Raw genomic sequence first — 70779 nt, 5'->3', positions numbered from 1 at the left:
TGGTTTTATCTCCACGTGACCTTCCTGTGAACATTCTTCTCCAATCTTGGACATACACTGTCGTACCTCATTCTTTCAATTTGGTCATTTTGCACGAAATTATGTTAGCTTTTGGCTGTGACATCATTAATCTATTGCTGTTCTTTTGATACTTCATGTCTTTGCTTATTCTTAGTTTAATCATGCTTCCATGCTTCAATTTATTGATGTTCCCTGACTATGCAAAGTTTGTACTCAACACTTGACATATTTTTGTTTGTTTGTTCTTTTGATACTCCCTGTACTTGCTTACGTCATCATATTCTTAGTTTAATCATGCTTTCAACCATATCTTTTCTTTGTTAGGCAAAATATTTCCCTCTGTGCAGAGCGTTCAGTAGTAATCAAAAACTGGCGTCTAGCATTAGTCAATATATAAGATACAATCAAGTACTGAACGGTCAAGACGACTCTAGCCGTGTCCATGATTTAGAGAAAAAACATCAGGCATGCATTACACAGTTCCTTAAGGGTCATTAACCTATTTAGGCAATATATCAAAAGTCATTTGTTATTTCAAAGTGCTCAGAAATATATATCAGATCATAAAGTTATAAAAACCTTTCTCATCACCACTTATCAAAAATGTCTAGTTATGTCTTCTTTATTGATTTGGTGTGTAGGTATAATTATAGGCTTAAAATGTTTCTTTTATGTATTTAATATGTGAATATACTTGTCTGCTTATGTACTTTATTCAATGAGGTTTGAGCATATCTGTTTTTGTAGCTAGGCAGGACTTTTTGTATTTCGACCCCATTCCTTCAGTATAATTATATGCTTAAAATGTTTCTTTTATTTATGTAATATGTGAATATACTTGTCTGCTTATGTACTTTATTCAATGAGTTTTGAGCATATCTGTTTTTGTAGCTAGGCAGGACTTTTTGTATTTTGACCCCATTCCTTCAATTTCTTCATTGTGCGGGCGTGTGTGTGTATGTGTTTGTGGATGCTAATAAGCGAGCTAATAAAGGCGCTGTAAGTGTTTTGGGCCGTCAAGGCTGAGTGGCCAGCCGCGGGGGCTCTCACTGTTTAGCGACCGCTAATGGCGCTGCAGATTTATAATTAGCAACCAAGTGAAGTGAAGAAATTACAGACAAAGTATTGACGGCGAGGGAGACGGTCGTCAGGAGGCCGGCATCCCCACTCGCAAAGACCAATGAAGAAAAAAAAAAAACAATGGGGCTGGCTGCCAAAGTCAAAAAAATGTTCCAAATTACATCAAAGTCAAAATAAAAGTTAACCGCGCTAGTGAATATGCTAGTGATTGCTTAGCATCAGATATGCTAGCTAAAATGTGAAAAGTACAGCACCAAGCTAATAAAACATGCTAGCATTCTACAGATGATAGAAAAAAAGCATAAACATGCTAACGAGATGAAATATCATGCATCCATTATTGGAACCGCTCCTCCAATGCTCGCAGTGTCATACGGGCTATTTCTCTTTGAAATTCACAAGTTGCAGATGTGCCCACGTAGAAAAAATTAACAAGTGAGCTTGTGCAATTGTGCTTCGCCCACACTCGACGGGCGGGGGCTTGCTCTCCTTTCTTCCTCTCAACAACAACAGATGGCGACAATGCAAAGCGGAAGAAATGCAACATCTGTTCGTATGTCTTCTGCAGCATTCCGCCCACTGACCACATCACGACACATTTTGCTGTTTGGTGGAACCTCGCTTGCCAAATTGCAAATAAGAGATAGAGTGATATCTGCACCCCCCCCCCCCCCCATCCGCCCCCCAAAAAATCAGTAAAATGGCATGAAACTGCTCAGTGTCCGCATTCCCCGAAGGTCTCGCACTTCATAACGAGACGCCTTTGAGACGGTTGGATCCGAAAAACAAGGCTCGCAATGAAAAATGAGATTTATTCACAAGACAATAACAGTTTAATAACAAGCAGAGTGATGAATGGCTCCATTTAATTGAGGCCAGGTATTATTAAAGGCTGGTCTCATGAACTAATTTACCATCTTTTGTGCGACTGCGTTGGAGTCAAAACAAACAAATGGAGCCTCCACACCTGCTCTGAAGAGGTGCTCGTCATTTTGCTTTTTATGAGTTGCAACTTCATCCGAGCCCAAAGGCTGACATGAGCGCACGGCAGCCATCGTATTAATGCCATCACCACCACTTTTTTACAACCTCGCGTTGGCTACAAAGTTTTCCGTCAGAGAGACCACATCGGATTGAATCGAATCAGAGCAGCTGCGCTTTCAACATTTTGGGTGTATGTTGCAAATCACATTTGCTGCAAACCACGCTGTGCACTTTTTCTTTGCACAATCAGTACAATTTTCATGATACACTGATGGAAAAATGGTCCTGAATTGACATAGGAAAAGAGTGATGGCCGCAGATTATGAATGTCGCCCCCCCGCCCCCCCCCCCAAAAAAAACAACAAAAACAAAGAAAACAAGACAAAACAAAAAAGAACCACAGAACCAAAATGGCCAAAAGGACCAGGCGAGTTTTATGTCTGCAGGGAGTGTAAAAGCCGCGACAATCAAGCAAAACAGGGGCGACATTAACCCCCCGCGGCGGCGGGCGTTTTGATGGAGTCGCAGGAACGCCACGCGTACGCTCGCACTTGTAATCAAACACGGCTCGTTGTGGCTTCTTTGTAATTACGTGCAACTTAATGATGTGCTCGCCGCTTTCATTAAAACACTGGAAGACTTTTTGGGGAAACTTTTGGCGGCACTGTAATAAGCGCAGAGATGAGACCGCGGTTATCAAGTTTTACTGGGAGGACGTTAGCGAACGCTGCCGTATTGCCCATTGTTTTGACACAATCCAAGCTTGTTCGGATTTTGAATTGCGCATCGCCGATGTAGCAGAACAGAGCAATTCAATTATTGTAAAATCTGATACAGCTCAGGACGTACAATACGATTTGCTCCAATTACATTACAATCAGATTGGCTATTATCGGATAAAATACGATTTGATACGGATGCAATTCACCCGATCGAATGATATGGAGATGAGATGTTACCATTTCAACGCAATTCCAACACGATATGATTCTGTCTCTTGTAAGTTCCATGACACACAGCTAGCTGAGCTCTTTTCCATTTTGTTCTTTTCAACCACTAACCAAAAAGTGTTGAAAAAATGCTTGCTTGTTTCTATCAAAGCTGAACATCCACTGAGCGCTACATTTGCAGTCTTTTACTAGATGTAAACAAAGCGTGTGAAATTTTTTTTCAAGAGAAAGGATGAGGTCACGCTTTGGTGAGGGCGCTAGCAGGTCTTGTCAGCACGGCGTTAACGTGACCAGTCATTGTGCTAATGTGCGGCGCGTAATTGGCCGTGATTTAAACAACCTCTGATGGCTTCGGCAGGGTTCAGCGCAGTAAAGCAAACCAATGATGTGCTCGCCGCTTTCACACACTCCTGTAAGGATGACCAAAAAAAAAAGACATCTAGTCAAGAGCACAGTGACGACGACGGACAAGCTGAAGTGGGGCTGAGCTCCCGCTCTGTCCGATCCTCACTCGCGAACAAACCCTGAGACATTTGAGCTCATCCGAAGAGGACCCTTTTCAAGGGCTGTTGAAATTAACTTGACTCGACTTGTATGGTGAAGAAACGGGAACGCTGGCAGTGCGTCGATGGAACTCAGATGCCCGTTTGAAAAACCTTTCCTTCTTGAGTGTATCGAAAGGTAAAATGTGTCTGTTTGAAAGACATGCTTGTGTCGATGCTGATGAAGCAGCAGCAAAGCCTCTTATGGAGCAGGATTAGCATGATCATTGTCCATCCAGCAGCTTCGAGTGGGACAAGCAGCAGCCGTTTGTTTGCCGCAGAGATATGTTTAGCAGCACATTCCCACGTCCACAATGGGCCGGCAGCTTAGGGACTTAGCGCCTCTACCGCCACACCTGGCCATCCTTTTCACTTTCTTTTAGACTTTCTGCAAATCTACAGGAGAATTTCCACATCAACACGTTGTTCTACTGCTGATCACCACTCAGTAAACGATAGTCATGAAGAAACAGCTCACGTTTGGGTACAGGCCAAATAAATCAACATTCCAAGGGCTGTTCCCGACTTTTTGCAGGTTCTGCGCTCTTCTGTATTTGATCAGAGTCTCTGGCGTGACCCCTAAAAATTCACAAGCCTGTTTGGCTGGGCAAAATGAAATTTGTCAATCATGAGTGCGCCCACAAAAACAGTCCCAAGAAGGCAGAGCAGAAACGACACATGAAGTCGTCTATTTTGCTTTCAAGCAGCCATTTTGGGTTCAGTTGAGAAGGATTCTTCACTCGTTTGTCCGATTGCTTCATTTCAACTGCATCTATTAGAAAAGCAGAGCAACAACAATTTCCCTCCGGACTAATAAAGGAGTTATCCGATTGCCAAAACATTCCTTTGTATCTCAATATTTTGACAATTCGGCATCGCCCTTTGCGTGTGGCAAAGTTTTATTACTCATGGTCGCACCTCCCGGATTTGAAATAAATGAAGAAATCAGTCACTGAAGCTGCTCAACAAAATTTGGTAATCATGAGCAGACCCACCAAAAAGCCTTGTCATCGGTGTAATCAATTAATTTTCCAGAAATGTTTGCAAAATATTTTTTATATATATATTTTTTTAGGTTATACTTGGTGTAAAAAAAAGTTCGAGAACCATTGCGCAAGCTCACTGTATGACCTGCATCAGGCCTCCAGGCCACTTGGGGGTGATACAAAACCCGTGGTCAGCGTTTTTTTTTCTTACTGTGCTAGCACAGCCTATAAAGTTTTATGTGGAACGTTGTGTTCCATCAATAAAATGACGACGTAATCCCAGGTGGGAGTGACCCGTTCTGACTTAGCCGTCGTGAGAATGCAGCTGCTAGCTTAGCTTAGCTTAGCTTAGCTTAGTTCAGCTTGTCTCAGCTTGTCTTCGCTGAGCTGGTGCCCCGACTCGAGGGTCGTTGCCGTTGTGTATTTAAGGGGCGGGCTCCATTATTGATGTGCAGCATATCACAGCAGCCTGCAGCATTAATGCGTCCTTTATGGAGCCATGTTTCTTCGCTGTTTCCTCGCTTGGGGGTGTTGTTTTTATTTTAACGCATGAAATGATGGAGACTCCCGTCAGCCCCTCCAGGAAGGACCAGTCAGGGGATTCCAAGCCGCTACCGCCGCCTGGTCGTTCCATAAATCCAGACGAGCTCTGCGGGAACGGCGCATTATCCATTTCCTTGCCGCGGCTCTCCAAAGACGGCGGCGTGGAAGGGGAAAACGGGGGCCAGGTGGCGTTAATTGCACCGCGGAAGATGTTCATCGTCTTTTGTTGACACGACAATCAATTGGAGTTGAATACGTAAGTCACGCAAGGTCTGTTGACCCTTCCTATTTGTCAGCGTCAACAATATTAAAAGCAGACGCGTGGAGAGCGGCCTTGTCAGGCAACGGCAGAAATGTGTGGAAATATTTGTGTTAAGGGACTGCAGAGGTGGAAGACGAGGAAATAAATATACCACGGCGAAGCAAAGAGCTTCACGTCCCCGGGAAGCACTGCGCCATTCACGCAGAACCAAAGACATCTCCCTCAAGACACGCGCTGCCGCGACACCCTTTTGTGTTGCTCTCGTCCTGTCCCATCTACGCTGGTGTATTTACCCTTCCTCATCTTCCTCTTCCTCCGCCGTCCTCCACTCAAGGTTGTTAATGTGAAGGATGCGCCGGTGAGCCCGCCCGCACTTGTATAGGATCGGATGACTGTTATCGGAACACAACGGTAATTGCATCTCGGACATGAACCGATGACATATCAAAGTCAATCAAATACAAGATGCGGCAATGATTTGATTAATGGACAACTCCATGCTTCTCAGATGAATTGACACGTGATTTGAGCCCTTGCTTGACTTAACTGCTCCTGATTTCAGCCTCTCTCAGGGCCTTCCGTTAATAAAAATGCTTGTTCACTTGAAGCTTTTTTGATTTTTCTGAACGTTGAACAAAGCAGCTCCGCAGGATCCACAACAAAATGGTGAAGCCTGCCTGCTTGCGATCGTGTGTGCGTGACTTCATTCCACTCCATTTAGCATCACTTGATGGCCCTTAATTTGTTCATGAGGAGCCCTAATTAAGGGGAACGGCCTTGTTTACCATCTCAGTGACGCTCGTTAAGGTCTTTTTCCCTCCTTCAGGAGGAGCGGTCACCAGCTCACCCTTCACGCCTTGGAAGGGGCTGCATCGCTTCGCACGCACATGCAAGCACAGGCCGTATATAGGACACGTACAACTCCCGCATTAGTGGGGGTTGATGGACAATTAGAAATTTTTTGGGGGCTGAGAAATATTACAAATTATCAGCGCAAAGTCGGGCATATCGTAGCGTATTTATGTCAGGATGCCCATAATTCACAGATTGGTTTGATTCGACGGATGCCACCGGGAGCCCGCGCTCGACCACAGTGCACGAGTCTGAACGGGCCAAAATGAAGTTTGCAAACAAAGCCGGGCTCTCAAACAGAACCGCTGAGAAGCGTCTGGGAAAGCGCTGAGTCGGCGGCGCTCCAACAATACGCCTCTTCATACGCTGGTGGCGTAATGAGCGTGACATTTGCCGAAGGGCCTGCAGCTTTGGCCTCCTTGCTCGCCACTCGACCTCATCAAACCGGGAGGGGGACAAAAACAAAAAAAATTAATCTAAGCCGGCTAACAGCCAGCAAGTCGCTAAGCGGCACAAAGTCGTACAGAGCAAAGACGGGAATGCGGCAAGCGAGCTCTAACGATGCCGGTGCTGTTTTGCATTTCCGTCTGTGACGGGCATGGCTGGAAAATTTGCTCTAAACCTGTCTAAACTCAGCCTATTCCCATTTTGGAACATAACTAGTCTGATTTTGTATCATGAAATACCATAGACAAGTCCATCATGAGTGGGCCCACAAAAAAGTTTGAGTAAGCCATGAGCCAAAAGACGCAGGAGGCTACTCCTTTTGCTTCCAAGCGGCCGTGGAAGGGCAATTTCTGCCCATTTCCAGTGGTCCTTCAACAACAAAGATTTAGTTCCATCGCCCTTGCGTACTTGACAGATGATTGACACCAACGTGGGAAAATTTGAGGACTTGCCACAAACCTAGTCAACAATTAAGACCTGCGGTTGGTTGATTGATTGATTGATCGATCGATTGATTGATTAAAGGGGTCAGCAATCTACAAGCTGACAAGATGTATAAAGTCTACAAGTGCAGGTCTTAATTGAGTCTGGGGAGATGCTAAATGGCCCTAATAGCGGCAAAAGGAGACTTTTGTCTCTGGGGATTCGTAAGGGATGAGACCGAGCTTAAGAGCTTTAGTGTCAAGCAGGTAAAAACGTCCTGATGGAAGTAGAAAAAAGACGATTTTTGCTCCATGGGGACGCAGCATTAATACGAGCATCAGAGAGGGGAGAACAAGAAAGAGCTCGCGTTTTACACTTTGCTCAGACAACAAAAACCTCCCCGCCACTTCACGATGAGTGCAGTCATTCAAAATGCTCCTGTCCAAATGTTATTTACAGGTATTAAATCGTCAGCGCCAGTTTTGACCTGCCCTGTAAATTCATCCAGTCAACATTTGCCGCCACATTGTGGAATACGTCAACGCGAACATGAGATTCATGTCAGCGGCGTCAGCGTGACGCGGCACCGGCGACTCCTCACACTATAAGTCATGTGAACGTTTGCTGGTAGCTGCTGCCGACTTCCTGTCTTGAAATCATTTTGCTGGTCGATGAGCTGCATCAGCATGCCCGCCGCTTAATTGCTTCTACTTTTGCTTGAATCTAATCAAGGACACTTTGTCACCCACCTGCATGTGTGTGTGTGAGCAATATCTGATTAGCAGAGGCTTCCTATCAAAGGGCGACAGGCGGGCGGGCGCACAGCAAATCAAATCAAGCGACCAATCGTTCCTGGCCAACACTGGTGAGTCTCTTCACCTCCCGCAGACAACCTTTAATCAGGATGTCGCCGTAGCTATGCGCGCAAACATAAATCGAAGGAGACAAAGCAACTCACTTAGTCAAAACTTAAAGTTGGGCCAAGCGTGGCTAAACCTCAAAGACAGTATGATGTCGTCAGTAAACCCAAGGGAAGCGTTTCTGTCAAAATCAAAGACATGAAAAGCCAAGGACATTTGTGAAAAAATCCAACAACGCGTTCAATCTAGCACAGTCGTTTTCGTACGTAGCCAAACAAAGGACTAAAGTGTCACAAACACAAACGGACGCATTGTCGACGTTTCAAATCAGTTCAATCTGGAAAATTGAACGTCAAGGTGCGGGCGCACATGTTTGTTTAGTTTGGCCTCATGAGCTGTAAAGTTGTTGCTGTAACTTCCCCTGACACTGCACCCGCCGCTGGGCTGTTCAGGTAACGGCTGCGTCACGGCACCAAACACAATTCAGCGGTGAAGTCGAGCGAGGCGCAAGGTCGCCGCGATGACACCGCCCATCAGCAAATCCGTTCCGGCAGCACAAGTCCAAAGGGCTGCAACAACACCTCAGAGAAACCCCGGGCCACCATGAGGTCATGGCGCCGCCGGGGGAACACGCAGCGGCCATGTTAGCGCACGTCGCTGCGCCAAAGCTTTTACGCCTCGCTGAGCTCACATGCAAATGAGTGCCACCTGCAAACTCTTTGGAGTTTTTCATCAGTTCTCAACAAATCTCACGGAACCCCGACCAAAGCAGCGGATCCGCCATCATTGCAATTGTTCCCGGAGCGCAGCTTGATGCGGCGAGCTGCCCCGTCTGGACGATTTTTGGTCTGAAGGTCGGCGGATGAGATGCGTCTCACGTTACGCCGGATCAAACTGCTAATAAGCAGGTACGCTGACAAGTTACAGTGAGGACACAGCAGTTACGCTCGAGTACGGGCCCACTTGAATCTCAATGGGCCGGCCGCTTGAGAATCTCTATTCTCCAAATAGTATACATTGTATAATGCTTACTTTTGTTTGTTCAGCGGAAAAGCCATCCAGAGACTGGATGGCGGTTTGCCTTTTGGCCACCATTTGGCCAGCAACTCCCCATTTGCGTGACTATTCATATCAGCGATGACATCATCATGCAAACAAGCTGTCAAGTGGTCAGCGCCAAGCAAAGTCAGATGTTGTCCGGTGTTGCCGTGACAACCGCTGCTGGTTCCACGCCAGGTTGTAAAAGTGTCAACAAATTTCACATCGCCTTCCTGCCGCGTGATGGACGAGCGCTCCGGCATACGCCAATAAAAGTCGTAAAATACAAATCAAATATTTTGGGTGCACCTTAAACGCTGGCTAATGTTGTGGTGCTGGCGGCGTGCATGGGTGCTGTTCAAGAAGCCAAGCAGCCTCTAATACAGGGGTGTCAAAGTCATTTTTGTCGCAGGCTCCATCATAGTTTCCTTCGAGGGCCATTATGACTCTCAATGCAAATAAATGTATGAATGTCTAATATTAGTCTACACAACAAACAAATGAATAACCACTTTTGAAATAAGAGACTAGTAAAAATTGTTAATTTTTTTAAAAAGTTCAATGGTAATAAAACTTGCTAGCAACATCTCTATTGGCGAAGACAATTTGGCAACGTTTGGCCAATCAATTAACACTGCAGGTCAAATTTGACACCCCTGAGCTCAAATAGGTCGCCTCACTTTCAAAATATTTGCATCATGACAGCAGCACTGACTCTTTTCCAAACATTTAAATGATCTCAACAAAAACCATGAAAAATTGCGGAATCCAATTCAAAAGTAAAACAATCAAATTCTTCGTCAGATTTAAAGAACCCCCCCCCCCCCCCCCCCCCCCCAGATTTCCCATCTAGTAGAGTGAAGGGGTACCAGTTTTATTTCCCAGGTGTTCCTTTGATGAGCCTCCAACATTCCTGCAAGAAGAAACTTTCAAATCAAAGCAAAATGTGGCTGACAATGCCAACACATCCTTTGCGGTTGTGTGCAAAGGGGTTGCATCAACATTCTCAGACAAAACATGTGTGAGACGCAACCTGAGCCCACTTTGTGCTCTCTTCCCACTTCATCATACCCTGTTTTTAACAACACGGATATCTTTGCATTGACTTTACATTATTTCTTTGCTTTGGAATTAGGGCCTTGGAAGTCAAGGCTCCAATTTTAATGCTTTTAGCGTGTGTGTGTGTGCGCATGCGCGTGCAGTGGCTTTACTTCCAGGAAGGGTTTCCAAGGTAACGGTTCCCACACTCACATCTGGAGTGACACACAGAGAAAAGAATGCAAAGTTCATTTGCATTTTGCATATGATGCGTGCGTGCATGTGTGTGCGCACACACTCCAGCTTCAAGCTGGCCCTCTCCAAACTCCTTGTGACGAGATTGCCCTCGACAACGTAGCTAACTCGTACCTGCAGCAAGCACACACATGCACGTGCACACACTCACTGAGGGAAAACTTGTCCAGCGCAGATGCAGGGAACACCTACAAGTACAAAATCGTCGACCGAAAAAGTCGTTCCGTCCATATTCTGGACTCCAGAACCATGCAACGTCAGCTGAGGAGGACCACAAATTGACCCCAAATTGTTGCTCGTGCTCATGAATGATGGGACAAATGCGTTGATGCTGATGATACCACATTGTTATATTCTGGATCAAATAAGAAATCAAGTCAACGTGAACAAGCCGCTTGTTAGTAGCAGACTCAATTGTAAATCCATAATTTTTACGTTGTTTGTGACAAACTATAGAAGGATGTACCACAAAAAAAACAGACGGGGTGGAAATGCAGCCACAGTGACCACAACTTTAGGAATCCTGATGAATGAAGATCAAAGAAAGGATCCAAAAGCAGAAGAAAGAAAAGCCATCGCAGTATTACATCAAGTAATTTGATCAAACTCTTCACATCACACGTCGTGATTGTTCCTCGCTCGCGAGGGGACCGGCCCTTGAGCGCAAAACTTGTTTGATGCAACCACACACAAAAGTCCACTTGAGGGAAGACAAGGAGAATCTCGGTTGAGGATGCAAATCGAGCACACTCAGACGAGGCCGGTGGAAAAAAAAAATGCAATCATGGCTTGAACAATTTGTCCCGTGGAGTGATTACGCTGAATGACCCGCCCGCAGGCTCCCATTTGACGTATCGTGGGAGGAGATCCAAAGCACCTTGACTCACTTTAGCGCCATCTGGAAACAGTTTGTTGGCTTCCACTTTTCCCACACACTCCTAAAAACAGCACATGCAATTTCACTTTGTTTGTTTTTTGAGACATTTGTAGAATTTTCAAAATAACTGACCACCTCTTTTTGTGAATTTGGAGCAAATAAAACATTTCATGCATTCTAGGTCATTTTTCTTCCTGATGAGAAATATTTTTAATGTCCAAAGTACCAAAAAATGCGGCCCGTGACATCATGTGGAGGCTCCATTTTTGGTTTGTCACTTATGAGCATTCTCGTCAAATAAAATTGAAATGTTGAGGACGGTCGGAGTCGGATGGATGCTTGGACGATAAATGCGTTCGTCCTGTGGTGCCTTAAAACGTTTTCTTTGTGGCCAGTAAAACTAAACACGTGTTTCTATGACAATTGACTGGCCTCTGGGCAAGGCGAAGGGCAATATATACCCAGTAAACAACATCACGCTAATGCTGTCAAATCATCACATCTGACCAACGATCGGCATAAAAACGGCAGCGTTACACGGCCTCTGCTGCCTCATCACATTTGGATTTTCTCTTGGCTCAACAACACACATACACTAACTGGCGGCCTCTGCTACTGGATTTATGGATGCAGCAGTTAAGTGTGTGTGTATGTGTGTGTGTGTGTGTGTGTGTGTGCGTGTGTATGTGTTTGTGTGTGTGTTGACACGCTGTACAGGTCTGCCAACGCTTTAAGAACATTACAGTGCTGCAGCGCTCCAAACTGGCCCAGTCAGGGAAAACTCACACATGCACGCACGCCATGACAGAGAACACATTGCTTTGGGACTGATATTGGAAAGCCGCTGTTTTTTTCCTTCTTCAGCCGTATCGGCATCAGTCACGACAGTCAATGTTCTCATTCGCCGCCATCCACCGATGAGCAGTTGCGAACGCAATCTTATCTCCTCCAAACCAAGACAAACCATTTGATTCTGCACAATTAATGCCATTGCTGAGTTTAAGGCATTTTTCAAAAGCCGCAGAATATTGCGTTGAATTACTTCAAGACAATTTTCATTACGTCAACACGAGTCCCGTTTCCAAGGCCGAGTAGAAAGGCACCCCGTCACCTCCACGTTTTGCCGCAAGCCGAGCGACTCCCGACAGCAGATCGCCACGCTTGCCATTCGTGCGCCGCGAGGAGTCACCGCTAGGTCTGAAGCTCGTTCGCAGATCTGCATGCAAACAAGGCCACCGTCGCGATGTCGCCTTGAAATGTCACCAGGCCGAGGCCCACTGCCGACCATCGCGTCCGCTAACCATCACGTCCACCGATCATCATGTCCGCAGACCCCGTTGCACTTCTCGCAGCCGCTCAGGAACAAGAACCATCGACAATCACCCGGTGTGTCCGCAAAGGAGGGCTCAAAGTACACACATGGTCTGCGCTTGAGTGGAACTAAATACTACGACAGGATTTGAGCTACGAGCACAAATTCGACCCATGTCTCGAGGCACGGCTGTATCAGAAATCCACTTCCCCAATTGGAAGGAAGTGAAACGGCAGAAACTGGTGCAAAAGCATTTTTCAAAAAGATATTTATGAGATAGCAGTCCAAATTAGGTCAAGAACCAACGCACAAGCTAGACTCCAATGGTGGATTTGCGTTACGCGCAGGCAGTGATGAAGACTGACATACGACGCAACAATACACGCGACTCCTGCTGGTCACACAAAAGAGAAAGTTTATCTCTTTGCAAAAAAATTAGGGACAGGTGACGTCGCAAATGCTGCCTTTACAAAGATGAAAACGCACAATTTGCTATTTTATACACACACACGCACACACAAACACACACACAGACACACACGTACACATTGGCGATTGATCACGATCTTGCGCTTCAGCTGACTGGTGATCAGAAGCTGTTTAAAACCGTTCGAAGTTCAAAGAGATGCAAAAAGGTTCTGGTCAACATTTGTGTAAAAAGTCGAATGAAGGAAATGATGGTTGAAAGGCGAGCGAAGGAATGTTGCAACGTCCGCTTGGGACGAGGTGAACGATGACGAGCTTCCTTCCTCATCCGCCAAGCAAAGGTGAAGAGCCTAAACACTAACGTCTCGGCCGGAGGTCGGCGGCTCCCCTTCGCCGTCCCGCCATCACTCAGAGGGTTCATCGGCGTTCCGGCCAAGCTAAATGTTGTCAAGGGCAGGAAGCAAATCAATGAGAGAAATGGCAAAGGTGCAGAAAAGACGGCAAGAAGCAAAGCAAGTGCAGAGAAGAACAAAGAACAGATAGGAGAGAACGCAAGTGGGGAAAGGCTGAAAAGTACAAATGAGGCAATAAGAAAAGGAGAAAGATGAGAAAAGGAGAGGCCAAAAAACACTTTGTGAAAAATGAATAAAACACGAGCGCAAGCAATAAATAATACAAACCTAATAAGATTGCGGCAAACAAAAACAAAGTGTAAAAATTGCCCACAATTCAGGGATGGCAAAGGGGGGGTTGCGCACACGTGCCAGGCTGGCACGTTCATCCAGCTCAAGTTGGCAAATAAGAAATAGATAAAGAGGCGTCTCGCGTCACGCTGCAGACCCGACGCTTGTTTGTCAATGCCAAAGGCCCGTCGCCTCATGTGGATTACAAACTCCTCCCAAAATTGGACCAGTGCAGCGGGAGGCGAAATCTTACGCCACAAATTCTTCATTTCACAATTAAGACGAGCGTCCTGGCATGGAGGAAGTGTGTGGGAATTGCAGACGGTGGCCAAAAGCGGAAGCGGCGGCGTTAAAAGGCTCCCAGACGCATTAAAGTGAACACATTCTGTCCATCAAATTGTGTGGCCGCCGCAGCCGAGCACAAACACAATCAGCGCCTCCCGAGATGTAATTTAGCGCCGCTAATATACTTGCACTCTCGAGTTCTCACCTTCTTCCTGACCCTCGGCGTTTAGAAAGAAATTGACTTTTCCTTTCCCTTCCCGAGCGTGCAGACAAACACATTTATATTCACAAAGTGGATGTGACATTAAGACGGCGAGAGAACACACACACGCACATACACACAACCACCCACCCACCCACCCACGCACGCACACGCGCGCACGCACACGCACGCACGCGCGCGCACGCACGCACGCACGCACACACACACACACACACACACACACACACACGTTTTCTGATCAAATTAAAAACGACACTTTCTTACAGGCCGTTTGGCATTTCAGCTTTTGCCTCAACTTGTTTTGATTCTTGGTGCTGACGACAATCAACCCACATGAGCAAACGAGTGACGAGCATCTTTCTGATTCTGGAAAAATCCTTCATAATTCTGACAAACGTCAGCTTGCCGTTGTCGTCGGTGGCATTTCGTACGACTTGAGTTTTTGGACAATGTTCCCTTTGCTTTTTTCCATTAGTGTTTTTTTACTTGTCCCACTGCAACCAAGCCACAGTCTGTTTGCGTTTTATGTCCTCCGAACGCTTCACATGCTTGTTGCTCCCTCGTGAGTTTCCCGACGTCTTTTCGTTATGTTGTCGTTGGGCGCTAGGCTAGGCGCATATTTACCATTGGCCTCAATAATGAATTAGTCAGTCGGCTGAGTGGCGGGCGGGTGGGCACTCCCCGAGGGCGACCTCCCTCAGGGCCAATCGCACGTTTTCGGGGCAAATACGGAGAGAACGCTAAAGTGCTTTGAATGTCGCAGACGGCCTTGAGTGGATGCGGCGGCAATTGGATTGGCTCTCACATGTCAGGCGCAGAGCAGGAAGAGGACTCGAATGCAGAGATTCCAAGGTTCAAAAAGATGTTTATTGTCTCCACTGATGGTCGAACAAAAAACGCCTCACTAGGAGGGAAAACAGGGGAAACTAAGGTGCCTCGAACCGAGGGAGAAAAAGGGGAAATCAAAGCGCCTCGAACCGAGGGAAAAAAGGGGGAAATCAAAGCGCCTCGAACCGAGGGAAATACAAAAACAAGGGAGCGATGTAACCAAATTAACATCGGTGATCAAAAACGTTCAGACAAGGCTTCTACGTGGAACTCGAGGGTTTCGTGGTCGCTAGTGTTCTCAACAAGGGAAGACGCACTGGCACTGGATACGAGGAAGGACGCGGGTTATATGGACACAGGAGGGAAACCCAGGTGAAGACAATTGGACATTGACGCAGGTGCACACACTTGGAATCAGGGTTTCACGTGACCGGACGCACAGGGGAAGGACACACCGACTGGAACGAGAGGACAGTTTCACAATAAAACAGGAAGTGATCCGGACGACACATGACAGCATGACATCACATAAGAAATGGAAAATGCCCTGAAAGAATTTTCAATTTCAAAATTGCTTTTCATGTGATATCAGCCAATCTGGATTCTGATTGGAGTTTTTCTCTCGGCTTTAATCAGCAGGGATACACTCGCGCTCACTTGCCCCTTGCAAAACCAACACGGGCGATTCATTTTACGTCGGCCAGTCGCATTCTCGTGTTGGAATGCATCTCAGGTGCCAGCACCTGCGAGGTTTATCAAAGACACCCGAGGGCGACGGCAGGGTACGCCCACGCAAAGTTGCTCCGTGCTCGCCTCCCGCTCGATGTTATCGCCGCGCGTGCTTTGTCGCTGGCTATTTTTATGGGCGGCTGCCTTATCCCGCATCATCTGCTTTCCGCTTGACAAGAACCACCAGATCGCCGCGCCAGATTACAAACGCCTGCCGCCCGAAGCTTCATCAAGATGAGAATTAGCGGTGAGAGCCGACACGCGTTATCACCTTCTTCTACACGCGGCATTTCAGAGGGTTGCCCACATACGACGGCAGACAGCACAAAGACTTGATCAAAGCAAACTACAGTAATCCCTCGTTTATCGCGGGAGATAAGTGAAATCCGCGAAGTACGGTAAGCAACAAGAAGTACTGGGCAGGCTAACGAGTAAGCAGAAAGATGCTAATTCGCGATCGTGCTAACACGCGAAAACGGACTTCTAAAGGAATGTAAACGAACATTTGGAGCAATACTACATTGTCCTAAAGGTTAGACACGTTTCCTCAATTTAGACGTTTTATCTTGACTTTTAAATGTTGTTTTAATTTGGGAAAAAAAATCTGCGATCTCGTGAAGCCGCGATAAACAAAACGCAAAGTAGCGAGGGATCACTGTATTGCCATCAATGAAACAATCCAATCTAGTGAGCTCGTTTCACGAGGCTGCTCACTGGCTTGAATTGGCACAATTGCGAGAAAACAAGTAGTTCAACCAACTATATAGTAAAATGGCGAATGGCAAAGCAGATCGGCCAAAACGCTTCAAAATTGGTGCGGCTGCTTTTGTCAAGAATGAAAGTTCCCGAGCCGAACAGCTGCGATGCTGTCCCAATATTTATGGACCTGACTGCAAACGTTTCAAAGGTTATTTGCAGTAGGCTGCGTGATAATGGCCACTTAAGTGATATTAGCATTGGAATGAGTTTGCGCTTGCAGTCATTAGCAAGAGTTAGCGAGGTTGTCAGCCAACGGCTACGTGAATATCTGGTGAAAGCAGAATGAGAGCCGCGCCGTTGCCATTGATTCAAGCGCCTCCTTCCCTCGCTCGCTCGCTGCTTTATGGATGCGTACCTTTGCTTATGACGCCACTCTGTGCATTTTGTTTCCTCAGTTCCACACGCTGTAGGCTTCTTATTCTATTTCCTGAGTCGCAAGGTCAAAACGTGGCTGCTGTTTTCTTTTGGATGAAATCGAATTGCTTGCACTTGAGAAATGTAATGCTGACATTAAAAGACTGCTACGCCATGTGGAAACTGCTACTTTTGGAAGTCGTACGGTAGCGCAACCGGACACACAGGCACGCACGGCGGCTACGTGATGTCCGCAAGTCGTTGTGTGCCCGCAGTGTCGACCTGGATGAGTGTTCCACCTGTGGTGAGTGGGGCTTGCGCCAGCACGCAGCTGGCCGCCACTCCGGTGGCGCGATGCATTCACCATTTGTGCTCTGATGCTAAGGTGTGTGCCCACGTAAAAGGAAACAAACTATCAAGTTTACATTTGGAGACACTCCATGATGTCTGCAAAGAGGTTGAAAAATTATCAGGACAAGGGCACAATGCTGCTCACAATGGACAAACGGACGGGACAGTAAGCGTTCTCCTGCACATGACATTGTGATCTTGCAAGCGAGCAACGTGTGGGCCACCTCAGTCTTGTTGGATTTTGTCCACAATTTAGGGAGTGCGCTATCTGCGCCTCACGGCAAAAGCCATTGCCAATCACCTGTTATCCAATTTACTCACTGCATGCTCGTTTGATTTCTTCAGGTTTGAAGCAGAAATTAGACTTACACAGGTTGGTTGAGTTCAATCACAATTCTTGTTCAGAAAGCTCTGTTTTCAGGAAAGTACCATACAGCGCTGGGCCTTTTTGGCGACAATGCTTAAGAGCAGAAAGTCTCCGCAACGGCAACGTTCAAGGTTCTTTGGTCAGCTTATATTCAGTTGCACATGCCAGTGTGGGCTGAGTTTGATGGGTGATGAGTCAGGGGGTGTGGCAAGTTCGCAGGAGATTTTGATTCCATGGGAGTGGGTGCTGGTTTGGTGAGAGCTGGTTCCGTGGGGTTGGGCGCTGATTATGGGCGATTCGATGTGTGTGGGGGCTGTTGTTCTCCTTCCCGTCTTTCAGCCTTGACGATCATCTTTGGCCGGTTTCTTGACTGTCTCCCTCTGGCACCTGCTGGTTTTATCTCCAAGTGACCTTCCTGTAAACATTCTCCTCCATTCTTGCACATACACTGTCGCACCTCATACATTCTTTCAATTTTGTCATTTTGTGCGGAATTATGTGAGCTTTTGGCTGTGGCATCATCAATTTATTAATGTTCCCTGACTATGCAAAGTTTGTTCTTTTGATACTCCATGTCTTTGCTTACGTCATTATATTCTTAGTTTAATCATGCTTCCAACCGTATCTTTTCTTTGTTAAGCAAAATATTTCCCTCTGTGCAGAACGTTCAGTAGTAATCGAAAAGCTGGCGTCTAGCTTTAGGCAACATATGACGTTAACTCAAAACACAAGATATAATCAAGTACTGAACATTCTAGATGACTCTGGCCGTGTCCATGATTTAGAAAAAACATCAGGCATGCATTACACAGTTCCTTAAGGGTCATTAAGCTATTTAAGCAATATATCAAAAGACATTTGTTATTTCACAGTGCACAGAAATAATATTGAATCATGAAGTTGTAGCAACCTCTGTTATTACCTTATATCAAAAAATGTCTAGTTACGTCTTTCTTATTGATTGAATATGTGAATATACTTGTCTGCTTATATACTTTATCCAAAGAGGTGTGAGCGTATCTGTTATTGTAGCTAGGCAGGTGTTTTTTTGTTTTTTGACCCTATTCCTTCAGTCTCCTTCCAAATGATTCATTACTACGCAAGCGCCATTGCTAGTTGCATCTCAGCACTTTTGGTCCGCTCGCAACTGTCCGCTGCGTGCCAATGTTTGTTTGAGGTGACCACAAGGACGAGGCGGCGTAAATCAGGGTCCAAAAATGCCTACTTTGCACGACGGGACTTCGCTCGTCATTTTACACACCAAATAATGACGAGGTCGATGTCACCGTCCGTTTGTTTGTGGCCAGTTGTGAACGGAAGCCTCCACGAGACGTCAGAAGATGAGCTCGCTCGCACAGATGGCACGTCAGCGGCGTTATTGCGTTGAAACATGAAATTAAATAGCGTAAACACGCCGTCGGACGCGTGGCGCCAAACGAGCGGACGACAACGACTCGGCATCACATAAAAAAGAAGGAGCGGCGCGTAAACGTGCTTTAGTGAGCAATTAGCACGCCCTCACGCGCCAGCAGATGTCGGGTTGTTGGCGCGCCGTCGAGATGGACGATCACCTTCGCCACGTGCAAATCACAAAGGCGACGTGGACGAGGTGAGGGTTAGACCCCGGAAAAACTGGAGTCATTACAAAGCTCGGCATGGGGGTGCTTCATTGTCTTACATTTTTTTCGAACGCCGAGAAATGCGCGTGGAAATTGGCCGCATGCACAAAGAGGCAATTTGCACTTCAAACTCTGCAGATACGGAAAAGACACGCGATTGCTCGCACGCTTCCGCAACATAACCTTGGACCTGCGCCGGCGTCAGCCTTCGAATTGATGCTCGCGTCATCTCGCTCACGTCGGCCTCGATCACGTGACGTCGCCTTTACCGGCATTCTGACAATAAATCCTATGCGTCTCGATTGGTGTCCGCAAACAACCCCCCTCCGTTGGCACCTTTGCGGCTGATTAACGGCACTCTGCCATTTTCCTAATGCGGCAGCAAGTAAGCAGTGAATCAATTTGGGATGCGCTCTTTTAATGTGGCGTATTTACTTTGCCATTGCGGGGTTTAATGTGGATCCACGCGCAGGCGGGGAGGGGTGAGCACAGGGGAGGAAGACGGTGGGCGATTAAGAATATTTATGACGCGTGGGAGAAGAGTTTTTGCGGCGAGGTGCGCAACTCAACACACGGATGCACATTGCAGGCGAGTCTTGACTCATTTGTCCCACAAACCGGAACAACACCAAAAACCTCCTTTCTTCTCATCTCAAATGGCTCGTTTGCGGGTGGAACGTGCTGAGAGAAAGACAAAATGATGCAAAAGATGCCAGCGGTAAAAAATGCAACTACACCAGGTGGAGCCTCTTACCGTGAAAATGTCGAATTTCTGTTCATGAATTTTGAGGCAATACGTGAACAAGTGGGGAGATTCCAAAATGGGAAAAACATGTCTGAATTTGTCGGAGGCTCAAAAGAGGAAATGTGCAACACTGTTCAATTAAAGACGCCTGTTCGACTGCAGCTGGGATCCGATGCATAAAAATGAAAAATGAACAAGAACAAAAGACAACAGTTGTTACGTGCTTACGCCACCTGCTACTCGACCGCGCCCCTCCAATTAACGGGATCGCCGCCACCTGTTGCATGCTCATTGAGTGCGCTATATCATCGCAGCCAGCGCGAACCCGCTTGTCGGCCTGTCACATGATGCCGCTTAGCTCACCCATCCCTGTAAACCTGACTCACCTTACCATTTTGGTATGCCCTGTGATCTGTCTGTATAGTCCGTCCGTCCGTGCTGCCGGTTACTCTTCCAGGAGTCTACCAGTCCGCTGCCAACCCGATCCAGTGATAAGCTCAGCAGAGTGCTATTCCACCAGGTTCGCCATTCAGCAACTCCCACTGGACAAACACACCCCAGTCCGAACGCCACTCCAACGCCCCACCGTTCCCCTTTCCTCCCACAATAAAGTCTCTGTCGCTCAGCACTTGGCTGTACTGTCTGTTCCGTTACAACAGTAAGCGAAAGTGAGTGGCGAAAGCCACAAGAAGGCAAACGACGCCGGTTGGATGCAGCTCGGCAAACTTGGGGTTAAGCGAAGAGACCCAAAACGATCGTCCAATTGTTGTTTGGCCAATTTGTCGCAGCTAATGGACGCAAAGCAAACCGCCAGGCGGACTCTTCTGTCTTTGTGCAAACTCTGCTGCTCGTGTACCTTCAGCCCACAACAACACATGTTTGCGACGACGAGCAGCAGTCAGTCTCAGTCACTCGCCGTTTGGTCATTCCGAGACCGAAAACTATCAAATTGGAGCCAAACGTCTCAAAAAGCCTTTGTGCACTTCAGCAAATAGTTTTGACCTCTTGAACCTTCTCATTCTTTGTGTGCCACACATTTGGAATTGTGCTATCAACTGAAGACAGTATAGCAACTACATCGAGTACATGAGCTACACTCTGGCCAGTAATTACAAGCTGTGTGTGTGTGTGTGTGTGTGTGTGTGTGTGTGTGTGTGTGTGTGTGTGTGTGTGTGTGTGTGTGTGTGTGTGTGTGTGTGTGTGTGTGTGTGTGTGTGTGTGTGTGTGTGTGTGTGTGTATGCGGCCAGTCGTCTTTGGTGCTCATTAGAGGATTGAGTTCACCTTTTCTCGCTCTTTACAAGGCAATCAATAAGACTCCTCATTGTGGGCCACATGCTCATCTATCAATATTGAGGCTGCAGCAGGAAAAAAGACCTTCTCGCCATCTGTCATGGCGTGCGCACCTTGACGTGAACGTCTAAACACATTATTCATCTCTCTCACGCTAACGACTCAAGAAAACAGGAAGCACAATAAAATACTGTTGACAAGATGCCGTGGGACGCGTTTCATTTGTGGCGAGACGGACGTACGGAAAGGAAAGTGAGAGCAAAGAGGACTTTGTTGTCATCTTTTAAGAGGAAGGTGCATGTTGATTGCCATTTTTGTCGTGTTCTTCCATTTTGTATTTGTTGTTGATAGTCATTGTTTTTATTCCAGCTTCTTATTTTGTCGTGGTTGCTTCCTTGTCTGTTTTGGATGTTTCTTTTTCTACTGAATGCTTTCTTGACTCTGCTCTTGTGACTTGTGCTACTTTGCCGTGTTAAGGTTTTCATTGTGGTTTTTTTTTTTTTTTGCTTGACTCCTTATCTGTGTTGCTTATTTGTTATGTGCATTCTTGTCATTTAAAATGATTGGCTGGTTATGGACTTTTTTTAAAAATGTCATTTATATTTGTTGTTATTGAATTGTCTTAGCATATATTCTTAACTTATTTGATGGTTGTCTGACTTGCACTCATCAGTTGTTTTTGCCGCCTGTTCATTATCGCTGTCAATAGCAGTGGACTTCAATCTGATGTCTTTGTTTTGAGCACGGATATGTTTGTTTGAGAGGACGAGGAGGGGCGGGGGGCGAAGGGGGAGGAGGGGTGTGTGTGAATTTATTTATTTGGTGTTTATCTTCTGCAACATCTCCTCGATTGCACGGATCAAGCTGCCACTTTGCGCCGTAATGCCACCTGAGCCTTCAAGGGATTCTTTTTCTTCTTCTTGGCCAGAGGAGAAAAACAACAACCTCAAATGATGTGGACCCCCCAAACCCCCTCCCCTCCCGCCCATCTTCAGGCTACAAAATGAATCTTTCTGCTCAAACTCCCCATTTCCGCACACACACACGCACGCACACACACCGCGTGCGCCTGCCTCCCTGTGGATCCAGACAGAGGTGATAGGAAATTGAAGGCTTTGGTGTTTTTTGGGGTGGTTGTTGAGCAGATTGGACACAACCATTTTGTGCACAGCGGGAGACAATGTGGATGGACGCCCTGATGGGCTCGAGAGATGGGGGGGGGGGGCTACGGCAATGCAGCGGAGCAACTCTGTTAGGTTCTCAGAGCTTGGGAAGGTCTGGTGAATGATGAAAATCTGCTGAGTCATTCTGACCAATGAGTACAGGTGAGTTTCAGATTGGCCTTTGTTTTCAACCCTGCTTTATTCAAGGCCCCTTAAATATACAAACGGCAAGTACATAGCGTGAGGAGCGTGACGAAACCCCATCCAGACCTCTGACACTTTGGCACCAGTTGCCAATGACGATGACCTTAATGATCTTCCGGAGTTCAGGCTACGTCGAAGACGCAAGTTTGATTCTCATTTTCGACCGCAACTCTCGTCTGTTATTTCGATTTCCGCACTTCACCTCTTGTGATCACTCTTGCCGAATTAAAAATCAATCTGCTTTGTTTAAAAACAACTCGAGTAGTTTTGCAGACGTAGCACTAAAACCACATCTGGCACACGAGCTGGACATTTGGGCCATTAGCGCTACTAATAACGGCCGACACAGAAACTGGCAAGAAAAATAGGAAGAGCGCATTTCGGCGTCCCTTGATGCTTTTATCTTTGAAACCTGTTTAATTGGGCTCTTGATCTTTATGACCCCCAAAAAGGCCCCGGACACTGTGCCTGAAAAGACGGTGTCTGCCATTTTGAAGAGGCCATTTTATGGTTGTGCAAATCCTTGCAATCCACTCATGTATAGAAAATGTGTAGCCTGTGTATGTTTGTGCTAGCGTGGCTCATTATCAGGTCTCTGCGTGCGACCTCTGTGGCGTCGCTGAGCCGAAAGGTTGAACGTGATCGATAGTTGGGAAACATTAGCCGTAGCGTCGGATGTCGTAACGTGATCTTGTCCCAATGGTGCCGGTGAAGATCTTGCGTCGTATAATTAATGTGCGCATTAAGGTGCCTATTTAATGTGCATATTTGAGGCCGTCGCCATGAAGCCGTGTTGCGGGAGCAGAGACAGCGTTCCAAAAAAATCTTGCGTTAGGGTTTAAAATTTGAGCCTGGAATAGGGTTACAAATTGTAGTTTCTTGTCAGGGTTAACCTCTAAGTCTGGATGTTAGGCCTGGTGGTTCAGGTTCAAATAGGAATTTGGCTTTCAAGACAGGAGTTAGAGTTTAAAATGAAGGTTCCAAGCCTCTGCTAGGCTTTTAACCAGGGGCTGAAGTTTCCAATGACTGTTTTAAACAAGAGTCGGGGTTCCGAGCCAAGTTTAGGCTTAAAACGACAGTTGGGGTTTGTAACCACCAAATGTGCAATTAGCTACAAATGTAAATCGGGAAGGGCAGCAAGCTCCACCCCCACGACCCTGATGAAGAAAACAAAGCATGTGATAGAAGGTGAAGCCAACAGAGTCCAAGTACAATATCAGTCCTCCTCATTGATGGAGCTTGATTTGATAGAAGACAAAAAAGGCTGAGCAAGTTTATCGGGCTTTTTTGTTTGACGCTCTATTGAAAGGCGGCCGACCATTAGCGAGGAGCTAAGTGCTTCTTTTCTCTACATGAAAGACGAGCAATTTTAGACCTAAGTGGACGCTTGGCAGACACGCGGATTCACACGTCAGCAAGAAAAACAACCGGCCCCCCACCCCGATTTCTCGTCATTGCTCCCTTTAATGACCCACTCCCCTCGCGATGCGAGCGGAGCATCGGCATCTTCGACATCCTTCCACAGGCCACAAACTATACGGCAAAACATAAATAATAAAGAATTGCTTATTGCTGCTCTCTCGAAATAAAGTCAGGATGGTGTCAGTTCACAAGAGGCAAAACAAAGTAGCAGACAAGCAGGCTTGGTTACTCACCGCTGCCGTGCAATTTGAGTTTGCTGTGTTGACGATGGCCTAAGCATGCTCGCTCTAATCACGAGTCGCTTTCTCCACAAAACCAGGTTGAACATGGAGCAATTTTGCAACATCTTCCTCCCACTCTGGAAGATGGCAAAGAGTCTTTCCTTCTGCCAATGTTAGTTTTACGAGTCAGGGGTCATCCTTTACAATTGTTCGGCTTGCATGTACATTTGACGTCCTTTCTGTACCGACTGTGATCCAGGTTGGTTTACAAACATGGAAAGGGCTTCATACAAACAACTAGGAATACTTGTGCAAGACACACAAGGTTGGAGAGAGCTGAGTGGCTAATACAAGGGATGGCAAAGCCAGCACACCACATCCACACACAATGAATACAAGAAACACAAAACAATCGTAGCAAACTCAAGAGACAAGACCGTCCTGGCCCGACCCGTCCTTTGTTGGCGAGAGAAGCTTTTCCTGAAAAGCATTTTTGCCGAAGACAAGTGTGTGTGTAGCCTAGTAACTTGTCAAAAGTCAGTCACTTTGGGTGCTTTGTCATGTTTATTTGTAGTTGTACAACATTTTTCACAAGCGAGGATTATGGCGGGATGCCGAAGAAGTAGTAGAAGAGTCTCCGCCTTTTCTCTTGCGTGTCAAAAACACGGCCGAGGCCTTCTTTAAACCCTTGACCACACTGCGTCTTACCTTCTTTGTGTCATCATTAAGATTAGAATATTATCGCTAGTCGTGAAAACAAGCTGAGGTCTTCATTCATTTCTACGCATAAAAAACAACAAACAAACAATCAAAATGTAGAAAAATAAGTCCAACTTTTGCCCAAAAAAGGAAAGCAAACATTGTCGTGTTTAAGCAACATAGTAAAGAAATGTGCTTCCACTGACATACAACAGGAGTTCCATGGTTAGCCTTGCAATTTTATCAACACCGCATACAGAGCAAGAGAAAACATACGTACATGACGTCTACGAACTGGCTGTAAAAAACAAGACTCCTCCAAGTCAAAACAATTGACAAAAGAATATGAAAATAAGGTTTTGTGAGACCCAAGCACTCGTGGCGTTTGCGTTGGATAATTTACAAATATATATGTTAGCATTAACATTGGCCAAGTTTTTCCTCTTTTTGATGGCCAATTGAAGGTGTGAGCTTTGGAAATTCTCACAAGGCGAACGTGCTATTTTCGCTAGGAGGCAATGATTTATAGATGAGGTGGAAGAATCAATCATTTCCAGAAAAAAACAAAAAAACAAAGTGACAACCCGAAACGTGGCTTTGACTTGAACCTTTTCAAGTACATACAATGACTTGAGTTATTGCTGCCCTTATCTTGCCAAAAAAGGCATTAAAAATGTGTCTCACCTTGTTATCAAACCTTGCCCAAACTATTGATTATCTTTATTATTTTTAAATTGAGCATTCTTCATCTGTTTATTAGTGGTGGTAGCATTGGGAGTGTTTCACAAAGATGTCATTGAAAAACTTGTGCAAATGGCCGAAATTAAGCTAAGATGGTCCAACAGAGCAGATGTCCTGAATCTTGCCTGTATTTAGTTCTTGAGAATTTTTGGTGGGTCTACTCATTGTAAATGTGTGGACCTACTTTTAAGTTGCTAAACAAAACCAGCATCGGGGGCTGAATTTCGCATCTTCAGTCAGGTGTGTCTTTGAAAGCTACTGGACTTGGAAATGTTTTTTTTTTTTAAACTTTTGTGTGCTTTCTGTGATGTTAGAGTTATGATAAGCTAATATTCTCCATGTGCGGAATCATTAACAAACTAGACAAGTGGTACAGAAAATGGATGGAAAATAAAATGTATGAAGCTTACCGTAATTTTCGGACTATAAGTCGCGTTTTTTTTCCATAGTTTGGGTGGGGGGGTGACTTATACTCAGGAGCGACTTATGTGAATTTTTTTGCAAATTTTCAAAATTCAAAAATCCGTGATGTAGTGAAAGTGCGATAAACGAACCGCGATGTAGCAAGGGATTACTGTCATTTGACCTGCAATTGACGTTAGCAGCGCGGCGGTTGTTTACATAAGGACAAAGCATTCTATCACGGGATGACAAAGATGACGAAGGAACCCACGTTTGAAGGATTTAAGGATTTGGAGTGACACAAGGTTTGAAAAACGTATTTATGTTATAGTTATTTGATATATTTTATTTCGTGTAGCAACTTGTATGTTTTTATCGTCACAGTTCAGTAGTTGTTGGCTCGTTGAACTCTTGTTTTGTTAAATAAAGAGCCGTTTACCAAACCCACGTTTCCTGGTACTTTGTTAACGCTACAATATAGTTGTATACTAGATCTGTGCGGCGCGCACGCGGCGTTGTTGACAAAGGACGAGGAATTTGATCGATGGATTTAATTAGGAGTGACACAGATGGTTTGATAATATTGTTGTTATATGATAGTTATTTGAAATATACTTTATATATCGTTATATGGGTCTGTGGAATAATTAGAAATGCAACTAACGAGTCCGACGTCAGCGGCGCATATGTGGCGCATACGCGGCATTGTTTACATAAAGGACGATCGATGGATTTGATGAATTGGAGTGACACAGATGGTTTGATAAACGTGTTATTTATGTAATACTTACTTGAATAACTGAATGTTACTCAGGCCCGTTCTCAGCTCCTCGTTTGTGTATGTCACATTAGCATACTGTATCGTTTAGCCTGTTGTTGCTGGTTCATGTCTGTTCTTGGTGTTGGATTTTGACAAATACATTTGCCCCAAAAGTGCGACTTATACTCCGGTGCAACTTATATATGTTTTTTTTCACTGTATTGTGCATTTTACGGCTGGTGCGACTTATACTCCGGTGCGACTTATAGTCCGAAAATTACGGTACTTGTTCGCATCAATTCTTACTGATGAGACAGTTTTTTTTATTTTTGTATATTGTGTCTACACATCAGAAGCATCCAGCGCCCGTATTTTTTGACCAATGCAAGGAAACATGTACGTACATCAGAAAGTCGATCATAGATAAAAGTGACAACAAACAACAAAACCGTAAACTGAAAAATGTAAACATAAAATCTGAAGAATCAAATGTAATTTGATGGGAATTCGTACAGTCAGGAAGAGAAGGAAGGAAACAATTTCACGTTTTTTTTTTTTTTAAATGAATTCATTTTGTCAGTCCGACGTTTTCAGCCGTGAGGCTACAATTCATCTGGCCAAGATGCAAGATGGCGGCCACAATACCACAGCCAAAGCAGCGGGGGCAGCAGAGGCGTCGCCACAGAAGGCCATCGGCCGACGCATGAATTCCTGACAATGGCGTTGGATGTGCTGGGACCATCCAGCTGCGGGTCCTGCGGGCCAACAACAAAAGACAGGTAGCCACACCAAATTTTAGCCACACTTGGAACTCTTTCAATAGCAGCATTGTGATAACAGTCCTTCATCTTCTGTTCCGCCAGACAGGCTGGGCGTGTTTCTGTCAGGCGTCAGTAAAATGGAGTGACAGACGTCTGTTGACCGTCTTAGTCACAATTATATGGATTTTTTTTTACTATTCAGCCGATTTTATTTGCTTCCACGTTATTTAGTTTTGAAATTGTGTCTATTCAATTGTCAATAAGTGTCAGAGTTTGTCTTTCACATTTGTTTCATTTGTGTCCCATGCACAAAAAGTTGACTTGCATTTTTCGAGCGAAGCGAGAAACGCCGCGGTAAAAGGGAGCCGAGGACGGGAGCCTTCGTCAACCCTTAAATGAATTCATCTGCGTTGACGTTCAAAGGTTGTTTTTATTACGGCTAAATGCCACCGCAGAAAGTTCTGACTTTGTGCGCGTGTGCGCTTGCTAGCGTAAGCTAATGAAGCCGCGAGCTAACAGGCGGGTCATCTGTACGGAATGGCACTTATTGGACATGGTGACATTTGCAGTGAACTTTGCCTTGGCCGCCTCAAAGGAAGTCTACAAGCCATCGCGGCTCGCACTGCGCCGCGCCGCACCTTCACTTGAAAGAAGTCGACTGACTCACCACGCAGAAGACGCTGTCTGCGCTGGAGTTGGACTTGAGCTTCTGAGCCTGTTCAAGAATTAAAAAAAATAAAACACATTCAGCAGTGACGACACTTGTGTGGTACCAGGCTTAGTCCGACATCTCCCTCTCTGTCTTTGCGCTTGTTTCCTGTTTTATGTGCACTTCTAACTGTCTTGGCAAACACTTGCCGCTTGGCACTCGTGTACTTGTTTCACGTTACACGTACTGTGCCGTTCAAACTTTGTGAGTGTTGTTATGCTTCTTGCGCGTCACTGGGGTTCTTGTTTCACTCAACATTATCCGTACTTCCTGTGTTGTTCCACTTCCTGTTTGTTGATAGAATACTTCTATTGAACGATGGTTCTTGTTTATCAGTAAAGTTGTTGATTCACTTCCTTTGCGCCATTCTGGTTGTCGTTTTATACTTAAACACATTTTATTTCAAGAGTTCATTTCAATGAGATCAGCTGCAGTCGGCTCGTGAATCAAATAGCGTGCCAAGAAATATTCGCTGAATCAAAAGTCTGCCCGCCGCCATGTTTGAGACTGAGTGACAAATACGGTTGATTGCAAGTCTGCTGAAAAGTTGATTTGCCGAGTAATCGGCATCTTTGCATTGGCGATGGCAAGAAAGCTCTGTGGGCCGCTTTTATTTATGGCACAATAAGACCAAATGACTTTGGCGCTCCGTGCTGCTGCTGCTTGTGGGACTTTGAGGGCAGGTAAGATGTGACCCTGCAAATCAAAGCTGAAGTTGATAAAGAAAATGTAAACCACAAAAAGCAGCAGTCACGTGGCTCATTTCCAATTCAAAGAGCTGAAAAAAGAGACGACAAGCAAATATATTCCTGCCCTGCGCCTGCATGCCTCGGCAGGCTGAAAAGTCACATTAGCATGCGGCACATTTCCATGGGGAGACACGAGGCCGAGCCCGCCGGCCAGCCAGCAAGTGCATTGTGGCGGGTGAGGCCGTTTGTTGAAAATGCCACATGAAAGTTGACAGCAAATGTTGAGTACACGAGCAAAAGAAAGACAAACGAGCAAACATAGTAAGCTCTTCGTCCTTTGTCATTGAAGCCAGACGTGCAACGCTGCACAAGCCGTGGCAGAAAGTTGAACATTTGATCAAAGCGGACGATAACGACGATGACAAGCATGCGGTTGTCCTGGTAACACTGGGCCATTTAGCGATCAACTCATCTATTTCGGTACGCAGCATATCCTTATGAGACTTTGTTCACTTGAAATTGTCCAAATCTTTCAAGCTCACAAGAGGAAGCGTTCACTGATACAATTTTTCGGGGTTAACGAAAACTTCCACAACGTGATGACTGCAACTTTTGTAGCGTAGAAGACAGAAAGCAGAATCGGTTTCACATTGTTTTGTGCCTTTTCTATTAGCATAAAGGATATCTGAAAATGACAAACGTGAGTTGCATTTTGGGGCCATCGGGTTGACTGCTGGGCCAGCGGGCCGCCGCTAACACTGCCGACATCACTGCCAGACTTCCCGCCCGGAGGCACAATTGCCCCTAGCCGCGGCTCCATTTCATCAGCTACGCTAGCTCAAGTCCCGCTGGTGGGAACGTCGCCGCTCTGCAAGCTACACACGCGCGCACGCACGCACGGACACGCACGCGCACACAAAGGCACACGCACCTGCAGACTGCCGCAGAAGTGGTATAATCCGCCGTCGGTGTTGAGGTGGTTGTCCAGGTTGTTGTTGCGGCCGCGTTGGCGCGGCGAGGCGACGGTGGTGGGGGTCTGGGCGGGAGACGCCGGCTGCCACATACCCGTGTCCGTACCATTCCCGAAGGCCCGGATGGCGTTGCCTGCGGACACACACAGCTTAATGCGTGGCGCAATATGATCACACACGCCTGACCGAATATACGCGTGAACTCGAGCTGAGCGAGATGGGCCGTTTCGAGTTAGTTCCGCTTCCAACCTTTAACCGGAGCAGGACGCTCTCCCCGAGAAGAATTCAAGAGTCCTCACGTAAACGTAGCAAGTATGAACGCTTGACCTCCTTGGGGATCGATCAAATCGAGCTGGTCAGCAATTGCGGATCGTCTCACTTGCACAGCAAAGGAGAGGCAAGAAAACTTGCCATGCAAAAAGCAGCACCAAAGCGCTGCAGAAAATGGCGTGACCTTGCTTGTTTGCTTTGTTGTTCACGCAAAATCCTGGCGCCGATCTGCTCTTTGTTGGCGCCTTTTCTTGTAGCGCGATAATTTGTTACGAGGAAATGATTGTCTCCTTTAAAGCTCTAATGTTGGCCTCCCGCAAAGCAGAAGGCATTGTCAGACACAAACCGCGTTGGCTTCTCTCATAGCGCATCTGCCAGTGGTTTGTTGGTGGACTCACGCAGGCAGGTGTTGTCCGTGAAGAAGGTGGCCAACCTGTCGCACTCGTCTCTGTCGTTGCCGCTGTTGCTGCAGTCACAGTAGGGCGACACGCTGATCTTGGCCGAGCGCAGGTAATTGGGCGTCATCACCGTGCCTGCCAGAACACACACACACACACACCTTGTTGCCTTTTCAAACCAAGACAAACCGCCAAAGCAAAAGATGAGCATCTTGGGAAGCCATTTTGTGAACAAATGTTTGGCCCATTCGAATGCAAACCACCTCTGATGTGAGCCAAACGACGCCATGAAAAGCACGTCTTGTTGCTTTGATTTCAAATATGCGGCGGTGGCCATTCGAGCCAAATGTGTCAACAACAACTGTGTCCGTGCCGCGATACGTATTTATGGGCCCAGCTGGAGCGTATGTCCAACATGCCTTAAAAAGACCAACATTGAACATGAAGCATGAATTTGAGATGGAAGACTTTCGACACGCTCAAAACACTCGTGTGTGTGTGTGCGTGTGTGTGTGTGTGTGTGTGATGAATAATAGCAGTGTTAGTGCATTGTTGCCAGCAGTGTGTGTGCGTGAGTGTGAGTGTGTGTGTGCGTGTGTGTGTGTGTGCGTGTGTGTGTGTGTGTGTGTGTGTGTGTGTGTGTGTGTGTGTGTGTGTGTGTGTGTGTGTGTGTGTGTGTGTGTGTGTGAGTGTGTGCAAGCAGGAAGTGGAGGGCAGTGGAGGAGTGAAGAAGCAAGAGCAAGTAAATTGCTTCAGTCAGTGATTCTTCACTGCCCTCAAAAGGCCCTTCCCTGGTGCTGGCCTAGCTCAAGACCCTTGAGTCCTTTGTTTTGGGTGGGGGCTACATGAGGACATTGTGCATTTGTTTAGCAGGGGGGTCCCTGGGGGGGGGTTAGGGTTAGGGGGGGTGCTCCATGAGGATTTGAGAAACTTGAGAGAAGTTTTCCCCGCTTCAAGTCCCTCGGAGCTTGCCACAAGTTCCCGCTTCAAGTCCTTCGGATTTTGCCAACAAGTTCACTTGCACAGCAATATCCATGTGTGATTCCAAACGTGTTTTAAATTAGGTTAAACAAAAATAATGCTCATAATCAGCAACTAGGGTAGTGCAGGTTGAGGCTTACAGCAGCTCCTTGCGAGTGTTCAGTTGTGGCCCGAAAGTCCGTCAGAACTTGCGGCTCTCATTGCCCACATGCCGGGCGGGGCATGCTCCGATGTACATTCACGCCACCCAAGCAAGGATGTATCCCAAACTCCATCCTTGAGAACCTTGTGTCTCACCACCTGCCTGACCAAGCGCCAACTCACCGATGAGGCCCGAATAGGCCAGCAAGCAGTCTGCATAGTTTTCCTTCAGGCAGCCCGACAGAGAGCGTGGTTCTGACTGGCAGTTGGAAAAGAAGTCGGCCAGACGCGACCTGAAACACACGAAAAATAACATTAGACCCTTTGGCTTGCCATCGCAAGCAGCTATGGTGGAATCCGCAAAATTTACCGCATTTTCCAAGAAAAACTGAACTGAAACAGTTTTTCTCACGGATCAGCAAAATTTTCCGTCGTGCCCACCTCTGAAAAATATCAAGGAAGCGCGATGTAGCGGGCAAACGCCACACACACGTTGTCAGCTGCCATCCGTCAGTTGGTCGCGATGGAGAGCATCAAGCATCTTACAAATGGCCGACATATGGCGAGGGAGACGGAGGCAAAACGCCAGACTTCAATTCATTCACCGCCACCTGACAAATGGACTGCCAAGTGTGTGGCGGCACCCGAGCAAGACGTGACGCTAACGCAACTTTGGAATTTACTGCACAGTCAGTGAGAGTGTGTGTGTGCGCGTCTGTACGTGTTTGTGTGTGTGCACATGCAAGTCTGAGCCAATGCCTCAGTCCAAACGGATCTCATTTTTGATGCTTCAATTTAATTCTGGTGAACCACAAGCTGCAGGCTCTGGAGACTATGTAACACAACACACACACACGCGCACACACACACACGGAATGAGCAGTCCTGTTTATGTTTAAATTTCCTAAAACTGTTTCGGATCTAATGAAATGATTGCTCAAATGACCACTTTGACAGACATATCATTTGTGTTGATCTGATTGAATCTTGGAAATCATGACAAAAAGACGTATTTGAAACGATGACGGTGCGATGAAAGTCAAGGCTTTGCAAACGGTTTTGGCTCACCTGCAGATGTAGTTGGTCCTGCAGGTGGCCTGCAGCTCCAGACAGTTTGGCCTTTGCTTTTCCTCGTAGGAGCAGACAGGCACGATGGTCTGCCGCCGGCGTTCCGAGCACGCCGTTTGGTCGCTGAGCGGGCACGAGCAGAACAGCATCCCATAGCTTTGCTTGGGAGGAACCTGGCGCCGTCAAACGCACAATTGCAACAAGTCTCCTCTTTCAGATGCGCTCAGAGCTGACGCGAGGCGAGGACAGCACATGCGGCACTTTTTGGTTTGACTTGTTTCCATTTGCAAAAATGTCTCTTTCGCATTAAAAGGAATTTTATTTTAAATGAGCGCCAATCCGTTGAACGTCGAGCACATTTGAAACGAGTCGACAGAAAACGGCACCGTAACGACGTTGCTCCAGATGACAAAACCGTGCTGCACTTTCTCTTTCCTCTTGTGTTTCTCCGTCTCGATATTTACAACAATTGCTCTCGCCCGAGTCGTTGCGCACGGAAGCAACATCCGGGAGGAAAAATAGCTTTTGTCATTTGATGACTAAATCCCCATTGAAACTCAGCAGGGTGCACGGCCGGGTCGACGGCTCCTCGCGGGCTTTTGCTTTGCAAAGTCAGTCGTGAGAAGTTCAGCTCAATTTGTGAAAAAAGCCCAACGTTTAGCATGAGCTCAATTTCCAAGCAAATGGCATCGCAGAGGACCATTTGGTTTTGCAAACCCGGCGTTGACACGGTTGAGTCAATGAAATCAAACCGACGGCCGAGCGCGCAAAAGGAATTGACAAATGCCGCGTGCGCGGCGCCACCTTGTCGAAGAACTGCCTGAGGGCCTTGTGGCACTTCCTCTTGTTACAGACTTCGGCAGTAGAGACGCGGCTGGTGCACGGGCCGATGTAGGCCGAGCGGTACTTCTTGCAGGTGTCGTTTAGGTTGCAGGCCTTGGCTGCGTTCAGGCAGTTGTTCTCCCGAGCCACCGCCGGCTCACCTGGCCATGCAGAAAGAAGAGCAATAATAGAGTTTCTCGTAAAAACATTGCGCACGGCATTTGCCAAGTTGGCAACAAGCAACAATTGGATTGTTGTTGTTTGCAGTGAATCAAATTTGGGATATTTCAGACAAATTTATTTTCATTTTGTGGCGGGAAAAAACATTCCAAATATATTTTCCCAATTGCTGCTTGGAGTCTCCAGGGCAGAAGAGCAGAAGCTTCCCACCTCCTGGTCGCTATGGCAGAGATAACAAAAGTATCCACAGCACATGAGGCTCGTGTTTGTTTGCCATGCATCCGGCCAGCGTGTACGTCATCTGCCGCTAATTGGCAGTGATGGGCCCCTAATGAGTATTCGCGCTGCCGTCTGCTGCCTTGTCGAAAATGAAAAAAAGAGTCTTGCCCGTCTAATGAAGCAGTGCCAATTAAGCAGAGGGTAGGGGAGGGCCGCTCGGCCGGCCGGCGTGACGAACATCTGGGAGCAGGCGGCCCATGAACTCAATTCAAAAGTGTGCTAATGAGACGCAATACTTCAAACAGGCAAACGGAGATCAGAAGTGCACGGTGGTGGTGGGGGGGCTAGGCCGACGACGGGGTGACGATGGACTCATTAACAGACGGCAGAAAGACGTAAAGAAAAGAGGTCAGTGAAGGAGAGAAGACAACATCCGAGCTGCTGCAGGAATTGTTGATTGCGTTTATACCTGAGGAAAATCCCCATCCCTCCCCATGTCTAAAAGACAAGAAGAATTCATATGAGAAAGATGAAGGAAAAGGGCTCAGAGAGGCTCTTGAAAGACTGCCTTTGCCCAGAACACCACGGGGCCTTGGAGAACAATTTGTTTTTCCAACAAGAAAAACAACCAAGCGTGGCTTCATTTAGCACAGCAAAGCACAGCTTTTCAAGTGCAACGTTCCCGACAAGCTTTGCACATCATCCTCCCCCAAAAAATGAGCAAATGCAACAAGGAGCAAGGCCCGCACCCCTCGTCTTCCTCGCTGTCTGCGGAGCCGAACAGCACCCGGACGCCCCTGCGAGGAGACGACAGGCAATTTGGTATCGACTCTTGGGCGGGGAGCTCCTTGGATGTGAGTAGGCGGGTGCAGCAGGATGAGAACGCCCGCACGGTCTGGCTTGTTTGAGAAGAAACCATCAATAGCCAATCTGCACTTGGCGACCCCCCCCCCCCCCCAAACAAAGGAAATGCCACTCAACTGAGGGAAAGTGACAAACAAAGGGTATGGCTTTCAGTGCTGGTGATTTTCCTTCCTAAACAAGTTTCTCCCCACATTCCAAAAACACGCATGGTAGAAAATCAACAATTGTGTGCCAACATGGATGTTGGACTTGAAAGGAGTTGGATCAGTGACGAACTGCAGGCAGATGGCATCACACGCACGCACGCACGCACGCACGCACGCACGCACGCACGCACGCACGCACGCACGCACGCACGCACGCACGCACGCACGCACGCACGCACGCACGCACACACACACACACACACACACACACACACACACACACACACACACACTCATAGGGGGTCAGGTCCTGAGGCCATCTGGATGTCTGCTCGGGGGAGCGAGGACCCCCCGGTGGCTCATGTTTCCAATGCAGCCACAAATTGATTATCGTGTCTCTTGTTTCCTCCACTCCCGACGAACCCCCGGTGCAATCCGCCGCCCCCCTTTACCCGTCTCTCACTCCACCCCGATTAAAATTAGCCCAGGACAGCTCCGTGTGGAACACAAACTTCCACACGAGGACGTTCGCCCATAGAAGGAGATCAGAAGTCGCCTTGCCTTTCGGATTGAGGAGGAAGAGGAGGATGAAGGCTGGCTGGTATTTTCTTTTCTTTTTTTCAGAAAAGAAAAACAAAAAGCATCTCCTGTTGCACTCAGGGGTCCTGACTTTATCGTTAATAACGAATGTCCCAGTGCAATAAGGCGACGGCGGCAGCGTGGCAGCAAATAGCACAAGTCCCATTTGCTGTAATTGCTCCCTGCAGTGTAAAGAGTTCACACAAGTTTCTGCTCTTCTACTGTCATTTTATCAGCATAGTAAAAGACAACATCACGCAGAGGATTCACTGACACTTTGAGGGCAGTGCTGGCTTCCTCATCGGTTGTTTCACCATCACACAACAAAAAAGAGCCTCCCATGAAATCTCAAGCCTTCTCTGAAAACCAAATTCCATGTACGAGAAAGAACTGACTGTGAAAGCCCAGCACTGTCTGGTTGAACGCCAAAATATTGTAGAATATGGAGTCATGGGGAATATAAAAGACAAGGGAGGGTGGGGCAGGGCCTTCCTCTTTCCCCATTGAAAAGCCATTTGCGCCCGTCATCAGTACTCGCACGACGACTACAAGTCCTAATGTAACTCATCACGACACAGTAAAGGGGAAGGGTCTCGATAGAAGCATCGTATCCAAACAAGCGCTGGTAAGTTAAAAAAAAAAAAAAAGCATTGGACATCCTGCTGAAAGTCTGCAGGAAGTGGAAGTTTCACGGGAAGCTGCGTCTGGCGGCCCCGTGAGGTCACGGCCACCAGAACACTTAATGAGGCTTCCCCTCTTTGGAACAAGAGCCTCAGTGTGCTCACATGCACGCTCGTCACATGAAGCAAGATGTTGGAATCTTCCTCGCCAGACTCAAAGGAAGACCAACGATGCTAAATGAGCAGTTAGCAAGTGTGGGTTGCGGTTTTCGGGGTCAAAGTTCAAATCTGGACTTTGACAAGTAGTGAATTAAAATCACTTTTTTTTTTACTTTGGGGTGGGGACTATTCGAAAGCAGGACATTGGATCAGATTGGCCGAGCAGAAAATGCACAAATGTAAATTTGGTTCATTTACTGGTCAAGTCAAAGTAAATGTTTGCTTTGGATGACAGTCTGCAAAAACTGGAGAATATTTATGGTTGAGAACCTGAGATTACAAAAGGCATCTCACAAATAATTTTCCATTCATTTGAAGATGGAGTGCTTGCCGCTCCACTAATCATTTATTGCAGCTCGGCATGGCACTTTTCGTCCTCTTTCTTGCTCAAAGTCGCCTCTTGTGAGGGGCCGCTGCTGTCTCATGCAAAACACTGACGCTTCACAATGACGAGCAGGAACGAAGCTAAACTGTTGATGATGAGCTCTGAAATAAAAAGATCCGATAATTTGGCAGAAAATAAAAAAAACCCACAGGGCCTGTTGTGAACTGCAAATGGAGATCAAGTGTGCAATTAACGCGTCTGAAAGAACAAACGTTTGAAAGTGGCTCCAGAATGATGGATGCCCCGTAACCAAGACCAGCGGCATTGGCCATGACATCATCTTCAATGAGGCTGAAGCACACGAATCAAGTGCCATTCATCCACCTGACCATAAAATCAGCAACAGCTGCAGCCTCGACTTCCAATTAACGCACTTTGATGGATTGACGCCTGCATCGGAATACTTTACATATAAATCAAGAAATGCACAAAGTCGAAGATGTAGCATTTTTAACTTCATCATTCTTCTGGTGAACAGAATAGCGGTAGCAATAATGATCGGTGAAATATTTTAGGAATCATCAACGAACTGAAACATTTCCGATCAACCTTGGCTTACCTTGGAGCAGCGTTGCCGACCCCCCCCCCCCCCCCCCCCTCTATTCTTTCCCACCGTCTTGACTTTTAGTCCCTTCTGGTGGTCTGTCCAACCTTGTCTACCAATCAAAGCAAATAGAAAGCACTCAAGCAAATGACGGCTGCCTCCACAGCACCCGCATCCTCCTTCCATTTGGTTGCCAGACGGCTGGTCGATCGGCACTCAGCGGCTTTTACTTTGCGCCCGTAAACGGCGTGAGAGCCCGATTAATGAAGAAGACGCCAGTGGCCGTGGACTTTAATCAAACGGCCGCAAGACATCCACAAGCTCTTTGTTTTGATCTTGTTAAATCAGACGACTTCTTGACCACCAAAAGTTTTCATGGCCAAGCCTCAGCTAAACGCTAAATGGCTGCAGGACATTGAGCCGCCTCAAGAATGCGTTTCGTTGAGCTCAAGCGGATGATACCTTGACCACTACAAAAGTCCACTTTTAGCTAAATGCTAAACGGCTGGTAGAGGAGACCTTGGTTTAGCTCAGTCAACTTGTCATTGCTAAACTACACATGAAATCAATTTGGAATGGCTAAAATGCTAAAAGGCAGCAGGATTCCAAGAAACCTTGAGACCATTCAAGACACGATGAAAGATGTATTTTTATGCTTTTGCCTTGAGTTGAAGAGTCCAAGCAACAACTTTGCATCATCGAGCTAAAAGCTAAAAGATCACACCTAACACGCATGCATGCACACACACATTGCCATACACACAAACACAAAACTTTAAAGGCTTTCTTAACCCATCACTATGGTAACCACTAACCAACATCTAACCTATTGGTTGCTGTGTGTTTGCGTGTGTATGTGCGTGTGTCCTGTCCAGATGCCTGCCTGTGGTTTATGGATATTCATTAAAGAACCATTACAGCTGAGGTAACACGGGATAAGAGGGATGTTTTATCTGAGAACGCATAAAAGACACCCACACGCACGCACCCACCTACCCACACACGCACACAAACACACACACAAACACAACACACGTCCATATCTGTTGACACGGGAGAAATGAAAGCAAACATCTCTCATGTCGTGCGGCAGAGAGCGACACGATGATGAGAAGCAAATCAGGCAAAGTTTGTTACAACATGTAGACCTAGGAAATGGCCGAGCCGGTGTTTCCAAACTGCCCAACGCTTGAGAACCAGTCGTTGCCCACTGACTGCTGCTCAATCTATTCTCAGGACTTCCATTTGTATGCCTTTCTGTGTCCAGTCCAGTTCATATTTCTTGAAAGTCACGATCAGAGTAAACATTTCAATTTGTTTGTTAAACACGTCATTCTGTTCTCCAACCCGGCGGCACTTTTTCAAACCGGTACCAAGTCATCTGGATGTTGTCAAGCGCAGCGTGGAAAGTGACTTCAACAGAGCACACGCCATGTAAACATTAAACACATTTAACACCTCAGGGCTCCTTGCCGGGATTTACACACACGACCCCCTCCCCCGTGGAAAGCGACGACAGCTGTGCGAACTAATCTAATTGCTTCATTTTGGCGCTGGAGTGGGCCCATTAGAAGCTTCATGAATCCTGCAGGTTGACAGCGCTTCTGTCCTGCAGACACGGTCCAGATGTCCCGCTGGACCGGCCGCGATCTTCCCAGCTCGAAAAGACCACGGCAAAAAAAAAAATAACGTGATGGGTTAAATACACAACCCCCCCCCCCCCCAAGCCTCAACTTGCGTTTTTCTTGAGCGACCACTCAGGCTACGTCGTTGAGTTTGTTCAAGGCAGGAAATTGAACTTTGAGTGGGATCATTTTCCTGGCTGAGAGAAGTCACTCAATCAAGCAAAGCCTCCAACTGTCAGTGGAATAAATGACAAAAGAAAAAGCCCCTTCACGCAGAATCGCACTGCTCATCTGACCAAGCCACAGCCTCTCAAAGTATGTGTGTGCCGTATTTATTCCAATTATCGCCCATAATCTAATAATCGCCCAGTGTGTGTTCGCGATGACATAAACAAAAAACATTGATACCTCTAATTATCGCCCATGCTGCTAAAAATTCCCCCCAAAACTTACGTTTTCCTCCGCGACCGCATGCCGATGTCATTGCGCAAGTTTAAATATGACTGATTTGACAGCACGTCGAATGTCCCTTTTAAATTGGTTTTCTCCATAAACTATGATACAATTACACTCGTCACTCCGCTACAATATCCTCACACAATTATGTTATCGGGGCGTGCGCTCGAACAAGACGATCGCGATAACATGACGTACGCAACACGTGATGTGCGACGGTAACGTGTTGCGTCGATGGAGCGTCAATTGACGCACCCTGCTGTTCGAGGTAGATCAAAACAGCCGCTGTTCTAGTGTTAAAAACACCAGTGAGATGCAGGTATTGCATACTACATAAGTAAAATATACATATTATCGCCCATTTCAGTGCCCCTTGGCGATCGGACAAAAAGTGTTAACTATTAATCGCCCATCCCCCCTGTTGGACATAAACCTTTTCTAATTATCGCCCTGGGCGATAATTAGAATAAATACGGTATTATTATGCAATGGAGATGGTTTTTCAGTTGCAAAATCATTTGAATTCATTTTTTAATATGAATGACTCCACAATCAAATGTGACGACAGAATAAGCCTGTTCATTTCAAAATGATTCATTATTGATTTAATTGCATGTGATGTTTTCAAGAGAATCAATTTTAGTGCAATAAACGCCAACGTGACGCAGTCATTGAGCTCGTTTTGAGGCGCGAGCGTCGGAAAGTTATCGACGTATCCGGATCTCGTCGACGCGAGAAGATTCAGGAAGTCGCTTATGGGAAATGAGGCGGGCTGCCGAAAGGAAATTCTCTTTCAAGCGCCGCCAGTCGGTCGGCGCAAGGCATCGTGGCCGACTTCCATCCGCACTCAACACCCCAGTGCCTTCATTAAAACGGCTTCCGTTGGACGCTCCAACTTCCTCTTTGGCAAGTTGTTACACACAACTCCATCCATACGTCCCTCCATCCATCCATTCGTCCATCTCTCCATCCCTCCACCCGGCCAGTATGTTTTTGTTTTGAAAAAAATGCTTAGGCTGGAGAAGCGACCATGCTCCAAACTCCCCCAATAAAATGTCCAAATAAAGATTTGACCCAGTGACCCCCTCACGCCACATTTCTCAACCAAAACGCTCCGACGTCACCGTTCCCGTTTTATATCGTGACGTTTTCATTCATTGCGCAACATTTGAGTTTGGTGAAAGCTCTTTGGCGTTCGCAATAATACTCTGCTTCTGCTTATTATCATTTGGAAGCAATGAACCCAAAAGGCCAAATGCAAAATGACTGCAGGCTTGAATGTTAACCACTTATTGATCGTACGATTGGACAGAAGAGCTTTGTCCTTGAAAAGTGCACATTTGGGTCAAATGCCCCCCCCACCAACAAACACACACGCACACGCACACACACACACACACACACACACACACACACACACACACACACACACACACACACACACACACACACACACACACACGGTGGCAAAAGTATTCGTTCGCCACTCAACGTCTTTGTGATTTGCTCGAGTGCAGACGGGACAATGCGGTTGGCTTCAAAGTGGACATATGAAGAAAAACACTCGTCTGGAATCCAAAGTTGCAAATGTTCTCATAGATACCATTTGGAGTTTTGGACGCGCATATCCTGGCGACCATGAAGCGCATGTCGTTTCTAAAATCGGTCCGCTAAGCCTAGCCTGCCATTGGCTGTTGTGACTGCTCTCACGCACGAGTCTCACTACACAAACACCCTAAATCCCCTAGGTCTGTTTTGTCCAAGGCACATGTCAGCCCTCCCACCTGCTTGGCTTGCTTTCAGCCTTGGCTTGGCTCGCTCCTGCGCTTCTTCTGTTGAATGAGTGCGAAACGTTTACGTCATCATATCAAAAGCCTCACACAGGCTTGTATGTGTGCGTGTGTGCGCATGTGCACGTCCTTGTTCCAGACCTTATTAGGGCCAAAGCGCCACCAGATAAAGATTAATAAGAGACCAACCCTCAAGCAGCAACCACTTCCAGCAAGGCTTCACCACCTACTTTCACAATGCCAACGTCCATCTGTCCAGCCTCCGAAGCCCCTCACTCTCATGGGGGGTCACATGTTTCAGACCACTTTTTGATTTGGGATGAGCCTTGCCCAATTGGGTGATTCGTGTCGTTCACCGAATGAGCCCAAGCCACCCGGCAAGCTGGGGCGGGCGGTCCAGCGGCCATCCCGCAGCACTGAGCAGGCCAAAGAGTCCAAGTCAGTAAACGCGGGAGTTCATTTTCCATGACACGCTCCATTTGCTGCTACTTGATATGCCACACGAGCTGCTGTGTAGACACGAAGATTAGTTGTGGCGGGTGTGCGCGCGTGCACGCACACACACACACACACACACACACACACACACACACACACACACGCACACATGCACACACACACGACACACGACACACACAAATGCACATTCATGTTCTTCCATCCTGATTTATGATTGAAAGAACACAAAGCCCGCGAAGCCCATTTTCTATTTGTGTCACGTGCTGGCACCACCTGCGACAGGACCACGCCCCCCTGTCAGTGGAATCGCCGTCATCTGCCACGGGCTCATGGACAGCGCTATATCAGCGCCGCCAGAGCAGACCCGAGTGTCAGTCTGTCCCGTGATGCTTCGCTCATCTGTCCCTGAGAAACTGACTTTACAATTCGAATCCACAGAACTGCTTGTTCACCCCAGCCAGATCGCCGCTCCAGCGCCGGCTATTCCCATCATCCCCTTCCACAATAAAATCTGTCGCTACGCACTTGGCTGTACTGTCCGATCCCTTACAATTTGCTGCGGCCGACTAAAACAAATAAAGCATGCGTCATGTTTCTTGCTCGGTGGATGTTGGCAGAAAATCTGAAACAAAATTCAAATTTAAAGTAAAATTTCATAGAATAGTTAGGAGTTTATGGCGTTGTGGGACTTTTTTTTTTTTCCCCCCTCCCACATGCATTCAAATCATGAATGCACACATGAAAATCAACTTTCTTTGGCAGCTGTTCGTATCACTCGCTTATTGTCAAGAAACCGGAGACGGTCAAATCACAACACTTGAAGCAAAGTGAAACTAAGAAGACTGTCTGACTACTGCACGTTAGAGAAACAGCGTGCTCGCTCTGAGCTGTTGATTTGTCACTCGGGTAGAAATGGCAACTCAGCTGACCAATGAAAGCGGCCTCCCAATTTAGCGAGGCCCACAAATATTTTTCTTTCCGGCAGAGGACACTTGCCGTTTGACTGTCACTGCGCCACTACACACTTTTTGGACTTTTTGCTCCCCCGCTCACTAGCACTCTTTACGCTCATTTGCCACCTCGAGTACATTTCAACCTTGACTGGCTAAATCTCTCAAGTTGAAGCACCCTGCAGACCACGCCAACGGCTCGACACGCACGCATGGCTTCTTCCCTCCGTGAGTGCAGAAGTTGGAGTGGCGGCCTGCTGAGCTTTCTCTGGACAACCTCCAATGGCTTGGTGCCTCACCTCCATTCGTGCTCACGCTTCTATTTGTGTTCGGAGGTGCGATAAAAGATACTAATCCTGTCCCGTCACCAGTGTCTAATTATTCATCAGGAGTTTGCAATGAGAGTTGCGAGAGAAAAATTGAAGCGGGAGGTCAGCACAAAGCTTCTTTATGTTAATCAAAGTCGGCTTTTCCTCACAGAACCGCGTCAAAAATTTGCATTTTTCGAGAACTTCTACTCTGCTCTTTTGATGAAAAAATTAGCCAAACGTCCATTGGAGAAAAGTGGAGGAAATTGTGTTTTTCCTTCTGCTTCCTCAGGCACTATGAAAGCCCATTAAACATATGAGCTGATATTAAATATTGGAGCGAGGTTTCTCCGGGGCAAGACGTTGACAATCACGCGACAACGCTACGTGAAAAGCGAAAGCGGCCAATCCATTTCATTTATTGCGAATCGTGTTTGGGGCCTGCGCAAATCGTCAGTTCTTTCCATGACAACTTTGGGGGAGAAGCAACATTTATAGTTAAGCCCCAGGCTGCTTCCCCCTTCCTGTCGGGGAGCGTGGGGATTCCTTTTTAATTAAAGCGGTTGCTGAAGGAGAGGCGCACACGTAAGCAGCGCCAAGACTCGGGCATGACGGGCGCTGAGAGACACTTATGGCGTCCATCGCATTGTGGACGGTCAATGGCTCGGCACACTCGATGAAGACGATGAGATCTCCATCTCGGGGTGGACTGCGAGGAGCCTCGAGTGTCCCGCCCGCCCTCAAAAATGGAAATGTGACAATGACACAGTGGGATTGTCAGAAATGAGGCATGCACGTTCTTTGCTCCCCCCGTCAGTCCATCAATCTGCAGAAGGACACGTCCGTCAGACTTCCGCCGTTAACCGATGAAGGAGCCACTCTCTCAGTGGGCTGCCAAGGCCCCAATTGGCTACGTGGATGGTTCAGAATTGATTGGCGCCGGAAGGAAGACAGTGCTTGGGAGGGGGAGAACTCCAGAAACATATGGGAGACTGGTATGTGTTGGCACTGCAAGAACTGTTGTTTAGGTTTTGCTACAGGCTAATTCAAGAAGAAGACCCCAATCGGTAGGCAACACTTTAAGAGGTCCAGAAACCTTTGGGACAGGGTCTACTTCACTGAATATGATTGGAAGCGAAAGTCCTCATTGGTCTTTGGACGTCACAAACTCGCGCACGCACGCACGCACGCACGCACGGACACACACACACACACACACACACAGTCATGTTACCCAGTATGGCCCAGTTGGGGGGGGGGCCTCCTGTTTCTACTGGGGTCCTGAAGTTCTGTTGAAGAGGGGCCCCCCAGGGACCGGTCACCCACCCAAGGCAGAGACAAAGTGGCTGAGTTGCTCCGGGATTGGGTCCCCTCTGCAAGAAATGCGCTCAGTTCAGGAGCACCGGCCCAGAGGGAGGCCGGAGGGGTGTAAGTCAAACGAGACGGGAAGCTGACTCACATTTTGGAAGAGAGCTTGAGGGGGAGGTAGGCAGGGAGGGAGGGACGAAGGCAAGGGCTTTGCTGAGTTTCATTAGTCTTTTACACAGTTTTTTTGGGACGCTACGTGGAAAGTACAAAAATGGGATTGTGTCTGAAAAGTTGACAGCACTTCTCAATATTGTATTGGGAGAGTGCGGCTTAAGGGATATACCTGAAACTCACGTCCCTCTGCTTCTTCTCCGAGTTTGTCACAACCGGATGATGTAAATGCGTCTGGCTGCAATAGCGCAAGTCACTCTAAATGTTAGCCAATCAACTGCCAGCCAACCCCTGCAGCCTGTCGCAGCAATTTTAAGAAAGTAAAATAGAGCCCTGCTCTGTCACGCAAAACCACGAGGAGTGGCAGTGTGAGATGAAGAAGCAACATCTTTCGCCTTCATGTTTGATCTTTGTAAGCCATCTCAATGATCTGCCGCCAACTCGCTGGCACCACAAAGATCGGAGACATTTTCTCCCAAGCGGAACACAAAAGAGGAGGCGAGCAAGCAGAGGGATGTTTTCCCGCATTACTCACCGAAAAGCCAACAATTGCTTGCGAGGCGAGCGGATCGATGCGACCAAATGAGGAGCCCGCCGAGGCAGCTTCCGCCTGGCAAATTGGGGCCGCGCGCGTGGACATGGATTTTGTTGCTGTTGTTGTTGGTAAAGAGGTGCTTGCAGATGAAACAAATGCAAATGTGCGCATCAATGCCCTCATTCAACATGGCCGACACAAATTGGGCCGCAAAACCAGAGTCTTTAGCCTACGAATATCTAAATATCTCACATGCCGAATAGCAAACGGGAAAGTCACAAAAAGTATTGTAATATCAGAAATGATCTTATTATTTCTATCCGCTCACAAGCTACATTCAATCGTAAAAGAGGTGCGCAGTACTGAACACTTAAAAACAAATCAAAACTGTACTGAACTTGTGAGACGTGAACTTGGATGTGGCAGGAGATGACTGTATTCACGTATATAATATACATTAAAAAGGACAGGAACAACTCTAGTCCCACTTGTTTTGGGGAAAGTGACACGAGTGTTTAATCAAAGACTCGCCGTGTGGTGTCCACTCTGGGGGAAAATCCATTGGGAGCAAAGTCGACAATTTAAGCCGGAACACACCTGTCTGCAGATCCTCGGCACCCTGAGAGGCACAATTATTAGCACGCATCGCCGTGAATTATGCAAATGCAGCCCGAGACCAAATCGCATGCGCTTTGCTCTTCCCGGACGCCGCCTGTCACAGCTCAAAGTTCTTTTTGTGTGGACAAATGGTAAGCCTGCCCCTTGACTTGGACCGTTTAAGTCGTGACAAAGGCGGGAGAGCATCTGCCCGTCACATTTAACACCTTGTACTCGGTTGTCTTTGCCAGTATTTTTTTTTGCAGCTTTGCCCAATACAAAACCTGTAAATGGTCTGAGCAACATAAACTAGACGCATAAAGAATTTTCATCCAGCATGTGGGCGGAGCATTGCAGCGATGGTTGAGCGCTTGACAAAAGTTTACTGGCGAGCAGCATGTGGAGCCAATTGCCATTGAGGGAATGATTTTGGGTAGGCTCGTTCCCATGGCAATCAACATTCTAAGGACACCCTTGCCGGCCGTTTTCCACATTTTTAAGAGGTCTAATTACGAGAAAATAAAAAAATAACGCCACAGCGGTCCTGCTTTTCCCTGTCCACAGCCAAAAATGAAATTTCAGTCGTCAGTGCGCGCACCACAGTTAATTGCACGCGCGGCATTTCAAAGGCGGGTGGCCGACCTGCCGAATCTGGCGCTGGGCCACCACCCGCTGATTGAAGCTGTCGGCCGCATTTATTAATGATGACAAATCGCCCCGCAGCCTCACATGCGATAAAACGTCTCTCTGAGGGGCTCAAACCTGCTCGCCTTTGACTAAATGGTTTTCATGGCCCGTCGCGAGCCAGCCGGCGGTCCAGCCAGCAGCCCGGCGATCCGGCTGTCTGGCCTCCCCACCTCGGTGACGCGGGATGAATTAGGAGGCCGGCTGACAGGTGGCACCGCGGGTTGCTGCAGGCGTTGCCCTTTGCAAGGATTGGGATGGAACAAAGACACAATTTGACAACTCATCCACGTCTTCGTTACAAGCGCAAACTGGCTCAATAGGCAGAATGATGCAATTCGGCCATCTGTCCAGTTGATGAGCTTCGAATATGGGAGCAATCATGAAAAAGCTCGAGATGAAAGACCAGAAAATGGGTTCCTCAAACCCAGTGAGCAGGGCTCCTGCCTGTTGAGGCTTCTTCTCGTGCCCACCAAATTGCCTGTTGAATTTTTCCAGACATTGATCGGACCGATACATTTTGCCTGGAAACTAGCATGGTGAGGCATTTGAAAGCAAATTGGCTGAGTTCCTTCATTCTTGACTTTTTGAGGCCACTTTTGGATAGGCCGACATGTCACGTTGCCAAGTCAAAGGGCTGAATTCTGCCAAAACCGCAGACAGAAGCAAAAGCATTTCAAGGGGGCTTGAAATCTCCAGAGAGGGAATAACGGCTCGGGCACCAAAAGTAAAAGAAATGCTTTTCAAACTCATTCCAGCCGGCGATGCCTTGACGAGCTTTTCCTGAAATGAGAGCCTGATTGGCTCGAGCATTTCAAACTGGGTAATAGCCTTCATAATACCTGTCGCTAATAATTTGTGGACACGCCGCATTGCTTCCCTTTCCTAGCTGCGGCGGTAAACATCTCCATGGCAACAGAGCCGGACCAATTTGAGATGACTGACTACTTCAGGAGAAAAGTACGCCGCAGAGGCTTGTGATCTGTGAAGCAGGCCGTGGCGCGCGCTTCCACGAGCAGCCACCGCGTCAAGCGAGCCTCGCTGGCAAGCGAGCCTTGCTGGCAAGCCACTTTGACACACACGGCATTTTCAAGACATGTGAAGACACGACACACTGCTGAATGTCATTACCCAAATCAATCCAATTTGTACCATTGACAGTCGCTGTCATTCCAAAAAAGATTTGCTCTCAAATCGTGCTTCCCAATGCCAAAATGTCTTTCTCCTCATGTCTTCCAAATAAAAGAGCGTGAATACATGGATGTGCGGGATTGCTCTCCTCTTGTTGCATTTGCCTTTCCATTAAAGATGAACACAAACGCCAGGTCAGCCAAAGCCAAACCTGACAACGGCATCACGGAAGCTTCCGTGAGCAAAAGAGCACCGCTGGAGGAGGACAGCCGCTCGGGAGGAAAATAATAATTCCCCAAAAAAAAGAGACAGCGAGAGAGAGAGAGAGAAATCAATACATTGTTGTCGACAGGGCCTCAAGTTTCCAATCCTACACGAGGCTCTATTGATTGGGCAAAGAGGAAGAGACTCCGGAGGTGTGTGACAGAGGGACTCTTCCATTCTGATGCAGACTGGCCCCAAAAGGTGACCCCATTTCGTAGAACAAAGCCCAAATAATGAAGACCATGAGGGAAAACTAACTTGATTTAAAGAGGACAAATGAGGTTTGTTCATTTTTTTTCAATTTCACAACATTTCTGTGAAATGGTTTACTCAAAACACCCCAAGGAGCAAGCGAATGACTTCCTAGAGAAGAAAAATAAAAACAGCCTCATCTGAAATCTTTGTTTTGCCATCACACACATTTCTTTTTTTAAGAGGTCAAGCCCAATCGTCTCTGAGGATTTGTGCCAATTTGGACTTTTTTGTCTGACGTTATGCTCCACTGCGAGGGGTCTCACGAGTGCCCGCTCCTGCTTTTCATGAACCTCAACTTTGTTGATCACTGTCATGACTCTCTAGATGGCGCCTTTGCATGCATTTGGATTTGACATGAGCATTGCAAAAAGTGGAGTCTGAACGGATCGACGGAATTTCCAATGGGGAAAGATGATTCACTCGCTACCGTGCGTGACATCCGTGAAAGTGTAACGCCCGGGCCCAAAACGAGTTTGCCACTTATCGAGAAGCACTTGCCGAGGGCATCTTCAGCTTCTGGCGGCCGCCCCCTAACAGATGTTTCCGCGACGGTTTCTGCCAGCCGTTTGAAGTGTCGACACGTCGCGTGGGTGACGCTCTGCCGGCAGCCAAGAGGGAGGAGGAGGACGTGGATTAAGGAGCGAGCGAGGGGGCGAGACAAACACATTTAAACACACACACAGAGCCAGCAAGCGAGGGGGAGGTGGGGGGGAACACATCCCTAACAAGCCGGGAAGTGCTTTGTAATTAGTGCATGGACGCTTGTCAAACATGCAGGTTGGAAAAGAAATCGCTCCAAAGCACAGGCTGGTTTGCTACTAATCCAAACTCCAGCAGGGGTGGCAAAACTTTGGCAGCTCCATAAATATTGGGACACTCATGTTGAAAATGCGAGTTTGGCGTTTCATTCAAATTTATTTGTCATAGTGACAGCATGCTGACTTGGACCGCTCAGACACAGCTGTCGCAACTTCAAATGAGGAAAAAAGAATCCATTGTTGTTTCATTCATCCTTTCAATTGATGTTTAATTCATTGATCTCATCTAAGAATTGCTTACTCAATAAAAATGTCAAATTCATTTCCTATGAGAGATGGCCCTTGAGCACAAAAGTTTGCACACACTTGCACTTGAGTTTCTCTTGTGAAACTACGCTTAGTTGGCCAGGTCCTGGCGGATGTTGCATTACAGCTCGCACACAAAGAAGAAGAAATTCCTACGTGGCACTTTGAGGAAGCCCTAATGTCAATCTCATCAGTTTGCGCACATCTGGCCACTGCCCAGACACTCCATTATGTCACTTGTTTTAGCCTGACCTGGACCTTTCTCTCATCATCTTTCTTTGGAAGCCACTTTCTTTTAAAAGGCTGTTTGGCGCAGCAGACCCGCGTCGTTTGCGGTCCGGCCGTCGACTTGGCAGGGATGGGAAACGTGCGCCGCTGCCTCAGCTGTAGGAAGCAAAGCAGACTAAACAGGGCAGGGAGCTTGAAGGGAAACCAGAGAAAGAACCACAGCCCGACTCATCTGCTGCCCCGACGGGATGCTGTACGGATATGAACAGAGTGGGCCTTTGTGCGAGCCCGTTTTCGAATCAAAAGCGCAAATTATTTGAGCTACCTGCCTAAACAGGCCGCCGTCTCCACCCAAAAAGAGCCATTTGAAATACGTACAGAAGAAAGACAAGTGCACAATTCATTCAGGTCCAATTGCTTGCTGACCTCATTCAACTCAACCAACTGGCAGAATGATGCACTAATTGTTGCAGAAATCAACACAGAGACTAAAGAGGATGGCCTTGCGTGACACCATTTGCCAAGTCACGCGCCACAAAAAAAGACAAAGACACCATTCAGGCTCAACTTGTCATTAAAAAGTTAAAAAGTAAAGAAGAAAACAACTTGCGAAAGCATTTTGAACTGAGGGCGCTCGAGTGGGGTGGGGGGGACGACTCATAGCCATGATAACCCATACAATGTTTGTTTTTGGCTTTTACTGGCCTCCTCCATGTTCTAAATAGGTGAGTGACGCTATGCATCCTGCTGTCGCCCGCCCGCGTTACGGCGTCACCCGCACCGCATTGTTGTTGTTTTTAGGCCAGCCGAGCCCCCGCTGAGGCTAAGAGGACGTCTTGGAGGCTGAGCGCCTGCCTCACTTTGATTTGACGTGTCTTTGATATGTCGATCTCAGCCTGCGGCTTGCCAGATGGTCTCAAGACACCGGGAAGAAGATTGCAAAATCATAAAATTGCCATTTCGGTCTGAGCACAGTTTAGTGCACACATGCGCGCACGGCACGCGCACGCCCCACCCCCCCCCCCCCCCACACACACACACGCATACGCGTACACGCACACACACATACACACAAACACGCACACACACATTAATAACACATTGATTACCAGAAGACCATATTTTCTCAGTTTGAGCAAGGAGAAAGATGACGGCGACACAAGGGCCTAGCTCAAGTCACCTTGCAAAGCATGTCATCTAACAGTTGCCCCACAAAAAAACTCAGACCAATGACATTTAATGTTCTTGTAACGCTCCCTTCGGTAGCAGCCGTGGCTAATGTCTGCGGCTTGTTTACAGTGCGACTGTTTAAATCCTTGGAGCGGTTTTCACACTGCAAGTCCCTCGTTAAGTAGAATGAGTAAGTCTTAAATACAGAGTTGGACGACTTTGCCATCTCCCACACAAGTGCATCGCTGTTATCCAAGCAACCTTCATGCGAGCTTTCAACACTGCTCAATGAGACTCAGAGGTTATCTCCATCATGCGGGATCACTTCCATGCGGAGAAGGATTATATGGGGGGGGGGCATTGGACTTTTATGGAGGCTCTCGGACGAACAAGACGAGCGACGACGTGCAAGGTATGGGCTCCACTCACCGATGATGGGGGCCAGGCGGAAAATATCGGTCAAGCGACTGTTGACGGGCTGGTAGGGAGATTCCTCCAGAAAGTCGTTGCCTGCAACATGATGAAGACGCTCGCTTAGCAGACTCCTCATTACAAACATCACATGCAAGCATTCTGCCTCGGAAAAGATAAAACACTGACTCGGGGTCCGACTGAGAGCCACTTGGGATATTTTGCTTTCAGTGAAAGTGTAACCACAATAACAAAACAAAAGCATAGAGAGACAGATGACATCAATGGCGGTTGTTTTACTCGCACTTTGACTTGCCTGACGCTTGTTTGAGAAACGGAAAGTCATTTGCTGAGCCAAATTCAAATAGCATGTGAGTGGTACGTTTTTAGTGCAAAATTGCAATTCATCACAGAAAGCGGTGCGCTTAATTAGTTACAAATGTGAAGCTGCGGACACAATAGCATAACGTACAAGAGGTACTCAGCAGAAGTATGTGCAGGACAGGCCTCGTGTGCACATTGGCGTGCTGTTTACGCGTGTCACGGGTATCCGGGTCAGTCGATAGCCACGGCAGCCTCATGCTCGATTGGGCGGGTTGGCCAGCGGCGTCGCACGAGCGCAAGTCGTCTCGTAGGAACTGACGGAACAGAGTTTAGCCCCCCCCCACCCCAGACACACACGCACAGCTCGCTATCTCGCCTCTTTCTCGCTCAGCCTTGAAGCTGGCGAGTGCTGAGGGCCTTCAAGCTCCATTATGTCCGCAGAAAGCGACTGCAGAGGTCAAGGTTTGTATCGCCTTTGCAGGCGCGCATAAAAGGGGTCAGGAGTGGGTCGATTTTTGAGGGGAGGCTGACTGATCGGTCACGACTGCGCTGGACCACACGGGGATGTGCAGCCCTGTGCTACTTTTGGACTCTGTTGCCTTTGACGAGGCTAATATGGCCTCGGCTGTAAAAATGACAGATTTTATTTATTTATTTTGATTTTATTTATTTTGACAAACATTTTGACTTGATGTGCAGCTACTTTTGTTTTGGGTTGTGTTTTTTGTCTTTCTACAAAGCTGAGTTGAGTTACAAATCTGTTTAGCTTCATGCTAAACCCTAATGGCAAAGACCACATGTGGGCTAACAAATAGCATCTGTGCTGCTGGTAATCTTTAAGCAACAAACAAAATATGGCGCACAACACATGTAGACAGACGTAACAATACTTGGCACAGTGAGGAGATGAGTGTGCAATCATGTCAACAAGTCATGCTGATGTCACCTCTACTCCATACAGACGCATGAGAAGACACACCTTGTAAGGTCTGGTAGATGCCCCAGTAGATGCGCAGGCAGTTCTTCTCCTTTTTCATGCCTCTTTTGCAGCGGCAGTTGTAGAGCGGGCTCTGCTTTAGAGCGTCCACGGCGCTGCGGCACTCGTCCTGAGCGTCGCGGCGTGGCACCCCGCTGAAGTTGCCCTCCTTGGCAGCGCCGGCGGCACACTGCCGCATGGTGCGATACTTGCTGCTGCATGACGCCTCCTTCAGGCACTGCTCGCTGGCCCGCACGCAGTCCGGGCGCGCCACCCGTCCGCCCTCCTCGACCCCGTGCAGCCCATCTGGAAAGGTCAAGGGGCACCCATATTACAAACAGTATCCATCAAAGCAGAGCCATTATGTCATTTTTAGTCTTGCGAAATTCTGTGAGGAAATGCTGTCTGCATAAAAAGGTTTGAAATTGCCTACAGGTGCCACAAGAGGTTGGCAATCCATTTGTTTTCCAATCGAGAAAGGTACTGTATGACCGAACTTCACGGACACCCTACCCTTATTTTGAAGAATGTTTTGGCACAAAGATGAACCAAATGGTCCCAAAGCAGTTCAAGGTCCAACGATTGCAACTATTTTGATGATCGATGACTCGTTTAGCAACAATTTTAACGTCATATGGTCGAAATTTCAGCCTCTCAACAGTACATATTGTCCGGGTTCTCTGGTCCTCCATAAAAGCAGACTGATTATATTTGTGTTTCAGCAAAATAAGACATTTGCAAACATCTGCTTCTACTTTGGAAAACAATGACGAACATTTTTTTTTCCAATTTTCTGACCAACCAATGCTATACCACAATATATCATTATTTTGTTTAGGACAAAACATTCATTTCATCATGTTATCTATAACTATACTTTTTTTTAAAAACGATTGTTTCTGATATTCTGGTTAGATGATTTAGCAAAATAAAAGCTTCAAAGTATTTGGAATAATACATAGTAACATTAACAGCATTCATTATCTGTACCAAACTAGAGTAGACAAGTAAATCTGCTATGCTACATGAAAGCATTAGCTTCTTGGAGTTGAATTGCTTCACGCTTTGTGCACGCTTTCCTATCAAACACTCGAATTTACATTGTAAGTATTCAAAGTTCTATGGAGTAAAGTTGATCGTCCTGACACGGCAAACAAGCTCCCGGCTGACTTTCTCTTTCTGACGTCGGAGTTTGCACTTCGGACGAACCGTGGGCTCTGCTCAAGCCCGAACCCGCCAGGCTTCACCCTCACAGCCAAGACAAGAAATACAAATGAGCCCGAAATGAAAAAGGTGGACGTGTACCTAAAAGAGGCAAAAGAAGACAGAATCCAGCGAGCATCATCCTCTCCTCACGCTTGACGATAAACAGCTTCGTTGGAAGAAAATGCACAAAGTTGGGCTCACTTTAAATCCACGGGAAGGAATTCCATTGCCACGCAAACAAAAGCAACGAGAAAATAAATTCCCTTTTGACGCGTTGGAAACAAGTCCGGCTGGAAAAGCTTTGCGAGTTCAATTGTGCTCGTCCGGCGGGATGCTCGCGTCTGCCCGAGTGGCGCATTGAGCAGCAAGAGCGCACCAACTTCCCCCTCAAGTGCGCGACCACCAATGCACGCAGCGCACACAAGAACAAGAACAATGAGATGGATGTTCAAGAGAAGCAGCACCCTGAGAACCACAAGAACAGCTGCCAGCCTGCTCGCCGTGACCGTGTTACGAGCACACATACATATTTATCTTTAATGAGCACCGCGGTCCCAGCGCGCGCGTAATGAAAATAACCCGGCGATCTGTTTGCCCCCACCCCTTTTCAAAGTATTATTTCTGCACTTGAAAGAATCATTCGGAGCATTCATGAAATGTTTAACCAAGTTTAATCTCCAGCACCGATCTCATTTGCACGTCTATTCAAAGAAAACTAAACACACAGCAGAGTTACCATATTTGTGAAAAGTCTTGCAAGTTGCGATGCTATTTTGGTAGCCATTGGACGTCTGTCAGCGGCATGTTGATTATATTACAAACCATCAAGGCACACACGCACGCACGCACACACACACGCGCGAGCACACACACACACACACACACCCTGAAGACATTCTATCCTTCACATGATATAGGATGAATAACAAGGTTAAATATACGTATGCATATGGAATATACGGACTGCACAATAAACGCGTCCAAAGGGGTTCGTAACATGGTGGACACTGGCGCCATCTGTCCACTATTTTAGGTAAAACACACAGACGAGACCTCATGTATTCATTCATAGGCGAGGTTAAAAAAACGAATGCACCAGTGACGTGCGGTGAGGGTTGGGGTTGGTGAGGCACGTTTGTATGTATGACGCTAAGGCACTGACTCACAAGTCAGATTTACAAGCATACATGGTTGTTATCCCATTCTCGATTAAATTTAATAACATTTTAAACACACCACTGTACATTTAAACACACCACTGTAGTATTCTTACCTTTACTTGTAAATGAAGTCTTTTTTAGAGTACCACTCCTTTTGAAACGAATGTGTTGTAGTCCGTCCCGGGAGGAAGGTAGTTTGAATTAATCCTCGCAAATCTGGCGTTGGTCTTCCCTTACTTATGATTTCTTGCTTTGACTGACAGTCAAGTTTTGAAAAATTTCTTATCTTAGAGATTATATCCTCCATTTTCAGGGAAAATAATACCAAATAGCAACGCGTTAGCACCGAATGTTGTTGGTTGTTTTTCTTTTCTTTTTTTTCTTCTTAATTTACTCTCGCATTTACTCGTGTCGTGGCTCACTATCGCCCCATTTTTGAGGCAAAAGTATTGGCTGCCTCAAGGCACGCGCCTTTTCGCGCTGACTGCAAGCACGCGCCGTTTGCACGCGCTCACTACAGTGTGTGTGTGAGTGGTGCACACGCTCACACGCACGCCATGAGAGGCACTACCTGTCACTGCCTCAGCCTCCATGATTCTCGTCTCCCCTTGTTATTTGAACAAGAAATACAGCTATTTTGACTATGAAAATGATCCAAATGTATAGGAAACACACCAAAATTGCATTAAAAGCATAGACCACAGGACAGCTATTATATTATGTTTTATTATATTATTCATTTTTGAACAACTTATGGTGACAGCTGAGGAAACCATGTTGAGCCATTACCGCCCTTGGTGGCAAGGTGAGGCACTGCCTCACCTGCCTCATGAGTGCACGTGCATTTAATGCACGTGATACGAACGAACGAACAATGAATAAGATCATAAAAAATAAAATAATGCAAATAATGCATTATTTTTTTTAATTAAGCTACACAACCAAGTTCTGACAGGAACACAACACAATACAAAGAAATACACAACAATATACCAGAAAATATACCATATAGGTTAATAAAATATAATGGAAATTGATTCAACTCTTTGTTTCTTATTACAAATGCAGTGTTTTTTTAACTGCAAGTAATGAATGCTCATTCAGTGAGACAAAAAGAAATGTGGAAAAAGTGCATCATATACATAAATTATAAATGGATCAATAATCGTTTTATAATCAAATCGTAGCCTCTGAATCGTAATCGAATCGTGAGATGCCTCAAGATTCCCACCCCTATTGTGAGTCCTCATAAGCCATGTTTTCCTCACAGGAAGGCCTAGGCTTCTTCCTACTCCTTTTCGAACAGTGATATATATTGTTTGTAGTTTGTATTTTGTTGTTATTGTTTTTATTCTTTCAATCATGTTCAAAATAAATATTCATTCATTCATTCATTCATACAGGAACAGTTGCGAGGCAGCAAGCTGTTGTAATGTTGCTAAAGTGTTAGCGTCTCAGCTAAAAGCATTTACTCTCGGTCCGAAGTCACGTCAATCAGAAGTTGTACAAGCATTACGTAGCATGCACTGAAAAAATAATAAAGTTGAATATAAAATACCAACGCCTCAATTTAGCGGCAGTAGTGCAAGTTGACTGGAGGCTGCTATGCTGATTGTGACTAATTAACAGGTGGTCATGGCCAACAGAGTTGGTGGCTAGCTTGCCTGTGTAACGTGACCCATATTAATTGAATTTAAATTTCGAGTGATACAGACTTTTAATGATAAATCTTAAAATATAAACAGATTCTTTTGTTAAGACAATAAAAATTTAAGTTGTTACCCGCAGACAGTTTCGACTGATACTCCAGTCTTTTTCAGAGCCCTGAAGAACTCTCTTGCTTCTTCAGACCTCCTCACATCCACTATGAGTTTGAACAAACTCTTTCACCAAATCCTTCTGACAGAACAACATTTTAGTGAGCAGATTCAAAAGATAAAAGAAGGTGAGTTGTGCACTTTGTTTATCGGGGCGAAATTATTTCAATTGGCTCTCGCCGATGCTAAACATTAGCCTGCTTAGCATAGCGGGGTTACAGTCTGACAGTCCAATTATTCCTTTTTTTCATTTTGTTGTAAAATCTCTGAAGAGACATGAGTGCTTCCAATGTATGTTCATCACAATTTTTTTCGTGTATTTTAATTTTGGTCATTTTTCGTGATTGCCGAAGTGAAAGCAGCCATCATTCAATGCAAGTCCCAAGTGAAAGCTACTGTAGAAAAGTACCGGAAGACCACGGAAGAACTTGAAGTGAAGGTGAGCAAATGTATTGTGCAAACAGAGGAGGCCGCCATTATGAGTGACTTCATGAGGAAAAACGTATTAGCTTTTCATTGGCAAAACACGTTATGATTGGTTTACAAAAGCCTAACATCGGCCCACAATTGGAGTAATTGGTTCGGTCCTAATGTCATTTCAAAGACATTTCTAACAATTACCGTGAAGAATAATTGGTTTACAGATGCCATTTTGGAAAAAATAACTTCCCCATGAGCTGTTTTATTATATTCCCGACCCAGTCAGCGAATAGTTAGAATAAAAAAAAAAATCACAAATGGATGGCATTTCACCTTCTTTTATTTGCCAAACGGGATCTTCTTTTGGCCTGATAACGTAACATTTTCCCAAACGTGATGGCGAACATAACACAAAATGGTTGCGCTTGTTTCTGCTCAGAGTCACTAAGCAGGAGTGTCAAGTGAGGCGTCAGCAGAAATCAGGTACATTGGCATATTGACCATTGGATGCGCTTTATGATTTCAAACACTTAATCTCCTCCGTTTGTTAGATGAGCCCGGCAGTAAATCGATGGCCAGATCAATGCCTAATTTCCAGCAGACAACATTAGCCAACACACGCATGACACGCCACGCCACGTCCGACTCCAGCTCGCTTGAACCTCCGCTTCCTGGGCGCTAGCAAATCTTCCTGTATGCGTGCGTGTGAATGTGCGTGTGAGCACAACAACCTCTTCTGACTCTAGACAAAATGTACTACCGTATTCGCCCGAATATAAGATGACCCTGATTATAAGATGACCCCCTCTTTTTCAAGACTCAAGTTTGAAAAAAGACTTTTTGAACACCAAATTTAATTTTTATACAGAAAATAATTACACTACATCTGAAACAAATGATAACACTATATTCGAGAGAAAAATCATGTTATTTTGCCTTATCCAAATCATGCAAAAACTGTCTATATCACATCTTAATATCTGAACATTTAAATATGTAAACTAAAATGCAATCACATTTGTAAATGAATGGCTTCTGGTTTTTGAAATGTAAATAAACCAATCTATTGTGATAAACAACAAAATTGCAATAACTGCATTAACCATCAAAGTAAAGTCTCACTGTAACTGTAGTCTTGAAACAAATCTGAATAAGGAAAAACATTGCAATAAAATAATGCAAACTGCTACCGCTATTGTTGGGGAGCTTGAGGACTGTTTAGGGGGTTGGCTCGGATGGTTATGCTCTTTTCGCCCCTGGGTGTCGGTCAGAACACAGGAGGGAAGACGTGGTTCAATCTTGATTGCTTTACTGAATTATTGGCAAAAAAGTAACAGGCACTGTGGCTCAGAGGGGCATACAGGCAAACTGGCAAAAGGGAAGAGGCCAGGGGTGGGCAAACTTTTTGACTTGCGGGCCGAATTGGGTTCTAAATTTTGACCGGGGGGCCAAACCAGGAGCAGATGGATGTAGTGTTTGTGTGAAGTAATATAAATGACATGTAAAGAAAGCCATGGAAAGACATTCAATGCTTAAATCGAAGATGAAAGCTTCGGATGACAGAGAAGATAGGAGGGCCATGGCCGTCAATGCCTGTTCCAGGCAAGACACCTGATGATGATGATGATGAAAGGTCATTGCATAAAAGGTTTTTACTTTTAGTAGATACTAAAGCATGGATATTAAAAAAAACTTTTTGAAAACAAATGCATATATTAACAGCTTTAAAAAAATATTTCACCAAAAAACTACTATCAGTGATTCTTATTAAATACGACACTGTTATGATGAATGACATTTTCTATCACTTCAGCGCCTGCAGGTCAGATTTATGAAATATGTTTATCTAATTAGGCCAAATCACATCCAACGGCAAACATTCTGACCAAATACATCATCTTGAAGAATCAGTGAAAGAATACATCTAAATAAAGTAATAAAGAAATCAATAGTATTGTTGGTTTCGCTTTTTTGCTAGTGCATCATAGTCTGGGGTAAAATTTGTTGTGGTAATTCTTAGGATAGAGCCGAGGTGTCGGTCCGTTAACCTAGATCTGTGACGGGCTTTGTTGACGTTCATGTGGCTGAACGTCTTCTCACACACGTAGGTCGAGCCAAATTGTCCACTCTTTTTTAACATTCGGCACTCAGTGTCCACCTTTCTTTTCTTCGGGCCACTCATTTTAATGGAAGGATTCCAGGGGAAGGTTTGTGGGTGGCATTAGCGTAAAACTGTAGTATCTGAAAGCTCAGCACGCGAATTACGAGAATACTGGCGTCACAGCCTACACTCGAAATTCGGCACTGATAGATGAAATAGGGCGGCTCGGTGGAGCACTGGTTAGCACGTCTGCCTCACAGTTAGGAGGGTGCGGGTTCGATTCCACCTCCGGCCCTCCCTGTGTGGAGTTTGCATGTTCTCCCCGGGCCCGCGTGGGTTTTCTCAGGGCACTCCGGTTTCCTCCCACATCCCAAAAACATGCTTGGTAGGCCGATTGAGCACTCCATATTGTCCCTAGGTGTGAGTGTGAGTGCGTATGGTTGTTTGTCTCTGTGTGCCCTGCGATTGGCTGGCAACCGGTTCAGGGGGTACCCCGCCTACTGCCCGATGATGGCTGGGATAGGCTCCAGTACGCCCGCTACCCCCGTGGGGACTAAGCGGTACAGAAAATGGATGGATGGATAGATGAAATAGAGCGCGGAGTGCGCCGCGTCCGTACTACTGAGTACGCACACGCACTTGTGAGTGTGCACCGAGTTTTCTGACGCGGCTCCCGGGAGTAAATGCGCGGGCGGGCGCTTTCCCATCTACTGGGGAAACATAGTAATTGCAGGGAAAATGACCCCCCAAAAAATTGATAATACAATTTATTCAGGTTTGGCGGGCCGGATTAAACGACCCCGTGGGCCGCATGTGGCCCGCGGGCCGTAGTTTGCCCATGTCTGGTATAGGCACACGTTTGGTCGTAAGGATGTGAGAGCAGGTGTGTGTAGTGTACATGGGTGAGTCTTTGGGCGTGTGAATGTGATTCTTGTGTGTGTGATTATTGTATGAAGGGTGTGTGGGGTGTGTGTGTGTGGTGTGTGGTGTGTGGTTCTGCAACAGACAGAAATACAGCACGTAAGTCAATGCTCAACTTCTGACGTCACACAACACTAGCAGACGGCACACATTACATAACTAACTGCGCGTAACAGTTCCATTATACTAAATAACCATAAATGAAATACTCTCTGCAACACACCAAACATAAGTCATCGAGACAACAAAATACATTTGCTGGCGACCGTGAGTCGCCGTGCCGCTGCGTAAAGGCTACTCGTGCGATGTGAGGCAAACTTAAAGGAGCACACCGAAGCTATCAATCAAACGGCGCACACATGAAACAAACCGCGATCAGACAAACGGTACAACAGTAGACAGTAGTAACAATGAAACACTCACTTTGTGTCAAAGACGCACACGATCACAGCAACATACTCAGTCGATACCAGCGACCTTTAACTTACCGCTGCGCACAAGCTCCAACAATCGCGATAAGGTGAGGTAACTCACGCGAGACTTAAAGCGCGGCGATGTAATTTTCCAACATTTTAACATCAACATAGGAACCTTTCTAACAGCTATTTTTATTTTTCTTCTTTGTGACAGGGATTCGCTTTGGCCTGGGGAGTTAAGTTCAGCATTCGCTTTAAAGATATCTGGCACGTCTAGCGCTGTGAATGGGTATAATGTCTAGACCCCGAATATAAGACGACCCCCACTTTTTCAGTCTTATATTCGGGCCAATACAGTATTTACAATCTGCATGATGTGTATGCGTGCATGCGGTATATACACGTACACAAAACACCCACACGAGTATATTTTGCGAGTACTGTAACTTGCTCCCTTCGGCGCATCTGTCTTATATTTGGTTTTTGCCTCAGGATCAGCAGTTGTCTGCGATGAAGCTGCAGTGGGACTTGATGAAGAAATGTGACGAGCAGATATCTAAGCAAAGCAAGGAGCTTCTCAGCCAGAAGGCTCACCTCCAAGAACGACTGGTGCGTTCTTGTCACCTGAGTAAGTCATCGTGTGAGTTGAATCTTGTGTTTTGACCTTCTGCCCCAGGCCAGGATGATGGCAGCCTTTAAAAACGAGGAGCGAGAGTTCCTGCGGGAGATCTCGAGCTTCAACTGTGATTTTAGTTTCCACGTGAGCAGAGAGACGACCTGTCAAACTCACACGGAGGTCCTCAAGCTGGACTTGGAGGTGGACTCATTGCACAAAGGTCATTAGCCATGAATGAATGTGAACCCCTCCCACGCACACACACATATAGTGATCTCTCGTTTATTGCGGATAATTGGTTCCAAGACCACCCGCGATGCAGAGAAAAAATATTGTTAATTTTAACAAAATACTTTTATGAACCGTTATTGTATTTTTAAACACTTTATTGTACTCTTAAATCACAATCAATCAGCTTTATTGACCAAGTTTGTGCATGCCAAACAGGGAATTTTACTCCGGTTGATCTCAGCCTCTGTACAACATTTTAGTGAATGACAACGTTCAGGTAACTAACAACATTTAAGTGGCGAGAGCAGGATGTTATTGCACAGTGATGTCTTTGAGTCTCTATGAGTGGTGTGAGTTCATCAGAGCGACAGCCTGGGGGAAGAAGCTGTGTCTGTGTCTGCTGGTTTTGGTGTACAGCGCTCTGTAACGCCGTCCGGAGGGTAGTAGTAGTAGTAGTGTAGACTGTGACCTGGGTGAGAAGGGTCTCCAGAGATGTTGCTTGCGCGTTTCCTGATCCTGGACAGGTACAAGTCTTGGATAGATGGGAGGTTTATCCCGATTATCTTTTCCGCAGACCTGATTGTCCATTGCAGTCTGTGCTTGTCTTGTTTGGTGGCCGATCCAAACCAGACAGTGATGGAGGTGCAGAGGATAGACTGGATGATGGCAGTGTAGAAGGTCTTCAGCTGCTCCTGTAGCAGGTTGAACTTCCTGAGCTGTCTCAGAAAGTACAACCTCTGCTGGGCCTTCTTCCAGACAGAGTCTATGTGGCCGGTCCATTTCAGATCCCGGGAGATTGTGGATCCCAGGAACTTGAAGGTGTCTGTGGTGGGAATAGCACTACTGAGGATGGTGAAGGGTCATTCTTAGTCATTCTTATTTATTCAAATAAATAAATACATAAATAAATAAATAAATAAATAAATAAATAAATAAATAAATAAATAAATAAATAAATAAATAAGACTAAATATATTGTTACAATATCCACACAAGACTTTTATGAACCTTTATCGTAGTTTTAAACACTTTGTTTTTTAAACACTTTTTTTGTATTTTGTACTTTTTTGTCAAAATGACTTTCAGAAACATTCTTATTTATTTAAATAAATAACAAAATAAATAAGAGTAAATATATTGTTACAATAGCCACACAAGACCTTTATGAACCTTATGTGAAGTATAAACATGTCAGGCTCCTCTCTGCTCTTGCGCCCCCGCAGCCCAGCGCGAGGGTATCCGCACAAGACTTTTAGACTTTTATTTTTAAACACTTTATTGTATTTTTAAATACTTAATTGTGTTTTAAACACTTTTTTAAACATTTTAAAGTGTAAACATGTTAAGGCTCTTCTCTGCTCTTGCCGTGCTGGCCGGCTGACGCGCCCCCGCGGCCCACCGCAAGGGCATCCGCACAATACTTTTATAATTTTATTTTTAAACACTTTGTTGTATTTTTAAACACTTTTTAAACATTTTAAAGTGTAAACGTGTCACGGCTCCTGCTCTGCTGTTGCCGTGCTGGCTGGCTGGCTGGCTAACGCGCTCCCGCGGCCCAGCGCGAGGGCATCCGCACAAGACTTTTATAATTTTACTTTTAAACACTTTATTGTATTTTTAAAAACTCTTTAAACATTTTAAAGTGCTTCGACGACGACGCGCGCTCGCTGACCGGCTCGTCAGCTTGCCTCGTCGTCCTGCTCTGGCATCATTGCAGCCCTCCTTGTCTCCTTTAAACTTTGTGTGAGCCTGTGTTGCATTTGGTCGTCTTGTCCCGTTCGTGTCAAAAGGAAGTGCAAATCAGAGATGCTTCCGATTCTGCCGACGGAACAAAGCGGAAGAGTGGATACGTAGCGTGACTGCGGGAGGCTGAGATAAAGCGTGGTTAGAACTGCTTTTACAATTCCGAGCCAATCAGCAGCAAGGATCAACATGTTCCCATTGGTCTTGCCTCCTCTACCGGCCAATAGTGTGTTGTAAAGACATATGGGTAGACAAAGTCTTGCGCTCCAAGTGATGCCGCAAAAAGCCGCAAAGTACCAAATATATCCGCAATATTTGTTTTCATAAAAACCCGCGATGCACCGAGGCCGCAATATGTGAAGCGCAAAGTGGCGAGGGATTACTATACTCACAAAAAGTGGCATTAAAGAAATGTTGAACCGTCTGGGAGACATTTAAAATGTTCCCAACCCACATTTCAACATGTTCCTCTGGTTGTCCTGTTTTTGTCCTGACCAACCCAGAAATGGAGGACATGAGCCAGGCTAGCTGCCACATGAGCGACTTACTGTCACAGAGGAGGAATCTCAAGCTTGAAGCGCAGGCCCTCAAAAGCACGCTTGCAGGTCAGCTACTGCTGCATCGCACGTCGGATCCGACATGAGTCCAATCCCTCGTCTCAAATCGACCTTTAGTCTCGGAGCGGCAGCTGAGTGAGGCCAAAGAAATGACAGCGGCTCTGCGGGCCCACAACCAGGCTGTCGGTCAGAAAGCCTTCACGGATGACGCCGTCGTCATGTGAGTTCTTCATGAAAACGTTGACACGCAAAACACTTGGACAACAAATAGTGTCGATTTAAACATTAAACATTACATTACATTAAACATTACCAACGCACAACATAATGGAAAATAAGTTAATCGTGATTTGGTGTACCTAAACACATGTTTGAGAGAAACATAATTATATGCAATCCAATGTCATGTGCAAATGTAGCAATTGGCACAGAAAAGGTGTAAGACCGAGAAAAAACAAAAAGTCACAGATGACAGCCGCACGTTAGAAACCGTTTGGAGGCGTCCTGGAATTCTGCGTGGATTATGTTTGATTGGCTGTGAAAACGAGTCTTCTCTTCCTTGTCGGAAAGCTCGCTTCCTGCTAATTGCCCGGCGGACATCTCGCCAACGGCCTCTGTGGCTCCTTTACTGTTAAATACGCTTAACAGCCGCAGCTGCAAATCCGTCTTTCTCAAGATGACTTTGCTACCGCCGCCGGCGCCCTGCTGGCCTCGCCGCTCCTTCTCGAGCAATCCTGAGAAAGCCCATTTTGGCATAATTAACTTGTCGGCCGTTTATTCCGAACGCCGAGGCCACATTGTCAAGGCTGTCGTTTTTTTTTACGCCGACTGAATGAGTAGGCATACGGGTTGGGGCTTTCAGTGAGAACGCTTCGCAGCAGGCCACACGTGAGGAATTATCGCGTAACGTGGAAGCTGTATAGGGACACACTACACCGCTCTTTTGCCTTTTGGCATCTGAGGCAATCTTTCTTTTGTCCTAAATGGAGAACAACTTTGGCGACGTAACGTGACCTGTCACGTGGACTCGGCTGGCGGCTGAACGAATGCCCCTGCCGCCGTCTCTTGGTGCTCCGCCTCTTTTGTTTCATTAAGAACGGGAAATCAGTGGACTTCCAGGAAGAAGGGATTGTTATTGCTAGTATTATGACCATGACCCACAAAAAATGCCTTAACATGTATTTTTTTCTGTACAGCACTCACTTTGTATGAGAGCAATACTTTTTGGACAGGGTGCAATCAATATCGTTCATGTCAATGCACCTCTCAATAATGTTTTGAAGCAGGCTGTTTGGATTGTGCTGTCTTCACACTATTGGCTTTTGTCCCATCCAGCGCTGAACTGACACTAAATCATGCATGTGCTTGGTGTGTCCTGTTCATCCGTCAGCCTCATTAAAAGCGCCCCCCCTCTCCTCGCCTCATTCTTATGATCAGGAGCCATCAATCCCACCTCAGGCCCTGCCGCGCTGTCTCTTTAAGAGGCATATTTAACTCCGCGCGCATCGACCGCTCCAAATTGAATGTGTGTCGATTTGACACAGAGTCGTTCAGAAAATGTTCGCTGTGCATATTGTTCCACCCCTCACAAAAGCGTATGAGGTACAAGACGGGAGGATTTAGAGCTTGCCCGTGTGTGTGTGAGGCCTTTTCGTCCCGCTTACACAGGACACCGCCGCTGTACGCAAACGATGGATGGAAAATGGCAATACAACAGGACCCCTGCAAAAGAAATATTTTATGGTCTATAAAAGTCAACACAAGCACTGCCCACTGCAAAAATGTAATTTTGCCTCAAGTGTTTTCTTACTTTCCAGTCAAAAAGAGGGAGGTGTGTAATGAGCTATTGAACCTTCAAACGTCTGCTGGGGATTGAAATGTAGAATATGTAACAACAATGACGACAAAGGAATACAGTCACACTTGACTGTAGTGTTACAAATGGGTGTCTTGTGTTTTTATGTTCACCTTTTGTTTTGCTTCCGAGCCGTATGACATGACAAGATTAAAACACTCCCTTTTGAATGACACGCTTCATTGAACTGCATCATCATCCTTGAGCTTAAATCACATGTAACTCAAGTAAGATTAAGCACCATCATACTCCTCTAAAGTAAATTCAGACATTTGCTTGGAAATACGTACATTTAAAAATAATTGGGTGTTCGTGTGTCATCTTGATGTTTTGTTGTTCTGTAATTGTTCCTTTTCTTTGCCCTCCACTTTTTTGCTTGGCTAGGATGAGGAAGGAACTGGAGATGCATCAGGAAGGAGATCTCGAGCTCCTACTGGAGACTCTCAAGATGGAAGTCCAACACCTCCAGAGCGTACGTACTCATGCCGAGCCCACTCTCGGTTTTGAGCTAGCACACCGAGGCTCGATTTTAACACCACAGCGGGGTTATTTTTACACTTGTCGTCATTTCGTCCTTTGAATGTGTTCCTCGTAGAAGGTGGACAGCTGCGAGGGTGGAGAGCACCCTTAGATGCAAGGGAGAACATTAAAATGTAGGTGGACCTTGGATGTTCTGACATAATTGCAAACCAAAAGTTAAAAGCTTTTGGTGTCGTGAGATCATATGTGATGGCAAATATTCATCTTTGGGTTCCTACCCATTAAAAAAAAAATGTCATTCAAGTCCGCTTTGACAATCTAGCATGCCACTTCATTGGCGATTCTTAGCATGCATGCATTCTATTAATCAGTTTGATGTTGAGCTTTTGAGATGTTCCTCAATCAGCAAAAGCATGACTATCAGATGCCTTGAAATGATGATCATCGATGTTTATCTTGGGGTGTTTAGGTGTGTGAAGTGTTTACACTCTCTTTTTAAAATCTGAAAACGGTCTTGCTGTCGATTGTAAATTATACCAGTTCAGTAGTTCCAATTTCAAATTGTTAAATCTCAGTCAGACCTTGCCGCAGACTCTGTAACACAGTGTGCAATGCAGTAACTAGTTACTAAGCATGTCTTTTTTTTTTGTTTTCTTAGCCTGCATGGCGTGTCAAACAATTTGTATTTGTGGACCCCGCTTGACACACACACAGTAGAGGGTTACTTTAAAAAAACAAAAACAACAACAATTGATTTACCTTCATAAAAGTAACGCTCTACACACAGAAGAGGGTTACTTAAAAAAAAAAAAAAGATTTACCTTCATAAATGTTTTCATTATCCTAGAAAAATACAGCTGATCTTTAAATTCTCCATTATCCTCACGTTGAGTGAAATTGAGATCTTGGGTGTAGCAAATAGCGTAGAGCTGATCTTTAAATTGTCCATTCTCCTCACGTTGAGTGAAGTTGAAGTCTTTGGTGTAGCAAATAACGTAAGTGTGACTTCTTTAAACCTGTACATAGACGAGGAGGAATAGAATGAATGATTTTGTTTCCCAGTGTGGCAGCCTTACGTCAGTGTAGTAAATGGTGCCATGCAGTCCTCTAGTGCGCAATGCCTGCGTGGATTTTTATTTTCTCATTTTGAAGACTGCTGGAATGGGCTCTGACATGCCCGCAAAGCCGTTTGCGTAATGAATGGATGAATAGATAGAATTTTGAAGTTAGTTTTCTTTACATTTAGAGGCCAAATTCCACAAAGTGAACTTTTATTTTCAAAGTGCATTTGGAAAATCACTCACTATCCACATTGTCACAAAAAGGGGTGTTTGAAACAAATAGATCAAAGGACAAGACAACCACCAAGTGAAGCACTGTATACTTTGTGGACGCTCCAATCGTTTTCATGTTCATCCACACAGCAGACAGGGTGACTCTACGGCTCCGTCGACACCGTCGTGGTTCTTGAGCTCCTCTTCAAATTGTAAAACGATGTCGCTCTCTTTTTCTTCAGCCTTGGTGGTCAGGCAGTCCTCGTCCTTGGGGAAGTACGCCGTCTTGGCCCCCGCCACTTGTAGAGTTGCTTCTAAAGGGAGCCAAGATGTGTTGCATAATAGCGGACTATCAGAATTGGAATCTCAATGGTGAAATCACCCACAAAAGTCGCTCCATTTTCACACGTACCATTGCACACCGCCAGCGTATTTCCTCCAACATACTGACTTCTCCACTTGTAACCCGTCGCTGCGCTGCACTCGTCAAACACTCTGCTTTTTCTCAAGAAGGCAAAGTCGTAACCCTGAGGGCGGCCACAAGAACGTCATTTGTCAACTCGGTCCGGTTGGCCTCCTGCATATCTTACGTACATGGTTGCACAGAGCTTTGCAGAAGCGCCTGTTTGCCACGGTGGTGCACACCAAGCCTCCGTTTTTAGGAACTTCGGGCTGCGGGCAGTTCACGGGCTCGCCTTCTTGGCACTCTGAATGTAAAGGGCGCTTTCAGTAAGGCGGGCTTGTCCAATAAAGCTCTTGGATAGATTTTATCGATGGTGATGGTAGCATTTTGACAATAACTGTCACTTGATTACTGCTCTAACATTTGAAACGCTTCTCAGTTGGCATACTCCTCACCGTGTTTGTGCAATCCCGTTGACTAAATAATTGAGCCAATTGGACTTTGTAGATGGAGCTCATGTGGAAAACGGTCTCCAGATGTTCCAAGAGATTTTTAATTTATTTATTTATTATTTTTATTTTTTGGGTCTCTCTCTCACACACACACGCACGCACGCGCGCACACACACACACACACACACACACACACACACACACACACACACACACACACACACACACACACACACACAGACACACACACACCGTCATATGCGGAAATCGAACTCACGGTGTCGGCACACTAGACAGGCAAGTGTACCCCTACACCATCAGCGACTCCCATGTTCCACAAAGCTGTTTCTCTTACCTCTCAGATGTTGCGTGTGTAGCATCTCAGTCAGATTCCTCATGTAGAGCAGCAGGGTTGCCCTCTGCTGTGAGGTCCACCTGGACAGTGTGTTGCACTCTGCTGCCATCTGGTGTATAACGTCCAAAACGCGTTTTGACTGTCTTTAAATCTGAGTCCAGAATGTAGTTTCATGGTTTGTGGCTCATTTACACACAACTGTTGTCTAAATGGAATTCTGTGGTCATATGACACTATCTAAAGCACTTGTGCTGTTCTCAATGTCAATAAATTTGAATCTAATCTAAACCAAAGACAAGTGGCAGCGGTTAGTGCTGTAGAAATATTCTGTAACATTTCTCTCTGCACGATATCTCCTTGTTCATGTTTGAAAATCTCAACGAAAATTAGCAAGGGGCTATATTTCCCATAGTGCAAACATCTATCCATCCATTTCATTTGGTACTTGACGTTTCACAAGGCTAAACTGGAGTCAATGCCAGCCGACTAGGCAAGAGGTTGCGTACACCTTGGACAGTAAGGGGCACGCCAGTGACCTCACGCCTCCTTTCAAGCCAGAACATCACCTCAATATCGGCTTGCTTTCTGACTACTTATTTGCTATGACTTGTTTTCATTACTTTCTGTACTCGATTTGGTTCGGCCTGCTGCATCAGCCTGATCTATATCTTCTGTTCAATAATTTTGTGCATCCGCAGCACACCTATTTCCGTGTTAGTTGAAGTAAGACTATGTCCGGAGAAGTCAGCAAGCTGTGCAAATGGTACAAGAAAAGGTTCCTGCAACTTCCTGGACAGTTCACATATTTGACTTGTTAGACAGAAGTACCTTAAGATCATCTGATAGCTCCTCCAGTGAATGGGAGCTGCAGTTCTTTGTTTGAACGTCATCTTGATGTGAACAGGGGAACACTGCCGCAAAAACAAGATTAAATCAAATAATTGTGTCACCATCAACAGGCTTCCTCTCCTTCAGGTGGTAACCTTACCTGCAACCAAGCAGAGACAAGCCAATATTCCCTTCAGTGCCATTTTCGCTCGGCGTTCAGCGCTACTAGAAATATCAAACAGTGGCGGTGAATGTATTGACTCGGCCTTTGGGAGCAAAGTACGGTCCCCGAACGGGATTGGCTAATATTCTGTTTCAAAACATTGAGTTGACAACTTTTAAACAGTACGGGTTGTAATGAAAAAGGTTCCTCTAAAAGGGGGGAAAAGAACTAGGCTGTTGTGGAAATTAGGTTCCAGAGTCCCTGTTAGCTAGAAAATGATTGATTGATTGATTGATTGATTGATTGATTGATTGATTGATTGATTGATTGATTCAGACGTATCATGGAAAATCCCTGCTTTTATATTCATTGTATTGTGTACTTGGAGTCTCCAAGATTGTAGAAAAGTGTAATCTATCTCTCCAGGTGCTGCAGAGATACTTTTATGATCTGTTTGGGGGCTATTGTTTACTCCGTTCAGTTTTCTCCGTTTTCTATTACGTATTTTTATCTATTACATCACATTGGTTGTGGCGGCACTACCAAACAGGGTAATGGGTGTGGCGAAATGGTTTTGCAAATTCTTTCTTAGTCGGAGAGACTTTTGTAGTCCAAATAACTCAAGGAGAGATCAAAATATTCCGTTGTTGGATGCATCACTTCACACAACTCATTGCAACATCCCCCAGCATCAGAACCTCAAAGAAGTGCCTGGTCAAATTTCATTTTTCAAGCAGTGTTCCCACGTCTGTGTCCTGCTTGTTCAAGGAGGAGTGTTTCAGAAATCTTTTGTCAGTATAGAGAAGGATTTGCCGAAAGTCTTTGTTTTGTTGATAGTTCAGTTCCTTCAATCTATGGAAACGACGGACACAGTAAAGCGGTAAGCTTGAGATGACACAAAATAACCGTATCTTTTTCACGTGTTTAATCACTTTCACGTTGGAGAGTCAAACTGGTTTCCTCCTGTTCCCTTCCACATTCCAAAAACGTGCATAGTACGCTGATTGACCTTTCCAAATTGTTGATAGGTTTGAGTGGTTATTTGTCTATGTGTGCTCTGCCATAAGCTGGCGACCGCTTCAGGGTGTTTAGCTGATCAGATCGGTGCAAAGTCTACTGGCTGGTGTGCTGACAATGTGTTTCTGGCTACTATATTTTGTTGCTCGATGTTTAATGAAATGAGCAGCAGTGGCTGTCCCCCTCCCCCTCTGTGGAACCACCTGTCAAGGTTTACATTTTGCTCTAACTTGCAGTGGTAGGTGATTTACCTTCATGAAGACGTGGCAGTTTAGTCAACTGTACTGTCGTCTCAAGAATTATACGCCCTCCAGTGAGGTCTTTGGTGAGCCTGAAAAAAAGTTCAGCATGTACATCCCGCTTGGAGCAGAAGGTGGTGCCACTAGTCCCCGTTTATAGCACAGGCGGCTAACACCGCTGAGCGAGCCTGCTTTCAAGTCTTAAGTCAGCATCAAAGCAAACATCTCCGCCATGACGCAGTGTCGGTCGCAGCACGGCGTCGGCAAGCACCTAAATAATACAAGGCCATGTGATCCATTATGGATGCATGACAATCAGTAGCCGCATGAATAATTTAGGCTTGTAGCAGAAACGCTTGCGCTCGTTAACACGCAAAATGGTCTCTTTGCGTTTGATTCCAGCTGCCCCGGAGATTTGCCATCCTTTGCTCCGCGCTGGCATTGAACTCTTTGCCTTTCGGCTCTCTCGCTTTGTGCTGGCATGTGTGTTTTTCTGCAACTTTTATCGGAG

The 70779-nt window shown here is 46.2% G+C and overlaps 3 protein-coding genes and 3 long non-coding RNA genes across 14 annotated transcripts; 3 read left to right on the top strand and 3 right to left on the bottom strand.

The window, feature by feature from the left end:
• The first annotated feature begins 15065 nt into the window (after positions 1-15065).
• Positions 15066-28260, top strand: LOC148393655 (uncharacterized). 3 transcript variants are annotated; one of them, XR_015860263.1, is made up of 3 exons: positions 15066-15891; positions 27323-27521; positions 27610-28260. It is a non-coding gene; the product is annotated as an uncharacterized LOC148393655 (long non-coding RNA). The 3 variants fall into 3 exon arrangements; XR_015860262.1 differs by having other exon boundaries at positions 15068-15891; positions 27606-28260; XR_015860261.1 differs by having other exon boundaries at positions 15072-15891; positions 28073-28260.
• On the top strand, positions 16068-20467 carry LOC148393656 (uncharacterized). Its single transcript, XR_015860265.1, has 2 exons — positions 16068-19084; positions 20264-20467. It is a non-coding gene; the product is annotated as an uncharacterized LOC148393656 (long non-coding RNA).
• Positions 19496-20367, bottom strand: LOC148393657 (uncharacterized). Its single transcript, XR_015860260.1, has 2 exons — positions 19849-20367; positions 19496-19775 (listed from the first exon to the last, which is right to left on the bottom strand). It is a non-coding gene; the product is annotated as an uncharacterized LOC148393657 (long non-coding RNA).
• Positions 24686-54710, bottom strand: gfra1a (gdnf family receptor alpha 1a). Of its 5 annotated transcripts, none has more exons than XM_088384729.1 (10): positions 54494-54710; positions 52018-52320; positions 50733-50813; positions 33535-33713; positions 32731-32903; positions 31846-31955; positions 30541-30675; positions 29833-30005; positions 28171-28218; positions 24686-27497 (listed from the first exon to the last, which is right to left on the bottom strand). In XM_088384729.1, exons 2-10 carry the CDS (start codon positions 52211-52213, stop codon positions 27345-27347), a joined length of 1248 nt encoding a protein of 415 aa, XP_088240855.1. In that variant the 5' UTR covers positions 52214-52320; positions 54494-54710; the 3' UTR covers positions 24686-27344. The 5 variants fall into 5 exon arrangements, with proteins under 5 accessions (XP_088240855.1, XP_088240853.1, XP_088240856.1 ...); XM_088384727.1 differs by lacking the exon at positions 54494-54710 and adding an exon at positions 53320-53797; XM_088384730.1 differs by lacking the exon at positions 54494-54710 and adding an exon at positions 52448-52623.
• Positions 54711-56177: 1467 nt separating this feature from the next.
• ccdc172 (coiled-coil domain containing 172) lies at positions 56178-67918 on the top strand. Of its 3 annotated transcripts, XM_088385689.1 has the most exons (8): positions 56178-56325; positions 56551-56636; positions 60548-60664; positions 60732-60891; positions 63149-63250; positions 63320-63422; positions 65442-65529; positions 65653-67918. In XM_088385689.1, the coding sequence occupies exons 1-8, from the start codon at positions 56247-56249 to the stop codon at positions 65686-65688; spliced, it is 771 nt and encodes a 256-aa protein (XP_088241815.1). In that variant the 5' UTR covers positions 56178-56246; the 3' UTR covers positions 65689-67918. The 3 variants fall into 3 exon arrangements, with proteins under 3 accessions (XP_088241815.1, XP_088241814.1, XP_088241816.1); XM_088385688.1 differs by having other exon boundaries at positions 65442-67918; XM_088385690.1 differs by lacking the exon at positions 56551-56636 and having other exon boundaries at positions 56190-56325; positions 65442-67918.
• Positions 66792-69169, bottom strand: LOC148393652 (uncharacterized). Its single transcript, XM_088385691.1, has 6 exons — positions 69010-69169; positions 68850-68932; positions 68022-68130; positions 67406-67518; positions 67224-67338; positions 66792-67125 (listed from the first exon to the last, which is right to left on the bottom strand). The coding sequence occupies exons 1-6, from the start codon at positions 69050-69052 to the stop codon at positions 66950-66952; spliced, it is 639 nt and encodes a 212-aa protein (XP_088241817.1). The 5' UTR covers positions 69053-69169; the 3' UTR covers positions 66792-66949.
• Positions 69170-70779: the final 1610 nt, after the last annotated feature.

This window comes from Syngnathus floridae, chromosome 9 (assembly GCF_059516105.1).
Source record: "Syngnathus floridae isolate MCC-2025c chromosome 9, RoL_Sflo_1.0, whole genome shotgun sequence".
Classification (NCBI taxonomy): domain Eukaryota; kingdom Metazoa; phylum Chordata; class Actinopteri; order Syngnathiformes; family Syngnathidae; genus Syngnathus; species Syngnathus floridae.
The sequence above is the reverse complement of the archived record's forward strand: the minus strand, read 5'-3'. Positions and strand labels throughout refer to the sequence as shown.

Coding starts and splice junctions, on each gene's coding strand:
- gfra1a (XM_088384727.1), bottom strand. CDS start 53,359: ATGATGCTCGCTGGATTCTGTCTTCTTTTGCCTCTTTTAG. Junction 50,814..52,017: donor CATCTACCAGACCTTACAAG/GTGTGTCTTCTC, acceptor ATCATGTTGCAG/GCAACGACTTTCTGGAGGAA. Junction 30,676..31,845: donor GGCCTATTCGGGCCTCATCG/GTGAGTTGGCGC, acceptor GTGTTCTGGCAG/GCACGGTGATGACGCCCAAT.
- LOC148393652 (XM_088385691.1), bottom strand. CDS start 69,052: ATGGCACTGAAGGGAATATTGGCTTGTCTCTGCTTGGTTGCAG. Junction 68,933..69,009: donor TTGTCTCTGCTTGGTTGCAG/GTAAGGTTACCA, acceptor TTTTTGCGGCAG/TGTTCCCCTGTTCACATCAA. Junction 67,339..67,405: donor GCAAAGCTCTGTGCAACCAT/GTACGTAAGATA, acceptor GGCCGCCCTCAG/GGTTACGACTTTGCCTTCTT.
- ccdc172 (XM_088385688.1), top strand. CDS start 56,247: ATGAGTTTGAACAAACTCTTTCACCAAATCCTTCTGACAGAACAACAT. Junction 56,326..56,550: donor GATTCAAAAGATAAAAGAAG/GTGAGTTGTGCA, acceptor TGATTGCCGAAG/TGAAAGCAGCCATCATTCAA. Junction 56,637..60,547: donor CGGAAGAACTTGAAGTGAAG/GTGAGCAAATGT, acceptor TTTTTGCCTCAG/GATCAGCAGTTGTCTGCGAT.